Here is a 72,089-nt window from a genome sequence, read left to right as displayed (position 1 = left end):
AGCATCTCTGCCTTTTTTTTTTCACCATCATTTTGTTCACATTTAAAATAGAACCACATTTCCATTGTATAAATAAAGCATGTGAATTTAAATCTCAGTCAGGTGAGAACAGATGTTTTCTAATGTTTTCAGGTTCATTGCTGGTCTGAATTCACCCCACAAAATCTGGCAATTCATTACTCTGTTTTAAGATTGCACAGATAATGCTTTTCCACAGACAAGACCTACATAGTTAGTTAAGTTCAAAGTTGAAGAATGCCAGCTTTGCACAGGCATTTTTTTATTTCCATATCCCTGCATCCAGAAGCAATGCTCAATGACAGCTGCACAGCCAGAGGAAGAGTTGTTTCTGATGTTGCATGTCTGTAACTTCAAAGTGAGATGGTTCAAGCAAGAACCACTTCTGTGTTCACACACAGCAGAAAAGTTGTTTTGGCTCTGTATCCAAATTACTTCTTTTAATTTAGCATTTACAAACATACATGCTGATAGAGGATGTTCCTTTTATTGGCTGGGTAGCTGCTTATTTGCTTTTCAGTTTACCTCTATCTTCGTTAAAAATCTGAAAATCAGCCAAAGGCCTGTACATAAATGCAATCATTTAGCTGTACGTTTATTGCATTTACAACAACATATTAGCTGTACAGTTCCCCTAAGTTTAGATGATGAACTGAGCATGAAAAAAATATGAATACACTAGAAGTGTATTACTATTTACGTTCAGGTCCTTTCCCTTTTAGAAGTAACTGCACTGATCTGTTTGATAAAATTTTTCTGCTAACATTTTCTGCCTGCTAACGTGTTAGTCCTTTCACCTTCCACTGGATTTCTTTCTTCATTTTGTTTAAACACAAGAATGCATCTTTGAAAGTCTTGTAATGAGAATTGATAGTGATGTCCTTTTCAAGGCATATAAAGCAGCTGTCAGGAGTTTTAATACAAGAAAGATGAGGGGAACATTCTATGTACTTGCTACATTTCACAGTATGTCTGTAGAAGTTGAGGCAGTCTAATTGGTGATACAACTGATTCGTTTGCCCATTGGTTTTTAGTATTGAATAGGCATTCAGTTGCTCCATTTATCCTCATTGTATTTCTTTTGTCACCAAAATTCATTTATTTACTTCTGCAACCGTAGTGATGAATGGCATTCACAGACTGGAGTCACAGAAATATGAAACAGCTACATGACTTTAAATTCTTTACAGTTAGGAACATATTTATAACAACCTAGTAACAATACTGGAGGATGTATACTTGAAATTGCTCTAGTGAGTATTTCTGATTTTATAATAGGAATTCAGAAATCTTTTCTGGAATCTTAAAAGTTGTCAAGGAGCATTCTAGTTGAAAAGACATAGTGGCATCAACTTTTTAGTTGATAGTGACAGGACAAGGGATAATAGCTTTAAAAGAGGGGAGATTTAGGTTAGAGGTTAGGAAGAAATTCTTCACTCAGATGGCAGTGAAGCATTGGCACAGCTGTCCAGAGAAGCTGTGGATGTCCCATCCCAGGATGCATTCAAGGCCAGGTTGGATGGGCCCTGGGCAGCCTGAGCTGGTGGGGGGCAGCCCTGCCATGTCTGGGGGTTGGGGCTGGGCAGGCTTTGAGGTCTCTTCCAACCCCAACCATTCTGTGAATCTTTTAAGGGTCACATCTGAGATCACAAGGAGGTCATAACAGCATCGATGTATTAATTCTACAGTGCTAAAACTATCATATTAAAACAAAAAGTGAATAGCAAACCAAACAGCACTGGAAAAGAAGACATGGGTAAAACACGCAGCTTTCTTGAATGACCAGTTTCACAGTAAGTTATACTATTACCCATTTCACCTCCTGCTCAGCCTTTTTCCCTGGTTTCCCAGCTTGACTTCTTCAGATGAGATCAGCTGTTCACGGCCAGTCTATAAACAGCTGCAGAAAATTACCCTGCTGTAAATGAGACCTTTCTTGTATAACTGAGAAAAATTAGCTAAATTTTAGCTTCTCTGTTAAGAGAGAGAAAAGCAGACTTCTTTACAAAGTGCACCATGAAAGCAAAAGAAAGGCACAGGAATCTTCAAAGTAGCTTATCAGACCTATTGTATTGTATTTAAGGGTAGGTTTACAATTAAAGCTTCTGGCACTTCGAAAAAGATAAGACCAAACCTCTGTCGGTATATTCTATCCAAAGTTATTTGCCTTCAAAGCGATTCAGTATCACTGAAAACTTTTGCACCCTTAATACTAATTAGAATTGTTCCGGTAATGGTTCTCTAATTAAAACTAATTTGACTTCTGTATGTTAATTAGTTTCAACCAATATTGAATTGAATAAAATAATAATGGGTAATAATGGGGTCATCTCACATTTGAATCACAGAAGCTTCAAGCATAAGCTGCGTTAGGGGAAATTAGCTTGTAATTAACAAAACTGTTTAATAATTGCCTCTAAATGTAACCACAAAGCTGTTGCTCAGGATGTGCCCAGTGGTTACAATTACAGCTATCTACACAGAAATCCACGTAGGTAAACTCTGAACAATTTGTCTCAGGATTTCAATTTGCCTGTTTGGTTTAAAACTCCCACCTTCATAATTAATGTTATCAGTCGTTGCCTTTCCTATTACAACATTTTCCAGGGAGATATTTGTTTCACAGGGACACAGCAACTCTGTGCAATCTGCAGTCACCTGCCTGCTGACAGCAGGGGGACCTCCCTGTCCTCCCAGCTCCTCGCAACTATGATTACATGCAGAAGGCAGTTTGTACCAACATAAAGAACTGAATGCATGCATTGTTCACAATATAATTTGCACAGTTCACAAGAACAAATATAGAGAAAAACAAACAAACAAGCAAACAATACCCTAGGACCTTAGTGAAATAAATAGCAAAACAATTTTACTCAAGGAGACTTGGTGCTCCCAGATCCACTCTCTGAAGCGCACCTGTTATTGTGCATCCAACCTGGTAAAAAGAGTGTAACTATTGAAGAGTTCAGTACAAGTGCAGGCTTCACTAGAAAAATCACAGAGGAGTTGAGGAAAAAAAACCCAACACACAAATACAGAAAACTGCATGACTCCCTCAGTAAGGAAACTAAAGCTAGTTTAGTATGTAACTAGTAACCATACATCTAAACACTTCCTCAATTCTAGGAACAAAAGTAGTGAAAACACAACATCCATTCAGACCAATAACATTTGCTTCCCTCATTTCAGTGCTCTAGAGCAGCCCAAACGACGCAAAGTTTTAGTGGTTAAATAGGGATGACCTACCTGAGTTCTTATCTTTGTCAGCAGGGAAGTGATGAAATGTGGCAAAGCACCTTAACACTTCTTCTACTTGTCCAATGATATCCCAGGCTGGATGTGCCTCTAGTGGTTGGTGACCTTGTGCATGGCAGGAAGGTTGAAACTAGATGATCTTTGGGGTCCTTTTCAACCCAGGCCATTCTGTGATTCTATGACATGATTTTATGACACATTCTGCCTAGCTGAAGTTTCTAAGCTATTATCTGGACCTTTAGTTAGTTAGGTAAGCTATTTTATTTTGCATTGGAATACACAATATAAAACATTCATCCAGTCATGGACAACAACAGAAATGGAGAGACAACCATCATACTGAGATTTGCAATCAGTGTTTCCCCCAAGTCCTTATATCACTACTGTTTGCATAGCAGTGTCACATTCAATTGTGTACTGAGAAAGAACAACTGCTGCAGTCTCTGATGCATAAAAAACAGCCAGAGTCAAATAGTGGTGCTGCTTTTGGATAACGTGTTGGTATTAGAACACTTCTTTAGTAGCAAAGAAAGAATACACTGGAGGATCTTTTTGTTAAATATCTTTTGAAAACATGTCTGTTTCCCCTACTAACACATGCAGCCTGCAGAAAGTAGGAAAAGCTATCGTCTGTTCTATCAATCTCATTCAAATTTTAGAAAGTACGTCTTGGGCAGCAGTATGGAGCTAAATAAACATGGTTAAGGAGTAGAGTCACACCAGTGATAGAACTGCACACTTCTACACCTACCGTTTGCACGAGTCACATAAACCTGTGTATTTTTCCCAAGAGACAGAGACTAAGAGCTGTTTGCAGTAACTATGGGTTGCATTTGTATCCCACAATGCTTTCTCTACTAACTGCTTTTGGATGGATTCATTCAGAGCTCTGTAAGGCATTTATCATCTCCAATACCATTACCTTTCTTAGTTCCAAATATGGTTCTCTTCTTATTTAAGCCTGTTAGAGTCCTTCTCCAAAAGGAGGTACAGGGATTACTTCAGATACACCACCTCAGAGACACAAGTGAGTGAGGGACCTGCACCTAGATCAGCAATAGCATACAGCAGCAAGCAGCATGAATACGGATGGCCCTGGGAGAGCAGGGCAGCCGTAGCCCTTTGATGATATTTAATATCATCTCTTTCCCGTTTATAAAGATAGCTATAAGTAGAAATGAATAAGCATACATCATTTGCTGTTTTTTTTCTTCACAGAACTGCTCACAGAAATCAGGCACAGAGCAGTGGCACTCCTGGCTTGTCCCCTGGTCTGACTTCCAGCTCCAGCAAGATGCTGGCCTGGTTTTCCCTTTTCCGGACACTTCCATGGTCCTTTACAGCCCTGCTAAGTGAGTGTGAATGACTATCATCAGTTCTGAATGGGAACACTTCACACCCATTTCGTGCAAGTGTAAATGGCTGCAAAATACCTAGTTGGGAACATGGCCCATTACATCCTCTTGCTAAGGCTTTACATAGTACATGTCCAGGCATCATATATCAAGTGCAGAAATTCTCTTTGTGAATATCAGTTTTGATGTACTAGAACTTTTCAACTATTTCCAACAGCACACTTGCTGGATTCATGAGTGGCATGAATAGGATGTGGTATCTATTGTATGTGACCTTCCTTTTTAGGGATCCCTATGGAGATGTTTCCAAAGCTGTCTGATTTCTTGGTTTTCTTGTTGAATTTAAAATTCTGATCTCCAAAAATGAATGAAAAAAAAAAAAGGAATTGGAACATCTTCATGGCTTTCCTTCCATTCAAGTTAGCCAAATTAAACTGTAGCAGCATGAACCCTTCTTACCTTGATCCAAGATCAGTGTGAAGCAGCATCTTCTGAACCAGATGATGAATCGCTTCCAAAATTCTTTCATCTGAGCTATTTTACAGCATAGTCAATAACCACAGAATAACAAAAGTGCTACTCAAAATTTGTGCACCACAAGAATTCATATGACTTAATGACAGATAATAGCTCAGAGTTCCTGAATGTCTTATTCTCTTAGTTCTAGCTTAGTACAAGCACATTTTGCCTGCAGATGTATAGAGTATTTGGGGGAAAAATACAACATGAATATATACCAATAAGATAGTGTCAGCTCTGGGAGATTATACACAGTTGTCACTTCAGAACAAAAAAAGTAGATCTCATGATGAATTCACAGGATTATCACTCTCAAGACTCATGATGAAAAGGACAACATATTGATGTTAACTATCTTAGATTATGCTAATGATATTAATACAATATTCTAGTAGTTTAAAAACACACACACAAAATGAAAGCAAATTCTTCCTTCAAGTGGTAAAGAAATTATATCAGATGGGCCTTGAGGTGAGAAACATCACATTGCCAATGAAAAGTCTCACTCCTATGTTCAAAAACACCTACAAGTGTGCAAAATCAGCTCTGCAGTCCAGCTGGAAACTTGTCTACGTTTCTTGAAGACAAGTTCCAATGATGGATCTGGTTCTCATGTGGACTTTCATGCTCCTTCAGAAAGGCCTGATTTCACAAGAAGCTGGTATGACCTAGGAGTCAGCAGTGTTTGGACACAAAGTGGTGAAATAATCTTCTATCCACATTGGGAGGGTTTGAGTCATACCTCATGGTGTCCCTCCTAGAAAGCTCCTCTAATCCCTTTCTCATTGTCTGCAGTTACTAATGATAGGGCCATAAATTATTTGAATTATAAAAGCAATATGTAATGACAGGTACTGGAATTGATGGTTTCATTCTCTGCCATGTGGTATGCCTTTCTCAAAACAGTGGTTTGTATGATATATTGTGACTTTAATTTAGAGTTACCACCTCATGCCAAAACCGATAGGGTCTCACTGGAACTCAGCAGAAGCAGTACATAAGTCAGTGAATAATTCCCTCTGGAAAGCCTTAGTGTATGGCTAAGTAATGTTCTTGTTTACCTCATTTAGCCCCCAGTTCTCCAAGAGCTAGCCATGAAGAGTTCTTATCCTCTCTGATATCCAGCCGGGACAAAGTGTCCTGTCTTTGTTTTCAGCCATGAGGCTTGTGTCAAACACACCCTGACAGCTGCAACAATTTTTGGTGAAAACAATAATTCCACTTTTCCTTTCCATCTGCCTGCAGATGGCTTAAATCTGACCCATCAAAAGGGGAAAAAAAAAAAAAAGAGGAGAAATAGTGTTCCAGCTGAGATGAAACTGTAACGATTGCTTATTGAGAAAATAACAGGTCTGAGATTTGCAGAAGAGACCCTGCAATGAAGCTGTATATGAGATAACTGGAGATTCTGATACTGGTTGATCTGGGTTCTCTATACTTCCTCTCAAACCTCTTCAAATCATCAAAAAGCCATGTGAAAAGTAATCAGCAATGTATGTCGTGGATAACAGGTTTACTTTTTTTCTCTACAAAGGAGAAATTTTGCTAAGAAACACTGAAATACAATCTGAAATACTAGAAGGAAATCATTACTGGAAGGCCAAATTTGCAGCTTGAAGTTAACATCTTGTTACTCAGTTTCAGTGTTCCTCTATGCTTCACTATATTTCAAATCAAAATAATAAGATCAACATAATTCCCTTTTTATTACCAAACTTTCACACTGCAGACACTGCTTTGTAAGCACACAGTTTGTTCATGAAGATCAGCAGCTACTGCAGCTAAAGATATACTCAAATGGTTTCAGTAATTGTCCAGATTTGATGACAACTGCACATAATGCAGAGTATCATGAACACAAAGCAACTGAAAGAAACTAATTTCCACTTATTATGTTTGGAGTGAGGAATGAAATGCCATCCTTTTAAGACAACAAATAGGCATTGCAGTGGTGAGGAAAATGAGAAGTTCAGGGTCTGGTTCAGCCCATGTATTCTTCTTGTCATTTTACATCTAGTTTTAAAGAAAAAGCAACAATTTCTCCATTACATAAAACAAGAAAAAAAAAAAATAACTTCACAACATATGAGCCACAAAATTCTCTCTCTTTCTTTTTAAGTAACAAGCTTTAACAGTTGCCTCAAAGACTTTGCTGTAACATCGAGACTGGCAGTGATTTCCACTTACTGATAGGGAAAATGGGTGGTAGGTGGTAGAATCTCTAGATGTCGTGTGAGACGAGTTGAAGAAGCAAGAGCTAATGAACCTGTCACTTTTCAAACTAGGAAAATATAGCACAAAGATATCATAAAATGCTATAGATTGCTAGCGTCTTATCCTCATTAAGTTGGTTTTTTTGTTATTGGATTATTTTGCATGAGCACAGAAGTAAGACTGGAATGAGGTTTCTAGTCTCTCTGCCCAGAGAAGCCACAGATGCCCCATCCCTGGAGGTGTTTAGCACTAGTTTGGATGGTACCCCGGGCAGCCTGATCTGGTGGGTGGCACCCTGTACACGGCAGGCTGTCAGAGTTTGATGGTCTTTAAGGTCCCTTCTGACATAAGCCATTCTATCATTCTGTGTTTCTATGATCTCATAAATATATCTATCTATCTATCTACTTATCTGTCTATCTATCTATCTATCTATCTATCTAATGAAGATAACTGGTGGTGATAGGATCATGAATAAATGGCTTTGCTCTGGTAAGTCTAAGGAGATGCCAGTCACATATTAAATTCTATATAAAAAAATATTTCCAAAACGCTTAAAACTACATGTATAAAGGTTAGTTCCATTCAAAGTAAGCAGATCATTAAATTTATCACTATGATTTTTCCTAGGAAGTAAAATACCCTTAAAACCTTTACAGGATGACTGAGTCTTTAGAAAGTCTGTACATTATGCAAAGGTTTGAAGGGGAATGCTGCATCTGGCATGAGAATGTTCTGGAAGTAAGAAAATCTCTTCAAGCCTACCCACACAAAAATGTCTTTCTCAGCAAGGCAAAAGGACATGGAGTAAACCATGAGACCATGCTAAACCTGGAGAACCATGCTTAGATTTTCCCAGATCATGTATTTGGGATACCTAGGTTAACTGGGAGCATGGAGGATGAAAAGTAATTAATCTCTGGAGAATACACTATACTGATTCCTTTGCTAGAGTAAACACAGCTTTTTCTGAGAGCCAGGATGTCTTCTGGATTCCTGCTGAATGATGTTCCACTTCCACTTCGCCCATTACTCAGGCCTGCAGCTCATGCCAAGCACTTCCATTTGCTGTGATTGGGACCACCAAGCAAAAAATTGGAGCATACATTTGTTTTGCATCCTCCAAAATCCAGGAGTCCAAGCTTACAGACAAGTTGAACTCACTGTGTACTCAAATGCCAACTGTGTGATGCAGAGCCAGGATACTCACATCGCCAAGCAGCCAGAAGTTTGAAAGCCTGCTCTTCAAGAAGTGGAAATAGAAATAAGAGCAAGGATGAGGTTGGAAAAACATCATTAAAACAATAGGTGGCTAAGTCACACAGAGCATGCTGTGGTACTGATGTACTCAGAAGCGAAGCGGAGTCTCTGTGCATAGAGGATGAATTACCCTCTCTGAAAGGATGTCTAAAAAGAAACACACTGTATAATAAAAATGAATAAATGTGAAGAGTCTACTAATGCTATGGACTGAGCTTGTTTTGGGTGACTTCCTACTGCAGCGCTCTCAAAGCCTTCAGTAGGATCTCACGCATACGTAGACCTCAACTCTCTCTGGCTAAATAAAGGACTTGAGGCTGCAGAATTGTCACCCTTTCCTAAGCAACAGATTCAATTCAGGAAATTAAAACTCATACAGTGGTGACTAATGCTTTTGTCAGGCTCATTATGAAGTACTCAAGGATGCTGCAAACATCCTGTGCCTTACATTACCACTCTTGAGTGGCCAAGTTCATTCAGGCCCACAGAGTGTCCCACCTCTATTGCAGTAACTGCCTGCCTGTGCTGCCTTCAGTACGTATGCTCCCGCACATTGTAGAAAGGAGTTATTTGCAGAAGTTCAGGCAGTCCTTATGGTATTGCACAGACATAGCCAGCCTCCTCCCTACTTGCCCAGTGGGAATCACAGAGAAGTGATTATCTTGGAACAGATGCAGATGCTTAAATAAAGAGGGGATGATGGAAAAAAACATTACATAAATCCTCCTCACGTGAGCAATGAATACACCCCACAGCTGCTAGCTTTGTTTTGCATATTTTACATATTTACATACACAAAATATTTCCAAACATCCCTATGTTTATCTAAAACTCCATCAGTAATAAGGCTGGCAGAACAAATCCAGTGCAAATATACTCACTGCATGAAACTTCTCTGAATTGATTTTAAGATGCACAAGGAGTAGAAGCTTGCTTCTACTGAAGTCAACAACAGCAAATCTCACATCTCCAAAGAAGGAAGACCTAACTCTATACTCCTAAAGTGTTCAGTCCACAGCAAAGACCAGTCTGAAGATGAATGAGGCAATGTTTCTAAAAGAAAGACAGCTAGTAGATTAGAGAACAGGATATTTTTCTCATGCCAGTTGCCTGCAGGTGGGTGGTGGGGGTAGGTTGGAATGGAAATAAAACCTTCGAAGGAAAAACTGAGTATCCTTCTTCAGATAGTGCAGAGAAGTCAAAAAACAAACAAATAAAAAAAAAAAACAAAAAAACCTGCTCAAGCTCAGAAAGGGTGGGTAGCCTCCTAAAGATAAATTCATAGAATGGCTTGCATCTAATTTCAACCCCCCTGCTGTGGGGGGGGTTGCCAACCACTAGACCAGGCTGCCCAGAACCCCATCCAACCTGGCCTTGAATGCCTTCAGGGATGGGGCATCCACAACCTCTCTGAGAAACCTGCTCCACTGTGTCACCACCCTCTGAGTAAAAAATTCCAGCTTAAAAAAGGTAGAGTGACATCCATGTTGCTCATTGTCAAGATCATTTTGGAAAAGAACAACTAATTAAGGGAGGAAGCATATGAGCATAACATTTCTGGTTTTAGTCTGTGATACCTCCTTTCTCTTCCAGCTCATCCAGCCAAACAGGGAATGGAGCAGCCCACCTTCCCCAGCCACCCTTCTGTAGGCACTACATAACCTGAAAATGGAAAAGAACCATGGGAAAGAGCACAAGACTGATTCCCACATGCTCCCTTGATGAGAAAGCCAAGAAGAAAAGAAGTACAAGAGGGATGCTACTGCTGCACATCATCTTACTTATTATGTAGAGCAGGAATCTGTCTGTCACAGAGGAGGAATTAACTTCTCCACAAAAGCAAACCCAAAAGAAAAGAGTGAAAAAATGTAGTAGATCTGCAGCTTGTGGAGTTTCCATTTGGAATATATTTCTCAGAAGACAGACAAAACAGGATTGAAAAAACCTACCAGCCAGCGAGGAATATTTATCCAGACTCCCTCTCCAAAACTGCTTTATTGATCAACCTCTACAGAGGTCTTCCCCATTGACTTCTACATAGACGCCAAAAAAAATTCTTACTCTTAAAAAGGACATTTGAAAGAGACTAGGGAGTTTCCCACTGAGAAAGTTTCTGAAAGTTGAGTTTTATCTTTATCTATTTCCACCAGTAAAGAATAGAGTGCTATTCTTAAAAGGGAACATATTTTTTGGTTTTGGCCAGATATAGAAATCTTTGTTGCTATATTTGGCTTCCAATGTAGGACTTTCTGCTTGCTGGTGGGAGGAGGAAATTAGAGCTGGTGTTATTCATAACTAAATGGGCATGAAAAACAAACCACGTCTCTTTGAACTGTAGTGCTACTATGGGCATTCACATTACAAATCATTTTTAAAGCCTGCAATACCTCTGTGCACGCAACAGCCAACATCAAAACTTTATTACCCGCTCATTTTCCCCCAGTGATAAACCATTGCAGATGTACAGTTATTGTCAAGGCAAAGACATTGGTGTAGTTCGTGGTGGTGATTGTGCTCTGTTTTGTTTTTAAATATATTTTTTTGTTCATCTTGAAAGAAAGCAAAAGTGATGTTCTGAAAGACAGACGATTACTGGAAGGCTGCAGAATCCAGTCCCCCTCTTCTTCCCAACAACCCCAAAAAGAAATCTAAATTAATTGGCATCCCAGCCCGACACACAGCTCAGCCATGAGGAATTCTCACCAGATGTCTCAGTCCCCACCCGGCCTCCCACGTCACGCAGGCAGCATAACCCTTCAGAGTCTGAGGTCCTGTCTGGGCAACTGGCCCCACCGTGCTGGGGGTTGATGCGGAGGGCTGATGTTAGCCCCAGCACACTTACCTCCCACCACTACACTACCCACCCACACTTACCTCCCCCACTAGTGTGGCAGATGCCAACCTCACTCCTCACATATTCCATGGCATTTCCCTCATGCCAAGCAGGCTGAGCACTGCTGAGGTTATCCGGCGCCCTCCTGGCACCAAGGGAAGCGTTTCCCCACGGCATCAGGCAGGACCCCAGCTGGCAGTCAGTAAAATCCAAAATAAGAATTATCTGGATGGAAGTGATGAGATTTTTGATGGATGTCAGGTCAGTAAATTCAACTGAATGGCACAGATTTACATGAATGGAGGCTGTGGTTCAGCTTGAATATAATCAGTCACAAAACAATTCCTTTTCTGGAGCATCACTGCTTCCCCTCTTGTTTTCTGATGCAGTGAGTACATACAGAAATAACACCTATGAGCATTTGGAAACCAAGGCATGGGGCAAGGCAGCTGGAGCTCTACTCTGGTGAGAACAGTAGATGTTACTAAAGGAGAAAAAGCACATCAGCTCACTCATCCCCCAGTTTAACAGCACTGTTGTTGCCTAGAACACATTCACTTCACTGAGGCTATTTGTGATTGTCCTAAAGCAAAAGGGCTCTCCCAGATCTTTCCTCACAGACTAAACCACAGTGTACACAGCTCACTTCAAAGAAAGAAGTTTCCTGCAATGTTTATTCCAGCTTTTTCTTAACACTTAGTTTGTACCAAATTTCTAAGTCCTCACACTGCTCTGGTATTTTTTGATGGCTGTCATGTTCCTTTCTACTTCTTTCATGTACAAGCCAAGCAGTTGTTAGGCATCATTTGCTTATTTTGCAATGGTCTTTATCCCATCCTCACCTCCATCGTCCATGCAGACTGTTTATCTCCCAGTAGTTTCCAAACACTTTCTCTCCTACAGAAAGTTCTGAATGCAAATTCCCCCTTCCCTGGTCTTCCTTTCCTTACATTTCAAGTTCTTACTCATGGCCCAAGAAAGAAAAGGGCGATTCTGAGCAGAGGCAAAGCACTCTGCTTGCAAAACGCTCTGCTTACTGTCCTGGAAATCAGTCCTGGAGCAAGACATATAGGGAAATTCCTGCTCATCTACTGGTGCTCTGATACTGTATAGCCCATATGGTCAGGATCTTTACAGAATTTTGCAACTAAACTCTTAACAGCTCCCTGCTGATCGCGTGCAAGTGGCAATTTTTCAAAAGCTCTGTGCTTGGCCAAAGTTTGGAGGTTTCCCCTCCCCTGCTGCTGGAACAGTAAATGATATATTTGTGACCAAAATACTAAACCTTCAGCCCACAATTCAGAATGCAGACATGCGAACATCACTCAATTAAACAGTTGTAAAATAATTTTAGCAAGGGCATAGTCTCTTCCTTAATGGGAATTACTGAACTGTCATAAAAAAGAATCAATTTGTGATAAAAAAAACTTTTATGGAAAACTTCTACTTGATGAGCATCAAAACTGCAACAAAATTATAAAACTAAAAATCTGTTACAGCAAGAAGCCTCAAGTCTACCAGGTATACCATCTTACCAGATCTGATTTTAAAATAGCCTCTCATTCAATTTAAAAGGAGAAAAAAAAAAGGAGAAAAAAAAACAAAACAAAACAAAAAAAAAGACATTGCAGCAAATACAACAGACCCTATCTAATGAGAAAGCTAGTGTCTTCATGCAAGAGCCCTTTTAGAAATCCCTTAGATGCTCGCCTTTTTCTCTATCCTATTTCAGGAGAGAATCAGTACTTTAGGACACTTGTTTTAAAATGTTTTCAACAGGAGACAAAGTCTTGGCTGTAGAAATTAATCTCATGAAAAAAAAATAGAAACTCAGGATGCTGTAATTTACAAAGAGATTTATGAGTTCTTCAGTTGCGTAAGAATAAAAATTAAAAAAAAAAAAAAAAAGCATTAGCTAATTGTTGAGAAATACAGACCAAGCTGAAAATACCACATTAAAAATATAACAATAAACTTCACATTAAATTATTTATTCAGTAATTAAAACAGTGACACTTTTCTTTATACAAAGACTCCCACCAGTTTTGATGAGAAGGATGAATGTTCAGTGGAGGTTTTGAGGGTAGCAGGATTAGGAATGAAGGGGAGACCCTGACTTGACTGATGGATTTAAATGATAACTACAAACAGCTAGCAGAGAAAGTGCAGCATAGTTCTGCAGATACTTTACTAGATTACTGTAAACCTCAACTGCTATGAACATTGATTGTATATCGGTGCCAATTACCTGAGCCCACGCTTGCTGGAATCAATGTGGATTCCATTACATGTCCACCATTGTTGGACCAGACCCTGGGCATCCACTCTGTTCCAGCCAACAATGGACTGCAGTTTAGGCATTCACAGCTGGTCCCAATGATCTTAATGCCATCAAAGACTTCAACAGACTTTGAGGAAGAAAGGAGGAGCAGGATTCCTGCCTGCAAAACACCACTGTCAGTGATACACAGCTGATCTATCTTGAAGCCTTGTGCCTTTGTGTGAGTGCATAACAACTGTGATGTTTTAATCACCTCCATCCCTAAACTAAGTTTATTGGGAGCTAAAAACATCTTGCAGTTCAGAGGGAACTCCAAACAAGCTATCACAGGTCCCACCATGGTGTCATGGACACCACAGAAAAAGAACAGCCAGAGGATTATGGGCACTGTGCTAACCAATGGCTGCTAAAACAAAGGTTTCCAGAGATATCTTTAATTCCCTTTGGCAATTAGTTCATCCCGTAAGAGGGTACGAGTGTAAACTTGCAAGTACAGTCTAATTTTAATGTGTTGTGCAGCATCTGCTCAACCATCTACATACGATACTGGAGAAGATCAGTTCTGCTCACAGAACTACCATCTCAACCTTTGTAAGACCTCTCCTGACCTTGCACAGGCAAGAGTCCTTTAGTCTTTAAAGGGTCCTTTTCTGCATCATAGCTGTCAGATTGTGCCCATAGGGCTAATATATAAAAGCAGTCTTTATTTTTAAATACCATCCTGCTTTACATGAGATTTCAGCTCCAATAAACATGCATGAACTTTTTAAAAAATTCACACAAAAACAATATTTATCATCCAAATACCCCTTAAAAGCTCAAAGGCAGATATATTAAAGACAGAAGTCAAGTTTAAAATATATATGTATATATGTAATTTTGAACTGCTTGAAAGAAACATAAGTTGCTGGTCCATTGATACGGAGAAAAATATTGTACCTGAAATGAATTAAAATAATTGTATTCAACAAGATACATTTGTCTACTGAAAGGCAACATATTGTGTCTCTTTGCATAACTCCTTTGACACCATGGTCATCTCTACACACACAACAAATCAGGGCTTTTGAAAGATTAAGTTTTGGGGAAAGGGGTTGTCTTCTCTCTCTCTCTCTCTCTCTTTTTTTTTTTCCTTTCCTTTCTTAATTTTATTTATTTATTTATTTATTAAGTGTGGAAAAATTCCATTCAGTCCTGAGGTTACGGAGAATGCAATAAAATACCTACTGTTTTTTTTTTTTTGTTTTGTTTTTTTACAGTCAGATGAGATTTAGTAATGTCATTCAGTTTATTTCCAAAGAATGCGCATTCAAAGCATGAGGGAGGAATGGAGGGAAGAAGGTACTAGGTATAACAACGTGTGTGTGCATATACATATATATATACATATGTATACAAATATATGCACATACATAAAGAAATGTAGGAGAAGAAGAGCAAGACATACATGATTGATTGGAAGCAGAAAGGGTGGGTGCATGCCAAGGTGAATGATCATAAGCACAGTGGGGAAAATATAATGCTCCCCTCATACAGCCTCTGCTCTCAAGAGGTGTACAACCCGCCTCCCTGAAAGCTGTGATGGGAAGTTAATCCTCAAAAGCATGTTTCAAGGCAGGAGAAACAGAATATTGAGAGAATCTTGACAATCACTGAACACTTCATACTACAAAAGAGGAACCAGAAAAGCTGATGAGCAAATTTGTGTATCTCGTGAGTAGAAGAATCATAAAAAAGTGCATTTTACTGTCATCAAGCATGGATTATCCAGCTCTCCAGAAATAAAATCTGCTGGGTGGTTAGTAGTATTGCATCATCTTTTTAGGATGGAAATGCCCCAGCTGAAACAAAATGGGAATCTGCTTTCCAAAATCTGGTAGTCAGGTTGAACATCCCCTGCCTTCAAGCAAACAAGACACAAAAACTGAGAGCAGATTTCTCAACATTACCAGGAACAAAATAAAATCCTGGATAACTGTAAGGACTTTAATGTTTAGGTTTTCTTGAAATAAAACAATAATTTCCCTATGTTCTCCCAGAAAAAGTGACAGAGTACATCGTGTTTTTATAAGACCTCAGAAAATGAATCATCCGCTTTCTTGGGACAGCATTAGAATCCACCACACACAGAAATGAAACTCCTTTAGTAACACATTAAGACACATAACTTGCCCGTAACCTGATTTTAAGAGTCCTTTATCCTATCTGTGGAAGCATGAGCAGCCTTAGTATTCCCTTTTCTTTCTCACTGCCATCAATGTGCCATAAGTGCAACACTGCAAGCAAGCACTCCTCTCCCCTTTCAAGAGCAGTATTAGCATAGCATCTGCTTCTCATAAGCACATTTCTGTGAGTATAAATGTGCGTGCATAGACGCATGTGTGAGAGAGAAGTAAATCTACTCAATTTAACTTAAAAACTTGTCACAGAGAAGAATATATTTTTCTTCTTTCCAATCCTTCAAATCAGAGAATAGAAGCAGGGCTACTGCTACGTACTCAGGCTTTTACTTTCCACTCAGTTGTTAGTACGGGGACTGTTTGTTACTGCGGAAAAAAAACTGAACCTATGTGTCTTCCAAAGCTGGCCGACTGGTGTGTGAACAGCTACAGACGATAGCAGGTTTTTATTGGCACTTGTCTCCTAAAGCCTGCAGAGTAACACAAGTTCTGTAAGAACATTCACAAGTTCAGCTGGGGAAACGAAGCACATGACAGCAGTCCCTGAGGAAAGTGGCAACAGATTCACCACATATCCATGTCCTCTACCCATTAACTCAACAAAATAGTCAAGAAAGAAATTCCAGTGCAAACTCCTGGCTTGACTGTTCCTGTCCCAATCCTCTTTGACAACTACAGGCAGCAGGAGGAGATCCTTCATCATTCAAACTTGCAAAGAGGAAGGCAATGAAGTGACTGCTCTTCTTAGACGTTAACTAAACTGTTTCAGGAAGTCAAACATATCACATCTCGAAAAGAAATACTGCTTTGCTCTCTTCTGCCCTAAACCCTCCAACTCTGATGTTCAAAGAGCTAAATTACAACTTTCCTCATTGTTTCCCTTGTGAAATTTTGCCTCTGCCTTCCAGCTTTACCAAGACTGGGAGGAAAAAAAAGAAAATACTTGGATTTTTTTTCCTCAGTATCTCTAATACTGTAAGAATTCCTAATTTTAAATTTACGTCAGGAACTCATATTTCCTGAATGATTCTGCCCTGATAAACACATCATGGAGGTTTTTGATACCTTCCTTTCCATGCAGTTTTCCCAATCTGTAACTAATTCATTGACCAACTTAGGAGCCAGCTCAACCAGAACAGCAATGATATACAGAACTCTCCCGAGAGTGAAACTCAATAAAAGGAAGAAATATTGATAGACTATAAAGATAAGAGGTGCAAAAAGGGGGAGAACAGCATTAATTTAGCATCCCAACATAGATACTCTAGCCCTATTATTTTTAAGTAACCTGTAAGAGTAGTCAATTCAGCATTTTAACACTGCCTGAAACCTCAAATCAGTAAGGTACATGTTTAAAGATTTTCTCAAATTGTGATATAATCCTACTGCCCACAATGTCAGCATGTCAAGCCCTCTCTTATGTCAAGGGAGAACTCAACACCTCATAGGATCAAGTTCAAAAGCTTGGAGAGAAAAAGCAGTACAAGGGTAGAAGGCCTGAATTTCAGACTGGCAGGCACATCCCAACATTCCCCCTCCCCTTTCACACACACATCCATGTGGTGTCCACCTGACAAACTTACATTCACAGTACTCACTGAATTAAAATTATACTGTTTCTTATATCAGTCTTATGCTTAGGTCTTGGTTTCCATGTAGATGGTTTGTCTTTTTGACAGGGATGCCTAAAAACAATAGTAACAGAAATACAATAGGTTATGAGAGCCTTGGGAAATGTTACAGAGGGATCCCCAGTGTACTCCTTCACTGAAGGTATACAGAGCAGAAAGGCAACATTTCCAAACAATATCCAGGATTTGGCAACCCTGATCCTGTGCCCAGCTAAGCACGTACTGTCACTCGCTGGAGTTACTAGGACTAGACAATGCCATCACAGGAGTGGGACTATTGAGGGCAACCTTGCAGCCCTTATTCAAGATTGGATCATGTTCTTGGCTTCAACAGAAGTCATTAGAAAGCAAGTCAGACCCAAGACCCAAGGCCAGAAATGTGGCTCCTCTTACATTTTGCAATGTGCTGTGACTAGACATGGCCATGTCACTTCCCAGTTCAGATTTTTACCCTGACAGCGACAAAGCCCAGCTTTTGTGCGTGCTGAGCATGTGCAACTTCTTACAAAATTCAAGAGCAGTAGCTGGAATCAATAACGCCCCCAGAAACCTTGGGTTAGACAACCAGATTTTGAAGTCAACAGCAGCTGAATGTTTCAGCATTTCCCATGAGGTCCTCAGCAGACAGATCAGGCCAGTTGAAAACATTTTGTTTCTGCAAGTCATGCATTTTTATGAAAGTGACATTTCTTTCCTAAACATTCATGTTACAAGTTAAAACCCTCGAAATAGCTTAGCTGAAAGTCTTGCCTCATGAGTTAAAATAACAATATTCTGGTAATTATGATTACGAGAGCCTGAAGTGTAACTCATAGACAACTGCATTCATCAGCCTCCATGGATCACAGATGAGGTCCAAACTCAAGTCTGATTCAAATCCGTGAAAGTATTTGGTCCATTTTGAAAGACTGGATGGGTTGGAAATGCAGTTCCTGCAACCCTATGATCCATGCTAAAGGCATTTGCAAGTTTCTGACAGCACAGCACAAAGCCATCTTTAGAAACAAGAACAAAAACACCCTTACTAGAATCTAACACCAGCAGGAAAAATATTTGGCTGAAACTTTAGGTGCGAATTATACTTGCTTAAACTAGAACAAAAGGACAAAAGCATCAAGATCTAGCAATGTGGAAACAAGGAAGGTTTAGCTCTTTAAAAAGTAGGGAAAGATAGACACTTGAGGTAACAAAACAAAACAAAAACAAAATGCACAAACACATCACAGACATCTAAAAATAGCATTTTATACATTTTTGCCAGTGCTTCTCTGAGAGCAAGTTCTTTAAACAGAACTTAACAATTTTTACAATTTTTTTTTAAAAAATATGCCATCCTAAAATAGCCCATCAATCCTTAACCAAACTTTCTGTATTTCTACAAAAATAGATGCACAAAGAGCTACAAAATAATGTATTCCTGAAAGGAGGCGCACTGCAGTCAGGGGAGTCTTCTTCCCGACATTTGAGACTGTTCATAAAGATATCAAGCTGAACGAAACAAAACACTGTTAAAGGAGCAGAAAGGAGTTAGGTTGCCCAGCTGCAGCAGGCTCAGATGAGGAAAGAAAGAAAAGCGATTTTGTTTTTCTGTTGTTCATTTTCCAACACTGTGGGACCCATAAGTGGCCTTGCAATTAAAAGGCTCAATAGCAAAACGAGAATGGTTGGCTCTTCTTCTTCACTTGTGTCCTTTGCCCCATGCAAAAGAGTCAGTGATGGTTATGTCACCCGCCAAGCTGCACTGACTCCAGCTCTAGCTGGTCTTAAGTTATATCTGGACTTCAAAACCAAGAAGAATCCTTGCTCTTGTCCTGATGCTGTAGACCTGGATTTCAGAACAGAAAAGTAATGCTTAAAATCTGATACATCTTTTTCCTCCCCCTCCCTTCCCCTCCCCAAGCATGCAAAGTGAGGATAAAAAGTTACTGATTTAAAACAAAACAAAACAAAAAATCAAAACAAAACCCACAAAAGTAACTTACCATCCTAGTGGATTTGTTAGTAACACTGCTATTGCTTCCAATTTTATCGTTTATGTGGGATAAGCTTAAACCCCACTTAAGTTTTAGACTGGCTTTAGCAGTTCAGGAATGCTGATAAAATCATGCGTGCTTTTTTGTTTCGGCCTCATTCGAAGAGGAGCAGGGTGTGAGAAAATCCCCCCACAAGGTCTGCGTAGACCATCCGCTACAGAACATCATCATTTTTCCTGATAGGGGCCAGCCACTGACCCCATCTCTTTGCAGAAAGATCTGCAACACTGTAGGATCTCACCATTTCTATGGCATTTCACCTTATGGAGGAGGGAGGGAAAGTATTCATGCAGCAAGTTAAAAAAAAAAAAAAAAACACAAATAATTTCACCTACAGAGTGTCAGATTTTTAGCCAGGAATGGCTAGTGCTTCCACATGGGAAAAATTAATGATTTTCAGCTTGCATTTGTTATGAGTTCTTCTAACATTTTCCTTTATAAAAAGTGAGGACTATCTAATAAATGTGGTGCTATGTTGTGGCTTTAGCATTACGGACTTGGAACCTGTGTTACAATCTGGGATTCCTCTATTCCAGAAGGATTCAATCTTTGCTAGATTTACACCCAACAGGGCAGATACCTAAAATCCAGACCATAGTGGAGGAGGTGAGGATGAAACTTCCCAAAGAAGATATGGTTTTGCTCATTTACAGGGAAAGTGAAAAGGAAAGGTGCAGGCGCTTGTTTTAAGAGGTAGTAACGCACTTATGCCTCACTGATGTAAAACCTGCTCCTTGATGTTTTGTGCCAAGCAAATTAAATTCTCTGAAAGGTGCAATTCCCAATACCGCTGTATCGGCAGTGATTCTCTGTTCTGTATCATGCCATAATTTGGCCTCCTATGCCAAGACCAACACACAAATTACTTGATGTACTATGAATTTAAGGCTAAATCCACCACTAATTTAAATAGGTGCAACTCTCTCAGAATTCACTGGTGTTACAGCCACTGAAATACTTGTTTGGTAACTGGTGAGAACTAAAGAAGAGCTGAGCATAGATCACTCATTTCCTTATCTGATCACATAGCCAAGCCCACTGTGGCTCTCTGCTCCATTTAACATGCACTTACATCTATTTCTTTGGACTGAAAAAACTGAGACACGCCTCCAGTACGGCAAGTCACATTCAGAGACTTTACTGAATGAGGATTATTCCTTTTTGCTTATGAGTTAGGAGTTTTTCTGTTAGTATCACTTACAGACAGAGACATAAGCTGGTGTTAGTTTCCTTCAAAGCTCTCTCAAAGTCAGTGATGAGAATTTTGTTATATTTTTTCCCGTCTATTTAATTTTTCATTTTTAAAGCAAGGAAAAAAAAAAAAAAGAGGGAATCAGCAGAAAATTTTTGGAGTAAGGGAGTCATTTAAGTCCACCAGTCCAACAAAGGCCCCCAGAGACAGAGAAAGCTGAGGAGAAGAGAGAGATTATACGGTTCATACTGGTTTAATAAACAAAACAAAACAAAACAAACAAACAAAAAAACCCACAAATTACACACACGTGTTTAAGAGGACATCTTCCTGACAGTAATGACCAGTAGAAGGGAGATACCAGCTGACCAGGCATGTTCCTAGTTAAATATCTTTGCAGCAAACAGAAACAACTGCAACTGAGAAGTTTAAGGTATAGCCATTAAGTCCAAACAGCCATGGAAAACAATCCAAAGAAATAAAGTTGCCTTAGCTACAGATCTGAATGTGGAACACTTTCCATGTCTTTTCCTCATTATATTCCCATCTTCTTTATGGCAAGACTAACTGCACTTCTAACATGTCATCCAAGTGCAGCCCTACTAGCTAACCAAGAGCTTTAGTTTGCAGCCTGCTGCTAGAACAAATGTTTTCTCCTCCTCAAAGACATCTTAGCTTGTGCTGCATGAGACAGTATTTCCGCACCAGCAGAACTCCCCATCTCTGAGAGGCCAACGCTGCAGCTAACTGCCTGCCACACATGCAGAACACAGGCTGTGTGGGAACATCTGATGAATGGTGACAAACTGGTAGTGTTTGAGCAGAGGCAACTCTGCAGAAGGCAGCAGTTTGATCACTCCAATTCTGTGTTCAACATGACATGCTGGCCTACAGAAGTTTTCAAAGTGGACTTTGCATGGTTAGCCAGGACCAGAGGACACCAGTTAGTTTACCTGTATTTAGGGACAGACGTGCAACTCAATTGGAAAATAGAATTGCAGCTCTCTGATACGCCAAAATCTTGCTCTGCTTTGAGTGTGCTGGGGTTACAGAAAGCTTTGTCTGGCACATCTGTCCAACAGCAGGGCAAGATTTCCTTCTGGCAGGCTCCACAACAGCGGGGCATTGTACTCTCCACAGGGCAGCACAGCTGGATCTGACCTGAAGAGTGTCTGTGCTGGCTGCTCTGCTCCTGAGGGCACACCGGCAAGCACTGATGGCTGTAGGGGCAACAAGGCAGAAATTCTCCCTGGTTTTACATGCCCAACTCAGGCGGCACACCCTTAATATGAACACAAGGATTCTGCAGTCTCCATCTACATGTGCCATGAGCTGCTGTCATGCTGTCAGCATGTTAGAGGCTGAACTTGCTTTGCTTGGCACTGGGAAGACTGAGAATTTAAGGTTTAATCTACAAACAGGTTGTGCTCAGTGATTGATACAAAACTGATCCTTATTTTGAGCATTTCAGCTTTGGAAAGGCACAGTATACCAGAAGCCACAAGCATAACAGGTTGCTGCAGATTTGATTGAGGCTAGTGCTTTCTTTAATTCCACTTGCGCCAACACAGAAGCTCCTAAAAGGGTTAATTTGCAACATACAGCATGAGGATTAAGCCACATTTAATGGGAATCAGGTACTTAAATCCCTACTCATCCCTCTAAAACAGGACATTGTAAATTTGAACAGATGTGCATGACAGATCAATATTATATTAGCCTTGCAAACAGTGAGATGCTGAAGTCCCATACAATCTGTTCTGAAACAAATTCCCAAATGACACCCAGCATGAAAGGGGAACCCTCTTTTAACCTCTGCAGGGATTCAGCATCATCCACTCAGGAGATGGTATATTTGGCTTTGCATGGCAGAAATGCAACAATGTAGCTGGATGAGGGTAAGATTACAGCCAGCTTGCTCTGATCCCAGAGATATCACTCCATTTAATTCAGCATGAAAAGTTTTCCAAATGTTTCTATAATCCCATGTGACAGTAGCATAAGAAATGCGACTCAATGTAAGAGGGGAAGAAAAAAAAAATCATTTGCATATACATATCTGAAGGGCCAAGAAAAGCACCTTCTGTTAGCTTTTTTCAAGTGAGTTTGGTTTTTGGTTTTCTGTTTTTTGATTTTTTCTTTCATATAAATCACCTGAAGCTTATAGAATCCAACACATTGATAGTTCCAGGGACTGATGTCTTTTATTCTCCGGGAGTTGTGGGCAAAGAATTCCAGAACTGAGGTCTTCCTGCCACTGTGACCTTACTTAGGGGAAACCTCTTCCAAGAAGTTTCTTCCAAGCCCTCCAGTTTTCAGACTCTCTGCTGAGGTTACTGACCCTCAGCAAATATATATATATAATGAAATTGTGTGTGATGTGGAGACTTATGCATTAAAAACCCTACCTTGGAGAGGAAAGGGAATAAAAAAAGATCTCTGCCGAGATCCTCTGTTTCTACAAAGCAGTCACACATCAGTTTGCATGCACCAGAAGCATGCACCAGAAACTGACTGTCCATGCTTTCCCCACTGCTCCCACCCTGAATGGACAACTATAAGACATGCAAGCTATTGGTAAGAACTGTCCAATCAGGGTCTTGAGGAAATTAGTATACAGCTGCACCCTTCCACAGGAATCTTCACAAGGAACATGAAGCACCAGGCAAAGGCTATATTAGCCCTGAAAGGCAGTGCTAGGACCCACAGTCTATTTCAAGGTACTGTACTCCTGAAGGAAGATCACCTGGCTTATGAGAAGAACAAAGAAGCAGTAAGCAAGCCAACTTGCCCAGCGCTGGAATAACTCACAGCTTAGGCAAGATTCAGGAAGTGGTTCTTCTTGACTAATAGCTCTTGATACAGTCCCTGCTCCATCCTCCAAAAGGTAAGTCAACTTCCAGAATTCCAAAGCTGGACTGCTGGGGCCACTGTCAGATCAGCTGTCTGGGACCATCTATCAGTGGCAAAAGCAATTTGCTCCTGCTTCAGAAAAAGCAACTTCCATAATGGAATTTGTCAGAACTTTCTATCACAATGTTGTTAGATTACCATCTTATTCTTACAAGCATAAAACACAATACCTCTTGTATCATCTGCATGGCTGGAAATGTTATTAATAAATGTAAAATTGTCTAGTATTAAGAATCTTATCGCTCTTTTTCTTAAACTCTTGAAGGAGCAAGTGACATGGTATTTAGAAGAGGTTACTGGTTCTCAGTTACTATTAAGAGAAGAGTGGTTTTTAGTAGGTTCACTTAGCAATAATTAGGATATGGTTGCTAATACTTCATATTTAAAAAACAGCACTTTTTTCCCACCATCAATTCCTTGTTCTCCTACATGCTAATCAAAGCAAGGAAGCTCTTCTCACACAATGGTCAGCTAGAGCTAACAAGAAGACAGCCTCAAGAAGACAAAAACAGACATCTTAAGAAGTGAGATGCAAATGCAGTATTTCCTTATTAAAGTAATAAAAGTTGTTTAAGTAGTAATCTGTAAGGATATCTGCTGGTCAGATAAGCACCAAGCAGAAAAAGGAGGCCATAACAGTGTACATGAGTGTGGAAGGAGATGCTGGAAATGTATCACCCATCCTCTGACACCAAGTGACTATGAAGAACAGTGAGGGTTGCCAGACTGCTCCTAATACTGAAGTGAGAGCCTTCAAGTCAAAACTTGCCTATGATGCAGCCGATGTAGTTTATGAAGGCAGTCCCATGGACAGGGGTAGAATAAATCTAATTTGGAGATCTCTGCCTAGAACCTACAGGATGAAGTTTAGTGTGATGGTGAGTGCAGCTTAAGCAGCATCTCCGCTCTGTATGACACCTAGATACACAGAGGAAGGAAATGCTGGTCTGTTCCAATTTAGATCAGTAAGATGCAACCCTTGTGTACTGAGGAGTTATTAGTTCAGTCCTCTTTGGAGCTATATTTTGGTGAACAGACACACTAACTAGCTGAATGAGCTGGAAGCTTCAACATGGAATTGCAATTAATTATTTCCCACAAGATTTAAACAAGTAAAAAAAGAGTGTATCACACTACAACTCATTTGGCTCGAGTGGGACCAAGAGTGACCGAGGTCTTTCAGTAAAAGGCAGAGAGCTGGATGTTTCACAGCTTGTCTGCCCTGACAGCAATTTCAGGAAGGATTCCCATCTGGAAATGTATTTGGAGAAGGCTCTGAGAAAAAACCCTACTTCAGCTGCAGGGACTCCACACTGCTTTTCTCAAGTTCTTCCTTCTAAAACAAGCCACAGACACAACTGAACAAACTTACCTGCATCAAACCCAAAACTTGGCACAATGTCCACCGTTCCATGAAAGGCTCCAGCCCATGCTGAGGTAGCGCTGGTGACAGCAGCAGGATCTGTCTTAGTCACGTCACACTGAGGAGCAGGAATCCTGGCTGCACGTACTGAAGGCATCAGCAGAGACCCATAGCGGGGGTCGCGGTGCGAACTGGGATGGTGATGGTGCATGTGTGGATGAGGGTGATGGCGATGCATGTACACGTCATGCATGTGTGCATATGAAGGGCTCACCTGAGATGCTAAAGGATAATGCCAGGATTCAGTTGCAGCAGGGGGAGGAGGAGGTGGAGTCTGATGAAGGCTGTGTCCTGGCCAGCTGCTGGGATCTGGTGTTGGGAAGGTGCCTGGTGCAGTAATGGGGAAATCGGGGTGTACTCCACTTAAGCATGGTGGTGGGGGAGGCTGATAAGAGCTGGTCCAAAATGAAGTTGGGAAACTGCTCCTTTGGCTTGATATTGTTGAGTTTTCTGGAAGAGAGGAAAGAAAATAAGTATGACTGAAGCTGGAAGAACAATTTAATGAAAAAAAAACCCTCAATAATTTTCTACTCTCAAATTTATAACGCTGAACCCAAGCTTACAGAGTAATTACAGAATCACAGGATGGTTGAGGTTGGAGAAAACCTCGTAAGATCATCTAGTCCAATCCTGTTCAAGCAGGGTCACCTAGTGCATATTGTCCAGGATGACATTCCATCAGATTTTGGACAAGAACCAAACTCCACACCCTCTTTAGGCAACATCGTTCAGTGACTGATCACCCTCACAATAAACAAACAAACAAAATGTTTTCCTGTGTTCAGATGGAATTTCCTGTTTTCTAATTCATGCCCTGTTGCATTTTGTCCTGTCAACAAACACTACTGAGAAATGCTTGGCTCCATTATCTTCATTTCCTCACACCAGGTTTTTACACACATATAAGACATCCTTGAGAAGACTTCTCCACACTGATGGGTCATAACTCTCTCAGGGTTCTTGACACAGGAATCAGGAAGAGATAGTATCTCCTGACCAGACCAGAACTTATCATTTAGAAAGGCAGCTGCTGTGATTCTAAATGCTTCTGAGGACAGTGAACCAGCTCACACTGCAGAATGAGACATTTTGCTATTGGAATAATACCAGTTCTCTTCAAATTCATGGCATGCTTTAATGGGCTAGTGATCAACTGAATGCACCTCATGTTATTTTCTTATAGAATACATAACATTGCCTGTTGTCAGGCAAACAACATCACCTATGTAGCTGAAAATAGTCTTTGTTGGAAATAAAAGACTTGCTGCTTCTTACAGCTAGGGCTCAACTTTATTTAAATGGATTCCAATAACTTCACATAATGAAATCACATTCTAAAAATTCCTCTTTTGAAGGTGCGGTTAGTGTTTTTGATGCGTAGGACAGTATTGGCATCTCCACTCACATATCGCTCTTGCCAACTCATGTTTGAAAGCACTGCTTCATGCAATATGTCACAGCTCAAATAGCTTGGGTTGGTTTTGGTGGGTTTTTTTTTGGTCGAAGATGGAAACATAAAAATACAGGACCTCCGATGAAAGAACAAAGTCATAAAAATAGCCAATGAAGAAATAAAGCCAGGGAAACGTAATATTTGACAAGGTGAGGAGTTCTCTATTCCTCGTACAGCATTTACAAAAATGTTTATAATATTTTTCCTAAACGACTTTTTGTTTTGCGTAGTTTAACAAGCAACTGGAATGAGATTTGAGTGAAGACATCATTGAGAATGAACAGATTCTTCAAACACTCCTGCCTCTAAACTTTGCTTACATAAAATATTTTGGAAACAAAAACTGTAAAAGTGTTTTCTCACTGTATCATTGAACACTTATGTATGTATTTTAAAATCCTTTCAAATAACAATTTTTTTTTCCACACATCAATTGGCCAGGATTTAGGGAGTTTATTGAGTCTGATTAACTTCTGGTATTGGAAATACCTTTACAAATGCATTATGGACAATTGTACAGAATTATCTCTGTGCCAAACCCTCTCACAGGCTGCAAGCCTATCTAGCAAACTGCAATATGGCCTTCTTCAGAAGATTGCTTCTTTTTTTAGCATTATATTCCTATTGTGATTCATACTAGAAGACTGAGGAGAGCTTCAAGCATCTAACAGCAGCTTCAGCACCCCTCTGAAACTGGTATTGTTCATCACTTATGAACTGTTCCTTGTTACAAGGGATTAGACTGAGAGACAGAGTGCACAGGGCTTAATGTTGGTAGTAGGGTTGAAAAAAAAAAAAAAAAAGAAAATCAAAAACAAGCTTCTTCATACCCAGTCTGTTATTTTCCTCACTGCTCAACAGGGAAACAGCTTGATAATGTATTGTCAGTATTCTGGAAAATAAATCACTGTCGTGGGGAAGTTTTTGAAAACCATTTGGCTATTATCAGAATGGAAAAGCCCTATATCCAAACCACCCCACTTCAAAAAAGGGCAGAAAACCACAAACTATCTGCACGATAATTCTAATATCAGGAGGGTACACTTTAAAACACTGAATTTACCAATACGAATTCATCCCAGATTGCATATCAGCTTGACTTCACCAACAGATCTAGGCCACAGCAAACACATTTGATCATCCCAATTTGTCAAACTCATGTCCATTTCACAAAGCTGTTGCCAACGTCAGAAACTGTCATGGTGCACCCACCACTGAGACAACCTCTTTGGTCAAGGTGAACTCACATCACTTGGGGTGCAATGCCCATTCACATTATATGAATTTGCAAGGAAATTTCATCCAACCTGAATGCTCACAGAGGATACTACTAAACATTGTGTACATCACCATCAAGAAGAACCATCTCTGTACTGAACCACAACCCACAACTACCATACATTTCCTCTGTGCTTGAAGGTTGTTCTTTCCTCTAAAGTAGTTAGCTCAGACAATTACATTTACAGATGTTACCATGCCAAATGCTTGGGCTCTATGAGACGTGGCAATGGAGATATTTCAGCCCTGTCCTTAAGAAAAAAACCAGAACAAAACAAAACAAAACAAAAAAACCTGAGTAGTTTCCAGAGGCTTTAGAGGGGGAAGAAGGAGGTATATAACCAAAATTGTGTGCCAACAAAGATATTCAGTTACCACTATTTCCTACTCTGAAGTGGAGGGAGGTAGGGAGATGGCAAGATCTCAGATACCACAAAGTGGTGACTAATGCAAATGTTAATAGGGGTTGGCCAACACACAAGGAAAACATGCCAATGCCCACATGCCATAAAGAAGACAATGTATGGAATTTTCTGAAGCGCATTACTTTTCCATTGAGGCAAGAGGGGAAAAATAACAACCCGCAAGAAAACGATAATTCCCCTTCGGATAGGAAAAAGCACGTTGATAAAAATACTATAAAGGTAACATTTATTTAAGTGTAGCCCCCAAGAAAGATTTCAGGTGCATCAGGTATTCAGCATTCATGTTACCTAAGTCTGTAGGAATCTATAATTTGTAGAAGGTCAACCTTGAAGATAATTTTAGCTTAATCTGATCAGTATTTTCTATATAAAATAGACAACTGATTCTCTTTTCTACACACAAGCAAAATTCCTCCTTAAAACAAAAAATGTAATAATACCATATTTAAAATTATAGTTTGCATATCCATCAAGACACTAAAAAAAGCTACAACTTAGATGAAAATTAAGCAGAAAACACTGCTAGTCCTTCCTTTCAGGTAAAGAAATTATAATACAATGAGCTGAATAGACAGCTAATTTCCACACATTTTCCAGTTAAATCTGTACTTTCTAATACAGAAAAATCTTCTTAATTGTTTTTAAATTGATATTTTAATAATTTATTGACAATTCATTCTTTATTAATGATGGTTTCTTATTTATTGACAAAAAGGCTTTCCACAAAGTTTATTCATAAAAGATCTTCAATCCAATGATATTTTAAATTCTTAAGGTAATGGAATGCAAATTCATACGCATTTGCTGTAAATGAGCATCTTCAACTATAGTATATGAACAAAAAGTCTAAAGCATTAGCATCATTCTTTCTCCACTTTTTCAAACAGCCATGTTTCAGAAGCTCACTTCAATAAAGCCCTGGCCAAATCTCTTCTTTGAAGAAGCAAACATGGTGATCTTCCCTAGAGTCTTCAGTGCAGAAGCAAGCAGCCCTGCCTAGCAACCTCCTTGGGTATTTTCACACTGCTTCAGCAGGTGTAACGATAACAAGGGGCATATTTTCTTACTTTATTCTTGTAACACTTTCCAGACACGCAGACCTCCATGCTCCAATGGCATGGGGTATCGTGGCTAAGGAGTCAGCGTGTGTGAAGAACTGCTGTGCCAGATAATCTTGACGCTTGTAGAGACCTCTGTAGAGTCATGTACAACTGAGAGGGTCAGAGCAAAACAGACTATGTCTGAGGCTGAAGAGAAGAACACAACCCCCACCCTGAGATATGTCTCAACATCCAGTAGAGAAGGTCTGTTGTAGGCATGGATCTCTAGTGGCTGCCTTGATCCCACCTCTAAAACACTTACAGTATGTCAGGGTCGTTTATAAATGCTCCAGTCTCCTTTTCAGTAAGCACAGATTCAGTTTTACTCTCAGTCAAGTCAACGGAAAATTTCCCATTAACATTAATGGTCTCGTCTGAAGCCATAAATTCCTCTAGCTCCCTAGCCACTTGTGCTGACCTTTTCTTAAACTTCCTTGGATTTGTCATTATCCTTCTGGAAAGCAAGTTCTTCTGTGCTATTTTTCTCTTCACAGTGGTTTCTAAAAATCCTCTCTTCATTATCTGTGACTTTCATTAATGTACTCTCACCTCAGCATCACTGATTATGAACACCACCACTCCTACAAGGATCCTCCAAGAAACTCTCACTCAGCTTGTTGCAAGGCCATTACTCACTATTCTTTTACAATCCTTTTGACAGTCCACATAAGGAGATCAGAATTAATGATCTTTTGTGTATCTGAAAAACTGCACAAACTGGCACACGCAACACAAGGAAAGCAGTGTCTTGATGGATATCTTTCTCCAGCCACCAACTTTAAAATCTTATCTGTAAGATCTACCTAGCTCATCTGGCAATATCTGTTCAATATTACACTGAAAATGCTTATATTCATTACGAAGCATGAATATTACAGTGCTGTTCAAATGCTTCACAGCATTGACCATGTTTCTACTTCCTGTTAGGAAGTGAAGTACTGTCAGTCTTATTTGATATGCAGGAGATCAGTAGCAAAGGCCATATCTCTCCTACAAGCTCTTCTGAAAGCAGGCTACAGCCACATGAGCCAGAGCTTCATCCAAGCCTTTTCCAGCCTGTGTCGGCTCCTCCCTACCCAGAAAGCAGCCACAGACAAATCCTAATTACCTGGCAAAGTCACCCAAGTATGCTGCATGGGTTTCCTCACTTCCAAGGACAGAATCCCAAACAGCTTGGCTTGCAGGCCAAGTTTCACACCTAGAGCTTAAAAATAAGCCTCAGATCTTGCAGCAGACATTTGTGAAGCCACATCAGCTCATCTGGGCTCCCTCCAGGCCTTTGTGGAACCATGGGCTATGGGAGGAGTGGTAGACTCCTGCTTCTTCCATGCCTTTGGAACCTCTTTCTCCTTTAATGCACCAGATCACTCAATCACAAGCAGCTCCTCATTTCTTTCAGTTTTGGGAGGGAATTTTGAACATGCACAGGGGGGCAAAATTTCAGCTGCAATGTAATATCCATTACTACGATACAGCCCAAGTTCCTGCTCCTCTTACCTCTCCACAAAGGACTTAGCCCTGCCTTGCTCTTGGTAAGGGCGGTTTCTGGGTTGAAGCTACTGGCTTGGCTCAAGGCTCTTGAGAAGTGTTCATCCACTACTGAACCAATGTCTCCCTGGAAGTAGGTGAAAAGGACGCAGCGAGAGTTCAGGTACTCCATCTCAGCTGGCTGATCCTTCTCATCCTCTTCTTGCTTGCTGGGAAGAGTCACTTCCAGAGACTCCTGCATCTTGTTGTATACAGCTAATTTCTTCTGGGATTAAAAACAAAACAAACAAGAGATGTATCACTAAAGGCATTCAGTACAAGCTCAACATCTGTTTTCCTTAAAGAAAAATAACTGAATGCATTGAATACTAATTTCAGTTCACTGCAGTTGGGCCACAGGGATATTCTGCACCAACATTTTACAAAGAAGAGATTACCAGAGGCACTTACTTAGAATCTTAATTCCTCACACACAGATGGACCTGCTTCTCAGACACATTTCACAGCCACAAGCAATTTAACAGCAATGGCTTTCACCCAATACCTTCAAAAGAAAACAGGCAGACTCTAACAATTCACTGCTGACTCCCACCTGGAAGGGTATTCTCATCAGAAAGGGCTGCAGAGGTTGTATCCAGCCCTGCAAACAAGTGGCCAAGTACACAAACTCTGTGTTTCATTCTTCTACTTGAATGTCCACCCAACTTTCCCAACTGCACTCTCCTGAGTGAGAGGACAGAACAGTGGGTGAACTCCATGATCCATTAACAGCCTTCCTCTGCATTTCAGAAATCTACAAAATACATAAATTGTTACTTAAGGCCAGGAAAGTGTGTGGGTTTTTTGGCTGCTTGGATTCTATCATGAAAAAGTAACTCTTCAGGTAGTGAGAATTTTTGGTTGGTAGAGTTTTCTTTTTTAGTTTGTTTGTTTTAACACAAATTTCTGGAGGAAAGGAGAAAAATTCGAGCAATAAAAAATTTAAACATATGATCTGGAGGAAGAGGGGGATTGACAAGTCTGCAAACACATGCAAAAAAAAAATCCCTCCAAACTAAAAACATGGAGAAGCATTTTGAAAAATCAAGCTAGCACAAGCCATCTGTGAATAGCTATTTCAGAATCCTCTCTCTTTCTCTCGAATCAAACCTAAATGTCAAAATAAATGTGTGTGAAGATCCATTTTGCATGGAACATATTTTTCAGATGTTCCACTTTACAACTGTTTTCACAGAAAAAATCTCCCCACAACAGTTGTGCTGCAGGAATCATAGCTTTTAGCCAGCTAGCCATTTCCACAGCTGACTTTACACACAAGCAGCTTCAGGAACCCAAAACAACTACGGCACATATGCAGAAGTATTTCATCACTTTTCTATAGTCTTACAGCTTGACTTATCTTTTATGGTTTGCTTGGCAACAGTTTAGCAGCATCAGAATCCCTTTAACTTTATGGCTTTTTTCTCTTTTTCCAGAGTTGTTCTATAGAGCAAGTTAAACAACTATAAAGTCTATAAAGTTCCAGTTATACAATAAATACATTTGTCAGACCTAGAAATAATTGTAAGTCATTCTCCAATCTTGCATACTATCAATGTATGTACATTCAATGCTTTCTAAAATCACATAAGCTGACAAAAATTATCCCTTTGTAATACAAAATAGAAATTCAGGAGATAATTCTTATTAGTGGTTTAATAACCAAGTGATTATTAAAACCAATTAATTGTAAGTAAGATCTACTTGTAAGTGGAACTAAGCCCTACCATACTACAGGCTCACAGCAATTATGCGATGTATCTCGCATTGTGGTAGATTAACTGGAACACATACAACAGTAATATACTACACTTAAATTCTAATGCTGTTGTAAAAACTGCACTGAGGGATGTAACCAAATTTTTTTTTTCTGGCCTGGAACATCCAGGCAAAGGACCTGGAATTCAAATAAATCTCTATTTCACAAATAAGTAGTACTGTGGCTCTGCTTAGATAAGGACATACAGCTTTATCACAAGATGTTAAAAAACAAAACAAATAAACAGCAATAAACAAAGAACAAAATAATAAAGTTTTACTAGAAACTAATTGCTAAAATGAAAGGTAGCCTGAAGCTATCAGACTCGCATTTATACACATAGAATTTGAAGTGACCTGTACTTTTCTTGGTGTTTTGTGCATCTTCTAACCAACCAAAAAAAAAGTCTAACATTTGCTCCTGCATTGCTCAGATGTTACCCACAGTGACTTTTACGGTTTTGTCTAAAAAATCATCACAGGATGAGACCTCAACAAGACAGAAACAGTTATCACAGTATCATACATACAGGAGAAGCACGCATTAGAAATTGATAACACATCCATCTCAGTGGCTTGAAAATGTTTAAAGGTTCAGTACAACTCAGATCCTCCTAAAAAGTGGTTGGGAAGGAGACTTTTAATTTTTTTATTTTTAACTATTTATTTATTTTAAATAGAGACAAAGTGTGGAAGGGATCCTTTAAAGATATCCAAATAGATACTGATATATTACAACATCTCAGATACAGTATGTCTGCTAGACTCCGAATACACGCAACACACTTCCAAAGTTGGCTTCTATCATTATAGATACGCTATTTGTATCTATACTGCAAGTACACAAATACATACACAAGCACACAATTATATACAGAAACACATCGTTTAATATAGCCCCTGGCTTGACTTGGTTATCAGGAAGGAAGTCTTTCAATGTTCCCATATAGAGACTGGAGCTCAGGAAATTAAAACTTATCTCCAGAGCCGCTTCTCTGTGCAGGAATGTTCCCCTTTCTACAGCCTAAGAATCTAATTCATTTTCCATTTCAACTCTCTTCCCTCCCCTCCAGTCCATGGGTAGTCATTACAAGACATTCCAAATACTAGCTGTTTTTGAAAACACTGAATCTGAGTCCTTTTTTTTTAATGTAAAAAAAGATAGCAGTACTGATGGACAACTATAAGGGGTTGTGTACAGACTAAAGAAATTTACAGTGAAAAGTTATGTTTTGTGGAGAGCTTTTTGCAAAGAATAAGATCTCCTAATTAAAAGATGCTTCAAGACCGAATCAACCCTGTGATCAGATACAGATCTACTTAATTTGTATTTCAGGTTAAAAATATCAGCTAATTTTTTTTTCTTTCCTGTAATTACAGAGATTTAAATTTATAAATAAGAAGCAATAAGAGAGATAAAGCAGATTTTCTTTGTATACAGTGGATATACGCCCTTTATATTGTACACATTCTTTAATAAAAATAATTTTTTTCTCTCCCTAACTCCCTTAGAATTACATCTCTGTGTATGTGTAAATTCTGCATCACTTTTTCTGACCATAACAGTAATCTTTTCTTTGCATTTTCAGCTGCATTTGAATGAGTGGAAAAGCAGGCAAGACCATCAACTGAATTAATTTGTACCATTCTGATGAGAGAAGAAGAAATAAAACCAAAGGAGAAAAAACCCAAACATCACACGTTAGGTTTCTGATAACGAAGCCAGGCTAGTCTGGTTTCCCTTCTATTTCTTTCTTACAAGGAGTTCTGGCATATATCTAAGCAGTCAATAGTACTTGTAAGGTCTTTATAAAGTGTATATGCTGACCAAACACTGCGTCTGCCTTGCCTATGCTCCTATCTGTAATATTTTTATATGCTTATAAATTATACCTCCTTTTTCCTTAAAGGCTAGAGACTGAGGTCAGAAGCCCCTGAAAAAGAAAACAAAACAAACACAGAAAATCTCAAGTTGGCCAAGACACGGAGTATATAATTCAAAGTCAGATTAGCATTCTGGAAAATAGGTAGAGAAATGGGAAATTCAGTGTTTGTAGCATCTGATACCACATTCAATAACAGACACGAGTTTGCGGCTGAGGGATGAATGGTCTCATCTCCAAGTAAATAATACTTACAGCGTAGGCTGCATTCAGCTTAAACCAATATTATTTTACATGTTTTGTATATTCACAAACAGACTTATTCCAAAGAGAATTCAAGCACTTACTGCAAGTGGTCTAACAAATGGAAGCTAAAGGTCCAAAGCTAATCAGCAATATGGAAATATTAAAGAAGAGACTGCTTATGCCAGATAACATCACGCAGCCTTTAGGAGAAAAACGGACCGCTCAGATCTTTCACGCTAAGAAAGCATGTGGATCAAAATCTCCCACAAAATCTCTGTCTTGCTGATTCCCCTTATTTTCTGACATACCCTACTCAGAACCAGGGGAAACTGCTCTCACGCAGAGAAGCCCCAGCCACATGAAAGCCAATGGCAAAAGTCCAATTGACTTCAAGGGTCCCGGATCTCAGCCGGGGTGTCTGGTAAAAATGTCAGAACATTCCTTTTCATAAACTGAAAAAAATAAATTCACTTCCAGCTGAAAGCGGCCAGTGGGCAGCACACCCTAAAAACTACCAAAGCACAGCTGAGACTGGAAAAAGTTTTAGTTAAGCTGAATTTGAACCAAAAATTCAGGCTGGCTCTTATATTACATATAAGCTGGTTGCCTGTTCCTACAACTTATTATCTCCATACATGCCATCGTGCAGCATATGGTCCTTTATGCTCCCAAACATGAAAGTCTGGTGTGCCTGTGGCCACCTGTTACAGATTTTCCATTATGAGAGAAAGAACAGGAACCAAAAATAAAGAACCACTACACTGAGGAAATACTATATGACCCTATCCTGAGAAAAAGGCTGTCATTCGACATGAGCTTCTGAGAAGGAATTTCAGTAACAAACCCTAGGCAAATCACGGGCAGTACTTCATTTGTGGAGCTGCCTGCCAAGCAGGCTCATATTGATAACACAGAAAGTATTCAAGAAGACAATTTCATGTAATCATGGAGTGGAATGCTAAGCCTAAAAGCAGCATTTGATGCGTGCCTTGAAAATAGGAAATGCTAACTATTGCCCTTGCAAACAAGCAAACAGATAGCAAAGCAAAGCTCTTTCTTCCAGGTGAAAGATGGGATTTAGAGCAGCAGAGCCGGAAGACCTCACAATATTCAGCTGATAGACAGAAGCAGTGGAAATAGTCTGAATTTATAATCTATTGGGGTACCTCTGAACAGAACTGTGCATTAAACCCTAGAGTTCCATTTGTATGTATTTATAGGAAGAAGAAATAGAGTTTGATCCAGATCAGAATAACCAGTAAAGCAAGACAAATAGTTGATATTAGCAGGTCCTCTCTCATGGGATTAAAACAGCAAGAACAACAAAATTCTTCCCTGAAAAAAAAAAAAAACCAATCAACCTCTTCCTCCCCTCTGTCCCCCCAGAGGACTTAATCCCAGCTTTACAACCTGTAATTCTGAAAGCAGCCTTTGAAGCCCTTCATTCTGTAGTGAAGTCAGTTGCAGGACACCCATCAGACTTCAGAACAAGCCTTTAGGAAGAAGCTGAGCTACAAAAACGAAACACAAAGCTACTGTCTGCCTTGCTATCTGCTGTATCGGATGCTGTGGACCACGCACACCCAGCATCAATATTATAACTCAGTCTTCAAAGCTGCAAACATGTGATGCAAAGAACTTTTCCGGAAAACTGAAGTACATTGTACAAGCATGGGTTTAGCTACAGCCAGCTGACACAACAGTGAGCATGACTTGTCCCTGTCTGCAGCGATGTTAGTCTGGAAGGAAGAGTTGAGTTAGTGACCTAATTTACAAACAGAGACAAGCCCTTATCTGGAAAAAGTCTGTCTACAACACTGCCAGAAGAAAGTCTGACTTGAGCATATCACAGCTCTTTATGTGAGACTGATGTAGCAAGGATGCTCTTTGGCTTAGTTCTCCACATCTACATACCATGGAGATGTTCCAAAACTACCATTTACTGTAACTTCCCATTTAAAAGGTCGTAAGCTCAACTGTGAGTGAGCTACAGTGAATCCTACCTTAGCCTGAGCTCTGCAGCTAACTGTCCCTAGATGACAGGGTATGGCAAGCTGTCATTGCGTTCCTTGTGCACCAAGAATAAATCAGAATTCTTTGCCAATTAGGTGTTTCCAGACTCTTCGAACAAGCAGCTCTGTTACACCCATTCCTCACCCAAGATATAAGCAATCCGAGGCTTACTACTGCAGTTTCAGAATTGTGAGAGGGGTTTTAATTTCATCATACCAAAGAGCTTTACAGTCTGGCAAGCATGACTCCGTACCACGTACGACAACATGCTCTTATTGTAACACCATCACACATGTACTCTGTATTTTGGCAAAGAAACATAGAAATCCCCTTTTATCTGCAGGAATAGGGTCCCAGCCTATTTTCACTAGTTCTCTGTGGCACCACGTAAGCACCTAAATATACATACTCTCATTTCTCTCCAGAAAACATCCTGGACTTCAGCAGTCTCAAAGATTTAAGGTGCTAAGTCTTCACTCCCATTAACATTCAATAGGAATTCAGGCTTCAGTCCACTGAGCACTTTAAAAGAAAAAGTCTCAACTAAATTAAGTTGCTAGCATGTTCTTTCTCTGCTGCAAAATGGTTAAAGCGGAGGTTCCACAAACTCCACATCACTGTGCAAGGCAAAATCAGATCTGCACTGATTCAGTAGAGTGACAACTACAGAAGAGAAATGTTGGAGTATCTTTGGAGTGTAGTATCTTTTAAGAAGGTGTGATGGAGCATTCTCTAAAGAGAAAAACAAAATAAAATACAATCTGGGCACATATAGATCCATTGTTCAGAGCAACCCAAGATCTGTACATACAAAAAGGAGCTGACGGTTCAAATCCTGCTCAGCACGGAGCAGTGACACAGTGTCAGCTGCTTGACAGAGACATTTCTCCATACCCCCATGTGCAGCATGCAACCTACAGAAAGAGAAGGAGGTGACCTCCAGAGAGGTGCCATGCCCAGAGCTCAAACCTGTCCATCTGCATTGACAGTTCCGCTGCTAAGGAGCTTGCTTTGATCTTCAAAGTGACACGGAAAGCTGCCATCACCCACTGTGTTTGAGACAGATGCATTACAAGGATCTATGAAGATGCATAAGCTTTAATTAGAGCAACACACCTCCAGCTCACTGAAATTAACAGGAGAGTCAAGAAAGACAAATTCCTTCGCTGTCTATGGAAAGACAACAGAGTATATGAGGGCACTGGAAAATGCCCCAATGGAGTCCTTGGATATTTTAAGGGTGAGCTCTGCTCCATCAGCTCCAGTGCAGGGCTTTATTTTTAAAGATGCACCCCTAATACATCTTCCCTCATTGTTATTTTTAAACCAGAGTTTTGATTCCAGCAAAGAAGAACATTCTTTAAAATGGTCATCATCCCTACAAAGAGCGCAGGAGTATCTTACATGTTGAACACATGTGGAAGGAGAAACAAAAACCTGGCAACAGACTCTTCTTCCCTCTTTCTTAGGCTCTTTACCACTTGATTAAATGTTCCTGACAGGATGATTTGGAAGAAACAGAGACTCACAGAATGCCATGCATTATCTAAGCAATTATTCCACCAAGACTACAGAGAGATGTGGAGTCCATCCCATCTTTACTACTTCTTATTTTTTAAAAAGCACTGGATTAAGGGAAAACCCATCGACAGCCCCACACATGGCAGCTGCTGGAGGCAGAGGGCACAGCACTCAGTTCGGCAAGAGCAGCTCGGTTTTCCAGCCTGACACTTAACTGGTTTGTGAAGACCCTCCAGCTCCAAATGTTCCAGCAAAATTGGCACAAGCAGGATTAACTAAAACAAACTGTCAATAACGCATGGGACAGCGAGTTCTAGAATGCTTTTTGATGGAAACGGGATACATTGTACTGGCCATGGCTCGTAAGCTGCACTGGCTCAACAGAGCTGTGTTTCTTGCCTTGCATATCTACCTCCACATTTCATAAATAACACAAGCCACAGGAACTCAGTTTATTTAAAATGAAATTTCAAGAAACTTTGGCTTTCGTTACGGTGCCTCTGGGATGTTTCAGATGTGGTACTGCTTACAGCTGATGGAGAAACTTCTTGATTCTGTTTAAAAATAAAGAGCAACCGCACGGGAGTGCGATGCAGCCGCTAATGGGTGCTGAAGAGATTTTCATCTATGAAGTGCTGCAAAAGCTGGAAGCGAAACACAGCCAAGCGCCTGCAGAGCCAAGTGCCAAAAAGTCCACCCAGGCCTGAAGTTCCAATCACACTTTTCTACTTCTAGGTCCCTTAATCAAGGAGTCTAATCATTTGAGGTTATTTATTTTCCCTCTAAGTTGAGCAGGCTACTAACAGGAGCTCCGGATACTCAAAGTTCACAGCTAAAAACCACTGAACAAGGTGAGGGTTCTGCAAGCTGCGACCTAGATTAGAGAAGAAATAATAACACAGGCATGCAGGAACAGACTAAACTCGTAAGCTTTCCAGAGCCCATGTTTACAGAGAATAACATGAGCAACCTGGCAAAGTCCACTTTGGTGCCACACTACAAAATCTCTTCCTCCCAACGATAAAGAAAAAACAATAACAAATGATTGGAATTTTAATGGTTTAGCCCATATTTGTGTCTCCCAGGCAAGTTGATATTAGGGGTCACTTCCCATGTACGGAGAAAACAATCTTCATGGATAATAATGATAAAACCTTATGGAATGCAGCAACAACCAAAAAATGTATTCTCAGATGACTACATTAGGGCCAAGTCAATATTAGTCCCACTTCACCCACGCACTGCATAGTCTAAAAATGCTGTCAGCCTGATAAGAATTTCCTGATTCACTTTTTTTTCCTCTTTTTTTTTTTCTTTATTCTTTTTCCCTTCCTAATACATCCGATCACCAAATTCAGCTGCAACCCTCTGCAGCGATCCCGCAGCAGAGCCGAGCGGTGCGCCGGGAGCGGCGCGGTCCCATGCCCGTGACGGCCGCACGTTCAGCTCAGTGCGCGGATGCGGAGCGCACAGCGGAGACGGAGGTGAGAAGCAACTTTCTCCCCTCGCCGAACAAGCCAGCCCCGCTCCCCAAATATACGACTGGGGATGGCTTTCAGATTGATTTCAAAGTCTTACCAGGGTCCGCTGCTCTGGGGCACCCTCACGAGCAACCCGCATCTCCAAAGCGCGCCGGGGGCTGCACGGCGCATCGGGCGGAGGTCTCCGCCCCGGGCAGGCAGCGATGCGCCGTGCAGTCCGCCAAGGGGGAGTGGGGGGGGGGGGGCCGCCGAGACACCCCCATCGCCCTCCCCGACGCATCCCCGCGCCTCACCTGCGGGCAGCCCCTCGCGGGCGGGCCCACGTAGCGGGGCACGCCGCACGCCGCCGTGCCGGGCTGCTGCATGGCCACGTCCGAGCAGCTCATGGCCGCGGTCGCGGTCGCCCCGCGCCGCCACCGCCTTCTTCCCCCTCCTCCTCTTCTTCCTCCTCCTCCGCGCGAGGCGGCCGCGGCGGGGCCCCGCGCAGCGCCGACTGCCAGCGCATCTTCGGCGGCCGCCGCGCCCCGCGCCCGCACTTATAGCGCGGCGGCGGCTGCGGCGCGGGACGCCCGGCGGAGGTGGCGGCGGAGCGGCCGCGGGGGCGGGGGGGAGGAGGCCGCGCCCCCAGCCCCCCCCTCCCGCCCCGCGGGCGCGCAGAGCGGCCGGAGGCACCTGCGGTTGTCCCCCAGCGGAGCGGTTGTAATTGCCGCGTGTGCGCGGGCAACTGGCTAACAGCTGCATCACCGTTGGCACCTTATTTATTATCGGTAACTTTTCCTTCGGGTGCGGGGACAGGACAGCACCCCCGGATGAGAGTTACCTGCATGGTCCGCCTCTGCTTCCTATGCTATTGGTAGCACAGCCGCGGAATTCATCCAGGAAAAAGGAGGAAGGATCCTGTCCTGTAGAACCTGGCAAAGGCAGTGTGTTTTCAGCTCCCTGAAGAATCTCTTCCCACCTTTGGTCTACCAATTTTTTTCAATTTTATTTTATATATATGCTCCCTGTTCATTGCAGGGGAGTTGGTCTAGATGACCCTTAATGGTCCCTTCCAACGCAAGCAATTCTACAATTACATATTTTAATCAATTAATTGTACTGCAATTCAACTTGAAAACCACACAGAAACTCTGAATCGGAGTAGGGCCAGAACTGATAGAACCAAACCTAATCACGGCCTACCTCTGCATGTGCATTTTTGCCCGTGAGCTGCTCCACTGCAGTGCCTCTATTGAAAGCTTTCAATCCCATTCCTCACATGGAAATGAGTCAGTGTCTGAATTGGCAGCATTACCCCAGGTTATAAGTCTGGGCACCACTGAACTTGTTTGCTCTTGTTTTCTTCCCTTTAAATTGAATTATTTCAAATTTATTTTTCATTAATAATAATAATGAATTGCTTTGAAGTTTACCTATACTTAATAGTGTCCAAAGCCCCAAAAATTCTAAATGTGTACCCTCTCTCTATCTCTCTCTCTGTAGATACACACACACAGACATGTGTCTCCTTTGCCAGAACAGTGAGATGAATGCACAAGGTTAAAATAGCTCTGTCTGACCCTGGTAGGATTCCCTGTTTATAGAAAGCATTTCTCTAAAACATTCAGCTGCAATATTTTGAAAAGAGATCTAATTTCCTGCAGGTACATTGAATTTTTATTTTTTTATTTTTTTATTTTTTAAATTTTATAGTTTGGGGTATACAGGTCTTAAGCTAGGTATGTACTCCTTTAATAGAGCTCTGATAATGTGTCCCTGATAGCAGTTGCATTTTTTGTATCTGCCTTTGTCTACCTATGCAGCCAGGAAGAAGTTCAAATACACAGCTGACATGCAAACAATGCACACTTTGCTATGCCACATATATGGTCTTCTGAATGGTTTATTTGAGGAAAACCCAGTGCTAACTGTTATCCATCCAGGGTAAACCTGGGCAATGTGGCTCTCTGAAACACCCTTCTCTCACTTTCTACAGCCCCAACAGTAAGGTTGGCAGTGCTGAATGCAACGGCCCCACTGTGCCACATAGAATCATAGAATCATTGAATATCCTGAGCTGTAACAGACCCACGGGATTACTGAGTCCAACTCCAGGCTCCACAAAAGACCGAGATCATTGCCCTGACACTTTTTGAACTCCAGCACTTGAGGCTGTGCCCACTGCCCTGGGCAACCTGTTCCATGCCCACTGCACTCTGGTGCAGACCCTTTCCTAACTCCCAGCCGCCCCTCCCCTGACACAACTCCATGCTCTTCCCTCAGGTTCTGTTGCTAGACAACAGGGAGAGATCACCCCTGGGGCTCCTGCACCCGCTCTGGCTCCCCATCCCCCTGTAGTTGGTACAGATCAACAGAAGCCTGGAATACTGTGAGTAGAAGAAAGCTCTTCTCATACTCATGTATCTTTCTGCGGAGAAAATCCATTTAAACCAGCACTAAGCCAAAACAGAATTACCGTCCATTTACTACACCAACACCATGTGTTGAGGTGGGAGTGCACTGGACATCACTTTACACCTCAAGTGTATGAAGGGATTGCAAGAGGCTTGTAGATGTGCTGACATGCAAAGCGTTGTTTCCCATAGGATGCTGAAACATTCAGGTATTCAACTAGTGCACATTCCTCATTACTTTAGATCCTGCAGCAATTCCTATTCGATGCCTTCAGGCACGGTATGGCAGTACGATACATCCCATCAGAAAGCAGAGCAATGCCACTGCTCAGCAGATGTTTGACACGGAGTACCATGCCAGCCAGCAGCACCACACCATACCAGAAATGATTTTGACACAACACAGTGTCAGTGCCGCAGAGCAAAACTAGCGTGTTCCAAAAATAGGGACAAATTCACCTCTGGCACAAGTAGAAGTAACTGCAGTGACTTCATTAGATTTGCATCTGCTTATGTCAACAATGAATCTGGCCCGTAATCTGGAATTTACATAGAAGAGCGGTAAGTGACTGTGTTTTCAGAGATCTTATACAACGTTTTGCTCCAGCACTCAGCATCATGAGGCGGCTGGGGTAAAGCCACCACCTCTCTCAGCAGTTTCCTTTCCACCCCACAAGAAGCAGCATCAAGTTTCCATTTTTAGCAGTGTAACAGTGCCCCAGAGTATACAGTGTCACTTTAGAGGCATGGGCAGTTCCGAATTTGGAGATTTCTCAAGGAGTAAGAACACTAAGTAAATAAATAAATAAAATAATGGAATAGAAGAGGGTCTCTGCTTTCCACTTCCACACTGTTTCACAATGTTCACTTTAAGCATTAGGGACCCAGGAACTGAGGCAAACCATAAAATTTCAATGAGGGACGGTGCAATAGTAAAATAAAGATATGAAATAAGGAACTTGGCTGAAATGTTGCAGTGTCAGATCTGATGAGATATGGAGGCTTTCCAAAAAGAAACTGTAATGTACTGGTGCTCCCTTTCACCACCTGGGAGCAGAAAACACAGCATAGTGGTGCAAACGCATGACACCGACAAAGGGAGAGAAGGGAGCAGACCAGGCTGATATGAGATATTCACAGCGGAGCAACACGCGTGGTCCTTGCTTTAATCTGTCACTTTAATAGGGAACATTAGTTGAAATACAAGCCATTCAGTTGAGTGTATTCATCTTTGCTGTGTATTCGAGTTGCTTAAACCCATCAGGCTGCGTTACTAGATGAACTCCAGCAGTGCTAAGTGCTAACAAAGACCAGAAAATCCTGATGGAAAACCAGGTGAGCACAGCAACCAGACACAGCTTGGTACATCAGATCTATGGCCAATAGCACTGAGGAAGCTCGGTTTGCCTGCTACATTCTATTTCTGGCAGAGAGGAACTGTGCTGAGACATGGTGACCTGCTGCACAGGTGCGTTGAGAACCCATGTGTTTGGCTGTTTCGAGCTGACCTTTTCCCATTGGTGCTCACTGCTTCCACAGATCAGGAAGTTCACACAGACGCTCGAGCAAATGCTGGAGAACTGTTGCAAGCATTTCAAACCTTCTGAACAACAGCAACAAAAAAGCAAGGATCCTCCTCTCCCTTTTCACCACGACACCGTCACTTCCAAATATTTCCTTGAGGAGAGAACTCTGTACGTTTTGCAGTTCTGCAGAGATTAAAGCAAGCAAACAAACGCGTCCTCTCCCTCATTTCCCCCCTGCCTCACTTCACCCTCTGCTGGCATCCTTTAAGTATTTAAACCATTGCGAACCGCACCCAGCTAGCTGTGGCTAGCAGCTACGAGCAGAGCCCTTTGGCTTTGATATTGTGGTCCGCTCAACGGCCAAAAATGCAGAGTGTTACATTTTCCTAAAAGGAGAGACCAAATCTGAAGATATGCACTGAATTCCCAGGAAATAAACACCAGGCATTATCCATGCCTTATATGTAAAGGAATGGAAAGGGTGAAAAATATGTTTGCTTGCAAGAAGCTGGGAATTCTCTCGTAAGATGACAAATAAAAATAATTGATTCTGACAAAATAGAATTTTTGTGGAGAAAGCTCAACTTTTACAAACATCCTCTAATGCAAGCTAGGTTTCTGGTAGAGTTTGCCACACAGATTTCTGATGGTTTCACACCCATCCGCACACACTAGGGAGTTATCTTTGACCTAAGGACTCGAGGGCTCCTAGGGATATCCCTGTGAAGCTGCAGTGCCATCATCACGGTGACCTCACCTCCAGCTGAAGGTGTGAGTCCCAGAAGTGCAGGAGGCACTGGAGAGTTCCACAACCACAGGGCTAAGCACGAGCTCTCCCTACACCCCAGGGAATACCTAACTTCTGGGCAGGCAAGCAACCCATTCCACTTCTGAAACAAACTGAATGGAAACACACTGAAATTATCCTAAACAGAGAGAGAGAGAAGAGAAGGATGTGAATTATTTCCTTCTTCCTGGACAAAGTTTCTCTCTATATATACTTACAGTGCCCCAGTTGGAAACAATAAGGAAATTCAAGGGCTGAGCGTTTGGGAGAAAAAGAAGTGTTCCATTCATTCAATGCCATTTTCATTTATAAAGCACCTTGTGAGTACAGGAAACAGGCTTAATGTTTCCTTTATAAATATAGCAATTACACACCACCATCAAGGTTTTGACCCCTCTGGAATGGAGGCAGCAGCTCGTGTGTGGCAAGCATGCTGCCCTGAGATTTCACATCACTCAATTCAAAGAGCAATGAAATGCAGCAAACAACTGACCAAAGATATGATCATCAGATGCGCAGCAACATTTCTGTGTTTTGTGAGGATCTGGACACCTCTCCAGTCATATCCTTCATATTCTGTAATAAAAAGAAAGCTGCAAAGCCAATTACACCAAATGTCTATCTTTAAGCCAGTAACAGCTTTCACATCTCATGCCTGTAATCTTCAACAAATAGATCAAGGACTGTTATTCATTTTAATGCCTAAATGCATTATATTATTCTTGTTATAATATTTTCTGTTACCACAGAAAATGTTTGGCTCCCAAAGAAAAAGAGGGAATTGTGTCAAAAGCTCAAATTCTTCCCTGAAACATGACCGTTTTTAACGGCTTTAATGAAAGATATGCACTGGAATCCCAGGGCACAATCTGGCACTAAAATCCACTATCTATATTGGAATTCTTTTACCACGTCTTTTTCATAGTGCATTATTAAACATGTTTCCTTCTCAGCAATTGAGTTTTGGGGCCCTGTTGTTATATAAGGGAAGCACAAAGCAGCTGGGGAAGAACTGTAAAGGAGAAGAGAACAGAAATTTTCTGATGCAGGACAAAGCCTTTCTATCCCAGCATTCTCACAGAGCACACGGGGATCCTCCCTGTAGCTGTTGCAGTAGCAGCAGTTGGTCCAAGTCAGGGCTGCTCTGTGTCGCTCCCAGCCTGAAGGTTGCTTTGCCCCCCTCCCCCGGCTGTGGATGGGGCACAGACACTCTTCTCAGTCTCGTGGTACAACTCTGGGGCTGTGGCAGCAGTGGTGAATTTGGAGCAATTCTGGATGAAGCCCAATGGTGCCTAATGTCCGCAAAGCTTTGGGGAACAGGATTTTATTGTTCTGTGAGCTGAAGACAGGCAACCTGTTCATGAACACCGACACTTGGCTCTGAGATGCATCCTGTTGTCTTCAGTGCAACTACATACAGCATACAATGGTCCTCCAGTCATTGGTACACCTGTAACTGCTGAACAGTATGGATACAAACACTTTCTGATGAACACTATACAGAGTTCTTGTCAGTTTTACACAACTGGGGGCAAGCTGGCATTTGGCCTGGCCTGGCAGGAAGCCCATAGTGAACCGTTAGCTCAGCAGCACATTTAGAATCAAATCTGGACCAATAAACTGAATCTGCAGCAGAGCACATCATCAGCTAACTTCAAAGGTTTTGATATAGTCCAACAAGCCCAAAGGTTCAATCAAGGCTCTAGATGACTCTTCAGCCATAACTGCTATCAGAAGAAACCTTCTCATCTTCCTCACTTGCCTTTGCTTCCTCTCAACACAGATAAGCGTGCATATCAGGTTAATAGAACAGGAATACTGACCCAAGCTAGGAGTAACACAGTAAACTTATTATTTAACTAGGATTAATCATTGGTATGAATAAAATAACCTTAAAATCTGACTTTCTCACATCCAAATTATGCCTAGATTTTCTACAGCCATCTTTGCTGGCATAGCTGGAGCTACCACCTTCCCCCATTCTGCATTTTGATATCACAATCTGCAGGAGAATGGGAATGATACTATGTACCTGTTTCATCCTCAGGCTTCTGTCAGTATTGTACAGTTTTCTCACCAAATTTTGCAGATCCATTTCCCAAAGTAGGCTGCTTTAGGTAACTCCTTACGAAATAGAGTAATTGTAGTACTGCATGTAGTTGTGTTGCATTCATTTTACTACTTCCTCCTTTTCTTCTGTTCAATATAAGTGGTTTCTACAACAGTTCAGCATGAACTAGTCCTTAAGATTCACTGGATGTGATTAATGACTACAGCAATACTTGATGAATGCCTCTGTTTGCAGAAACAGGGAAACACAAATCCTTTCTTTAGCTTAAATGACAGAAAGTGTTTACTACAAGAGATGCTGCAATGTTTTTAATATCAAGCATCACTTCCCAACCCTAAACATGTAAGTGGAAAGTAGTTTACTGCTATGCATGCAATTTCTTAAACACCTACAACAATTTAACAGTTGCTTGGGTTTCTTTGTTTTGGTTTTTACTTCTTTCACAGAGTGCATATTAGAGTAATATAATTTGCTCCTATTCCAGATTACCATAATAATAAAAACTATCGTCATTTTCTAGTTTCTTTTCTTATTGCTCTTATGACTTCATTATCATAGTCTTTTCATTAGCTTTCCTTCACCCATCATAAGAATGTGTGTACATGGTGAAGGAAATGGCTAAAAACAGTTCTAGATTATTACTAGCCTCTTAGTGAATAAAATGCAGATATTAACACTTAAGAAGCTGTTCTCAGTTGTCTATAGCATCATTTTCCCCTCACAAAACTGAATAGTCTTTATGAGAAGGAAAGCATGTATTCAAATCTTAGTGCTTTTATATAAAATTATTTTTACACATTAATATGTACAGCATATTAACTCTCTAATTTCTACAGTGGCTATTTAAGCTATCTCTACTATTTCTTTTACAGTTGGAGATACAGAGACTATCAGCTTAAAACAGCTCAAAATCATGGGCTTAAGTCATGCCTCTTTTTGGTGTCCTGTAGGGAGCAACATTCATTGCATGACTGTTCCCTGTTTCATAGGCATCTCCATCCTACAGAATATGACTGCCCCAATGAAAAATGGAGGTCTTAAAGCAAACAAAATCATCCTGAAACTGCCTGGAGAAAGCCATTTAAGGAAGTATATTGCTTTCAGTGATGATTCTTCACTTCATAATGGGCCAGAGGATAAGGAAAAATAGAGCAGAATGGTTTCCACTTGGTCTCAAGCTAAAGCAAGCTACAAAATAGGGACAGTATTCCAAAATCAGGAATGAGAGACCTGCAGCTTAAGCTGTGTACCCCATCCTATTCCCACAATGGGATTTTCACACCTTATGCCTGAACACGTATGTGGATTATCTCTACCATCTAGAAGAAATTCTCTCTTAAAAGTACATATCACACATGAATAGAATAGTTCAGCTGGAATGACAGTCAAACTGTCTGACCTCTTTCTGGCTAATTAAAAGTTAAAGCACATTAATAATGGCATTGTCTAATACCTCTTGAATACTGACTGGCATGGAGCATCAACCACCTTGCTAGGAAACCTATTCCAGGGTTTGATCACCCTCAGGGTAATGAAATTTTTCCTAATGCCCAGTCCAACCCTCTCTTGGCAGCTCTCTACTGTCTCCATTCCGCTATCCAGGAGCAGAGCCTGGCATCTCCCTCTCTTTCCCCTCCTCAGAGAGCTTCAGGGAGCAGTGAGGTCACCTCTAGGTCTTCTCTTCTCCAGGTGGGACAGCCCGGGTTTTCTAAGCCTCTGCCCTCAACATGTGCCTTCCAGCCCTGTTACCAGCTTTGGTACCTCCTCTGGGCACTTTTGAGTACCTTAATGTCTTTTTTTATAATGTGGTGCCCAGAACTGCACATAATATTACAGGTAAGGCTGCAACAGTGTCAAATACAGCTGGAGAATCACCACTTTTGACCAGATGGTTATGCTGTGTTTAATGCACCTCAAAATTCTGGTTACCATCTTGGGTGCCTGGGCACTATGATGGCTCACAGTGAGTCTGACATTACCAGCACTCCCAGAACCTTTTCTTATGAGCTTCCAACCAACCATTCATCTTTCAGTCTGTGCCTTTGTCTCTGTTACTCCATCCCAGCTGCAGCACCAGTTGAATTTCATGCCATTAATAATTTCTCAGTGCTTCAACAAATCTAGAGCCTTCTGCAAGGTCTCCAGAGAGTCAACAGCACATTCCAGTTTAGTATTATTGGCAAACATGCTAAGGATGAATTCAACCTTTGTACCTAGATCCTTGATAAAAATGTTGAATTCTAGGCTGGCCCTAGAACTGAACTCTGGGGAACAAAATGTAATTCAGAGTTTTGGAGAAGACAGAAAGTACTGGCATGTTGGTTCTATTCTATTCAATTAGAGTTTGCTCTAATTGTCAGATGAATAATGAAGAAAGCACTGGTGAGGGAGTGCTGCCACCTCCGGCAAGGTACATTACAGGCAGAAAAACGGCATGAGCTAAGAATACAGGCATGGCTGCTATACCTCAGTATGAATGAACAACTTAATTCTCACAGTCTATCAGTATCAAAATTCCCATGAGCATCATCAGTGTGGTGAGGCTTTTTTTTCCCCCCTCCCTAAAGTTTGCACCAATAGAAAGACAGGAAATAGTTAGCAAAGCTAATGCTAAACCAGGATGCTTGAATAGCACACTACAATTCATTTCAGAGGTATTTTACTGTTTCAGTACAGCATACTGGAGCAACTCTTTGAATAAAGGCATTTGAATAAAGACTTGAGGCCTTTAATCTTGTGAAGAAATACTAATTGCCTTCCAAATGTGAGAAGGGTGCACCACTGGGGAATGAGGTACACTGGAAGCAGCTTATTCTATACAGTTCTTCCAAAGAGGTGCTGGTCTCTACCTGTTCTGGTTGCTATATGATCTCACATCCTCGCCTAAACAGAGGAGCAGCAAAGAGCCCACCTACCTGTTCTTGCAACTCTTTCAGAGAAACCTCAGGAAGCACCTTGAGCTGGGCATTCAATAGGAATGGAACAGCATAACATTTCCTCTCCTAGGCCATAGAACACAGCAACAGCCCTCACTGACAGCACCTTCCCCGGGAGGAGAATAGAAGGCTGTTTGTCTCCTCCACCTTTATCCCCAGCCCCCGGGGTCCGAGTCTGCTGACACAACTCCAAGTTAGAGGTGGCAAAGCTCTTTGACTCAGGCTAAAGGCAATTACTACTTCTGCCAACAGCATCTGCATATCCCCAATCAGGGAACACTTTAAAAAGCAACAGCAGCTTAGAAAGGTGGGCTGCAGAGTCCTAATTAAACAGCCACTGACATATCACTTTTCAAGCTAAACATCCAACCGGGATGCTCAATTTAGTGCACATGGTTTGTAAACAAGCGAAATAGAGCGCTCCACAGAACAGCCCTGCACACTGTTACAATGAAATAGGCTGAAGGCTTGCTGCAGAGCCTCCCTTTGCCCTTGTAACAAATGATCTAACGATTCTCAGGAGGAGGAAATGAGGCTGATTTGTAGCTCTCTTCAAGAGGCTAACGCAGTTAAGTAAGACTTCTTAATTGCCTGCTTTTTATTATTTAATGCATAAGAACATTTAAAAAAACCCTTAGGGCCAGATCCCAAAAAAGTATTCAGGCGCATAAGCAAGTAACTAGGCAGAATTTAGCTGCAATTATAAATGGTGATATTAAAAACCTCTCCTCAGCTGCTACCCAACTCTGAAGGCTCTTAAACCTACATAGAACCTATTTTGGTTTTAAAGTTCTCCAGGTACCTCATGGGCTCCATGAGTGCCAAGGAACACCTCACTTCTGACAGGGTAAAGGCAGCTCAGTGCAGCCAGGAGTTTGGAGTTACGGCAGCTTGCTGATCTGAGGAGTGTCAGCCACAAGGATTGTTTGTCTGGTAGACAGGAGCATGCTACATGTATCTCTGGAAAGGGTTATATATCAGCCTAATTATAAATTATTAATTACCAATTATAATACAGCAAAGTAAGCGGGCCTGCCAAAGGGCACGTCACAGATCCAGCAGTTGCACAAGGAGAAGCAGTAAAGCTTCTAATGCTCTTGTGAGCACTTGGAGCTGCAAATTACAATGAACAAATGATCCAGATATTCCATCCATAACAAGGAATGAAAGCATCTTCTTCTTAGACCAAAGCTTGAAAATGAATCCTTTAAATGAGCAGGACCCAGTTCAAGCTATGCTGCCAGCTCATCAGCTGCAGTATCTGAAGGTAAGGTGCTGTCTCCAGCCTTCATCAGATCTTAGAATGGCTTTGGATTGGAAGGGACCTTAAAAGCCTATTGACAGCCACCCAGTTCAAACCCCCTGCCCTGGGCAGGGCTGCCCCCCACCAGCTCAGGCTGTCCAGGGCCTCATCCGACCTGGCCTCAAGTGCTTCCAGTGATGGGGCATCAATAGCTTAGATGCCAGCACCTCATTGCCTTCTGAATGAAGAATTTCCTCAGATGGTAATCTGTCCTATGTCTCCCTTCTTCTAATTTAAAGCCCTGTTCTATCACTATTAAACTGTGTAAAAAGTTGGTCCCCCTCCTGCTTGTAACCACCCTTGCAGGTCTTGCCCCACTTGGAGTCCTGCTAGGAACAAGGATGGGAAAGGCAGAAATGAGCACTGAAGCATATTCTCCACTCTACTCACACATCCCAATGGTGGCTCTATATGCACTTTTATGAACAACCTTGCTTTTCCTGACATTTGTGCTATGTCATTTATGTACCACCATTTTGAAGAAGTTAGTTATTTTGTTTTGCTGCAGAGAGCTTTACTCGCATTAATATTTGCTTGAGAGGAATGAGGTTCTTTCAGGAGAGTGTTTGAGACCAAACTATGTTCCACATACAATATCTGATAAGCTTTATTGCCCTATTTTATTAGTTCGCTGTGAATTCTGGTAGTGCACTAGTGGAACAATGAGATAGATCCTTGAGTTGGTAAATACGGGGTCAGAAGAAAAAAGGATTTATGTAAGAGTCTATAAAAGCAATATGGTTTAGAAATCAAGCAGCTGCTCCATTCTTGATTCCCTGCATTGTACCTCATATGGACAGATGTGAGACCGCCAGATCTCTTATATGCTTTGTTGCATTTTATAACGCAACGGCCATAACAGAGAAAACAGTAAAGATAAAAAGGATGTGTTAAGTTTTCTGTTGATCTTATGACACTTCACAGGACATTGTACTCCTGGGAGATTTGATTACTTTTAAAATTAATGCTGTGTAATAAAAACACTGTGCTATAGGCATACTGCAGTATTTATAAATATAATTACACTCTTCTCAGAATGTTCAACCTTGGTAGATTTCCATTGTTCTGAATAGCATCTATGTAGCAAAACAATAACAAAATAGGTCATGAGGGCCAGAAGTAGTTTTGTTTTATGTTTCAATTGCTGTCATGATCAGTGCCTGGAGACCACTCCCTGACACTGGGAAGATTGCTTACTGCTCTATAATGAAAATGAGCTGGAAACAAAGCCTACTCGGCACAATGTTTCTGCCTCTCCAGAGTGAGGGTAGAGCTCCCAGAGTTCCAGACAGTAGGTGCCACATGTCTCCACAGAAGACAGAACTTTCTGCAGATAAAAATGGAGCTGCCTTCCCCAGAGTCCTTGAAGATTTCAATATTTCTTCTATCGGGTATAAGGAATTACATTTTCTGAAACAGACGCAGTGACACGCATAGCAGTTTTAGTAACCAGCACAACTGCTCTTCATGCCTGCACCTCTCTGAAGAGAATGTAAATTGGAAGATTTTCAGTGCATTTTGCATGCAAGAAATATAATTGGTGTAATAGGAATATTAGTATTAATAGCAAAAATTAACATCCACCATGTTCAAAAGAGTATAAATTTGTTACACTCATCCACGGCTTCCACACTCAAAGCAAACAAACAATAAAAGATAAAAGCATACAGTTAATTTTTAGTTTAAATTAGTCAAATCAGAAACTTAAGCAATCGCAACAATATACACCAACGTTACTTAACCATTCATCTCACTATTTATTATGCTTTTGAGTTTCCCAGATGACAGCTTGTGTAGGGTTTTACTGACTGTCTGTATCTAAAGAGGTCTTAAAAGGCAGTTAGAATTAAAGCTCATTCAGAATATATTTTTCAAACAGAATTGCTGAGTTGGTAAGCTTGAAGATTCCTCTTTAGCTTTTCTATTTCAACGGCACTTTTTTTGCCAAAACAAGCACACAAAACTTACCAAAAGTGTCATGTCAAACTTGAAATATATATTTCTTAATGATATTGTTGTTCAAAGAAAAGCAGCCCTACTCATTATGTGAAGGACTAGGGGCACCACAGCCTACTGTGCAATTAATTAGCCAGATACTGTACATGAAGGAGAAAAAGAGTGTGCACTGCAGGACATTCTGCACTCAAAGACAATCAAAATAAGACCTGCAGTGACATTCCAATTGCACTGTGCTTATGGCCTTTCTGTTAGATGACTGAAGTAGACAAGATGAGTTAGGAGGATTTATCAGGGTGTTGGCTGTGATCCAGAGACACAGATCCATCAGTTACTCATTCATTCAGCCAGTAAGAGTGAAGGGAGAGTAGATGGCCACAGCATACAGGCAGCATCTGAGCTACTAATTCATGTTGGCACAGCAGATGCGAAATCAGTAGCATAACTAATTCTAGCAGGAAAACACTTTGATTTGATGCTGAAAAAAGCTTTACTTCTGAATAATTTTGATTAAATGGTCTCAAAATCATATCATGTTTCTGAAAAGAGTTCTGTGATATATTTCCTGTTCTGTTGTCCATGATTATTTCCATGGTTTACTGTAGTCAAGATGAAAAGGGACTCAGGATATTCTTTACTCTTCTTCTTAAGTATAATTGATATGTAAATCTGTTTTTTAATCAGGCTATTTCAAGTTTCTCCCTTTGAATTTCACAGAGTTCCTATTTTTAGACACAATTCAGGTACTCTCTGCCTATTTGATGTGCCGGTTGTACATCTCCTAGGCAGCAAGATCTAGGGCATACAAGCAAGAGAATTCATTCAAGTCTCCCAGGAATCTTCCCTGTAACATCTGCTGAAGGAAACGGAAAGAGATTGCAGGACTGCATCTTTAATTCATTTTCACAGTTCAGATCTCTCAGGCAATAATCAATCATTCTTCAAAATTTCCACTTGTCCTCTGGGGGTGGGAATTTATCCGCTGGAAGCCAACCAAACTGACTCCAGATTTTGAACATGAAGGAAGTGCCACCAGCATCATCAGGATGTACATATGAATCTGAAACAAAAGGAAGAATATAACCTTATCAAGAACAATAGGCTTCTTTAGGAAAGAATCCCATCAGAGAAGCTCTCTAGCAGGCCTGAATATCTTGCAAATAAGCTTATGTCCTTAAAAAAACAAAACCAAAAACAAACAAAAAAACAAGCAAACAAGAAAAAAAATACATAGACGATGTTAGCGTACCTTTAATAAGCAGCTGGGGATTTTGCTGCTGTAATATCAAGTTGTATCCACTAGATGGACCTCAGTTTCAAAAAGTTGAGAGGTTTTGCTTCTGGGCAGAGCTGCGCGAACAAGTGGAGGTGGAAGCGGGTGCTGAGTGCGGGAAGGAACGACTGCATCCCAGTGCTTCACGAACGCATTTCAGTAGGGCTGCAAAGTAAGCAGCTGTCATTTCAGGACTTATCTTTTTCAGGCAAGATTTTGCTTTCTGATCAACACATTTCCCTAACAATCACAAAGACTGTTTTCCTATTTGACACTTAGCAGACACCTCAGTATTAATAGCTGAATATAGCAATTTCCACCAGCTATGTGATTTATCCACTCCTATATTGCAACTTTCTTGGAAAATAAAAACACTGACTTCAACTGTCTCTTGAAGGTTGCCCGCGAGGTAGGAACAGATGGTTATTTTCTCCCTTTCAGTAACCTGATAAGGCACTATTGTTGATGTGTTTTAATCAAAACTCGCAAGTTAGTTTTCCCCTAAAATCATTACTCAAAACTGACTTTAAAAAGATTGAGTATTAATAATGAGTACATCTGTATTAGTAGATATCAGGCTTCTGAACTCTTAGGGCTTGAATTTTTTCAGCCTGGTTTGTTTCTAACTGTTTTCCTGTTTTCTCAATAACAATGAGACAAAAATTGCTTTGCATTTTAAATGAAAGGTAAAAAGTGTAAGAATTAGAAATATGTGACTCAAAGTGCCATGACTAAAGAGCAAACATTGAGTGGTTTGCATTGGCAAAATTGGAACAAATTTCTGCTTCTTACCGCTTTAGGCTGATAGTTGGCATTATACATGCAGGCACTTTGGTGTTACATGGCTATGCTTGAAACTATACTTATTTTTTAAATTATTTTTTAAAACTAAAACTGATTACCTCCAAGCTTCAAGACCAGCATAAAAAAGTCATCAGTGGACTTCTCCAGGAAACCCTCACACATCCTGAACCTCTGAAGGAATTGTTTTGAGACAGTTGCATACAAATGCTGGGCAGACACAAAGTAACAAGGAACTAGTGCAGTAACCTGTAGAAAACTGCGGATCAGAGATGTGGTTAATTCAAATTACGAGATGACATAGCAGTTTCTTCTGTAACTCGTACTTTCACTTCAAAGATGATATTTAAGTCCCCAGTTCAGTCGCAGTAGATATTGTCAGTCAAAGATCTGGCTTGCACATGAGATATTGCTGTCTATAGGTTAAGTGAATGCCCTGACAAATAATAGTACAGAGCACTAAGTACTTGAAGACACTGCAAGGCAGCCTTGTGCTAGTCAGCAGATCAGCATGAAGGTATTTCTGCCTCTGGTTCAGCCAGCAAGCCAAAGTAAAGCAAGGCCCATGGCAAGACCTGTTGGTTTTGAGGGACAAGAGAAGGAAATAAACAGCACAGCAGAGTGAGCAATCAGAGTGTATGGGAAGAGGGAAGATCCTAGTGGGAAAGGTAAAAGACATGTGGCAGTGTATGAGCAAATGCCATTATCTTAAAGAGCATGTAACAATTTATCACTATACCACCCTGATTTAACACAGCTTTCCAGAAGAGAGAACAAGTGAAAGAAGCTTGGACAGAAAGCCATCTGTGCAGCTTGCAGAGGAAATATAGATACAGTGCATGGAAATTAACATTTCTAGACACCTTCACACAAATAGCTGATCAAACCAATAAGCTTCTGAAAAACAAATATACACTAAAAATGAATTAACCTCCAGGCTGAAAAATTTTAATAAAAATAGATCTAAAATAGCTGAAGGGCAATGATTCCCAATCCAATTGCTTTTATACATCCTTGTTCTTCCTATAGCTTTACCTTTGCATAATATTTTCATTTTAATTGCATCAGCAGTTTTGCATTGTTCTTCTAAGTAAAGCTTTCATAACACAGGCTAGCCATGAATAACTTTATTTCTCAAATGGAAAAATCAAAACCTGGACCATATTAACTGTATAATATGTTCACTGTTCCTCAGGGGAAATAAAAATACGGCCCCCGACTGTAGTATCGGGTCATGCTAAATACACCTTCTCATGGTTAGAGAGAGGCAGTTGTTCATCTTGGAGGAAGAAAGTAAAAGAGTGACTTTAGCCTATAGAGTTCAGTTCGAACTGTGGAGGAATGGACGTGAACTTTTTAGGCACCACACCAGAAGTCTTCTCAGCCAAATCTGTTTTTTTTCTGGGAGCACAGAAACTACAAGCACTGCTGAAAGGGAAGCAAGTAAAGCATCCATCTCTGAACAACTGTGAGAACATCTGTAAACTGCGTGATTTCAGTCCTGATAGGGCACGCTGAGTTGCAAAAGGGGCCACACAAGAATGAGACTGACTCTTCTTGGATGTAGGCAGATAAAGCCACTTCAAATGAAATAGGTTTAACTTGCTGATAAAACCCATCTAATGTGATCATAAAACAGTTCCTTCAAGTATCAACATTGTAAGTAGATTTAATTCTACACTGCAAGAAGATTATTATTAATTTTTTTTTTAATGGGTATGTCTTTATTACTTTGCTGGGCTTAAATCAGCTTTTAGTATCAATTATTTAACAAAAGCTAGTGGAGGGTTAGAGCTGAAGAAAATGACTTATCTGATTAAAACTGAGTAATACAGTGGTGCCAAATTGCTGGAGAGTATTTACCACAGCATAGTCAGTGATACAGTATCAATCAGGGAAACACCAGAGAAATCTACAGTTATGACTTACTGAAGGAAAACCAGGGGAAAACACTAAGTCTCTGCTAGGCACCTATAACATGGATTTACAAGCAGAAAATGAAATGCAAACTACCCACATAAGCTGGATTTTATTCAATCATGCCTTCTGTCTATTTACCTACTTTTTGTTTAAGCACATTAATCTTTCATCTTCATATTCATTCTGCAACTTGAAGCGGTGTTTCTTTTGAATGATGATTTCATTAGGATTTGTTCTGCCAGATAGCAATGCCTCTAGAGTTATGTACTACATTAATTTTGACAGATTTTTTACCTTGTTTTTATTTTTATTTCACAAGAATTATGGAAAAAGGTCCACATGTAAGAAGATTGGGAGTGCAGGAGGATGATAATTTTAGAAGCAGGAATAAGTGAGACACAAAAATTACAACTCTGCCTGAGCTTGCAGGTGGCATTGTAAGCACCAAAGCCATTCCCATAAAAAGGAGTGGGGACAGAGAAAATTTCCAAAGGGCCAGCCACCAGAAAACTGCATCTTCCATTGATACGGGCAATTTGACAATGATGTGCCTCTTACACATCAGAGACAAACCTGGTAAATGTTAATTCAAGCCAAACTGAACTATTAACTAAGCAGATAGCTTTTCACTTATGTCTTTTGTACATTCTTGCGCATACGATAGGAAAAATCTCTTTTAAAACGATATTCAATCTTACCAAAAGCATGTCCAGCACTGAAGGATACAATGTAACTTTCAGTATTTCATTTTTAAGACTACCTGCCCTAACAATTAAAAAAAAAATTCTCGTCTAAACACTAAAGGCAAGCCGTGCTTCCCGAGATCCAGTCAGGAGCGCTTCTAGGCAGCGTCCATTTACTATTTGCCAGCAAAATAATGCCTCCTCGCACTTCTGCCCGAAGCGTTTTAAGCGTCCGCGCAGCGCTACCTCGGGCGTACCGCAAAGTCAGAGCCCCCGAACGGCTGCAAGAGCCGCGGCGCAAAGCTGCGGCGAGGCGCCCGAGGACAGCCGACGTTTACCTCGACCTCACCGGAGACAGAAAAGAACAGCGCCCCCTTTCGGCAGCTCCGGAGCCGCGGGGAGGACACGAGCGCTCTAGTGCCCGAGACGGGTAGACCTGTCCGCTATTCTCGAGGCCTCTCGCTTAGGTTTCATCATTAGGAAAGATTTATTTGCTGTGAGAGTAGTCAAATCCTAGAACAGGCTTCCTAGTGAGATAGTAGATCCCCCTTTTGCCTGCCAGTAATTAAGTGGCATTTGGACAGTTCTCTCAATAACACGCTTGAAAGGTCAGGCAGTTGGACTAGATGATCTTTGAAGGTCCCTTCCAACTGAACTTTTCTGTTCTATTTTCATGAACTTCTTCCAGTCTAGATGAAAGCTGAACCTTTCAAACAAAGTTCACAAAAGACAAGTCTTATATTATTTGGAGTAAAAAAGAGACTATATTTTGAATTCAAAGAGCACTGAATAAATCACAGGTTGGAGGAATAATTAGTGCTAATTATATTTTGCATTATTCTTCTGGGTGTTTAGCTTCTTTGGAAAAATCTTATAGAGCTTCCTCTTTCTAATTGGAGTGCCAGCTTGAATCTGTCCAACGGATGAGCCCAAACTTTGAAATAAAACTGTTATTCTTGCAGATATGTGACATCTTATGAGGCCTCAGATTTGAAAAATAAATAAACAAATGAATTAGAAGAAAACATACCAGCTACCACACCTAAGATACACAACTGCAATAGAAAGGTACTAATGACAGCTTGTGTTAACCTATTCAAGTTGCCTTTTGTATTAGTTACATTGAGCATCACCAACAACATGGTGTTCATCAGGAGTTGAAAACCTTGGTTTCGTATTTTTTTTCTTCTTTTCCCTTTCCTCATTTCTCCCACAGCACTTTCATTCACTGTAAATATTCACAGAGTAGATCATGCTGTGTTACACGCTGCTACACCACCAGATAGTTTAAGCTGCCTAAAGTATGTTTAGGTAAAGCTGAAGAACAACCTTGTCACCTGCAGAGCAGGGACATGTATCATATTTCTGTGATAGCTTAGACTGGACACCCATTCCATTTTTACCATTTTCAGGTAAGGCCTTGCTGCCTTCAGGAGCTCATAGAAGAGTCAACATTTTCAAAATTCCCTTCAGTTAAGGTGTTCCTTATGACTATAGTCATTCCTACAGTTATATTAAGTTACTCTCTCCATTAAAAAAAAAAAAAAATTAGGACAGAAAAATCATAAATCATTTAGTCAGAAGAAAGCTATACAATAAAAACTCAATTTATTTTTTCTGGTACAGGCTTCTCTCATTTAAAAGGGAGATGGAAGGTGATGTGCTCAATATAAAAACACCGCCCTCAAAAAAGGCAGAAACATTCACACTGGCCAACTGTGAACATGCACTCGCTATTCAAAAGTGAAAATGAATGAGATCCTACAAGCATCTCTGCTCCAGCAAAGAAATTCTAACAGTTCAGTTAGAGCAGTTTGTTTCCAGGTAGGGACCCCTTTGACCTTGCCAACAGAGGCCCCCTCTAAAATAGTCTGAGGAAAAAGGTGACAGGGAGCAGAAGGAGCATTTCAAGATGTTTCTCAACCCTTTTAAGCTTTCACTATCATCATCTGCTGTCAACAGTCTCTGTCTTCTCAGACAGTCCTGGCTGCCTGGTTAAAGCAGCAGTTCAGCTAGATTCAGCTGTTAAAAAAAAATAAAATGCTTTACACTCCAGTATCAAGAACACTGGAAAGATCTTCATACAGAAAAAGATTGGATCTTATTATGATGAAATTTTAAGTGATATATCTCTTGATATAGTAGTGATATATCACTAGGTTACACTATATATACACTACTATATCACTATGATATAGGAGTTCCAGTTTGAAATAGGAGCTAGAGATAATGAAATATTAAAAGTTTGTTGAAAATATGTGGAGCTTTTGTCTTGCCTAATAGTAACCAGTATTGGCTAGGCTCAAATTTTAGGCTGTGCTAAATACCGATTAATATAGTTTCATCTGTGCTTGCTAAAAGTGTTGATTTTGTTCTAAGCACATAATTGTGCTAAAACAATAAGCATATGGAAGTTCACTGCTCTTTGCAACTTTAGGTTCCCAACCTCTGCATAATTCCCAGATGACCAGAAGATTTACCTAAATGAATGGGACAGTACAGACGTTACTCTGTGACATAATGTTAAAATCCTCTCACCATGTTCCAACACAGACCAGTCAGCAACTATAGACAGTTTCTCTTAGCAGAAATTTTTTATGATGGATTGGTTTTCTAGAGGCTAGCATTAATATTTATATTAGTGAGGCAGAGGTAAGGGATATCCTGATTGACTTTTCACCATAGTCACATGAAAACACTGAGGTAAAGTCATTAGCACACAAAAGTGTAGATCTGTGAACTGGTGATAAATGAATGAAAGAGTCCAAGATGAGAGAGAAAAGCCAGTGAGAAACATAAAGCAAATTGGTGAGAAAGGGCTCAGCTAAATCCTGGCTGTTTCAAAACCTTCCAGGCAGTCAAAGGGTGATGTAAGGAGATGGTAAGCATGAAAGCTGAGGGGTCTTGTGTGTGATAGTGATAGAATTTATGATGCATCAAATACTTGCAATGAAAATAGGTAGAGATCTGTGTCCTACAGCATTCGGAATCAGAAGTATTCCACTTCTAAGATCCCTCAGTATTGTGAAGTTAGAGGAGATGGCAGCTTTGATTTGAAGGGATAGCAGAGCTTCAGCCTGTTTCTCTTCTTGTATGAAAAAAAGCTGCATTAAAGTAAAGCTAATTAACTGAACTGTTGTCAAAGAATATGTGAGTCCATGTTAATGACAGTTTAGATTCTTAACTAAACCAAAATACTGTTGCACAAAATAAACATGCACGTATCTGTACAGATCCTTTTAAATCATTTCTCCAGGATCAAAATAGACTTCTATTTGAAAAGACTGGAGGTTTTAAGTTTAGTCATTGCAAGCCTGTAACAAGTAGCTGTGCTGTTAAGGCTCCATAATATGGCAGAAAAGAATATCCTGCTAAATATAAGTGCAGGGTGGAGGAATACTGATTGAATGATCTTCTAGAAGGAAGAAATTTGCAGAACTTCATTGGAAAATTTTAGAAAAGTTAGAAATGTTCGAAAATTAAAAACAAATTACCTGGAGAGAGATTTTTTTTAACTGCTTCATTACCAGGGCTGATATTCGATGTCACAGGCTTGACACCTTTAAGAGGAGGGGGGAAATAGTTGCATACAAGCTGCATCTTATCACATTCCATGGTAGATAACCGAAATACATTAGATGCAACTGAGTACTTAGGATATGAAGCTAGAGATGTGAACAGAAAATATCAAATAAGTTTTAAAAGAGCTACTCCTTTCTCTTAAAGCCCCCAACCTCAGTCCAGATGGAAAAAAAAAAAAAAGAAAAAAAAAGTTTTTAAAAAAGAAGAAGCTTCAAACTTTGTACTCAATATAGCATTTCTTTAAAAAAAAAAAACAAGGAGGGGGCACTAAATTGATGCAGGTCTACAAATTGCTGCATTAAGTCTGCTAATACACAGCCCACGTAAAACAACATAAGAGTAATGCAAAAACATGCATTAGAGATGAAGAAGAATATTAGACCCATCTCTCCTCCCATGAAAGGATGAGCTGAGAGCTGCTGATGGGTGAGAGCTGCTAGCAAAGCCAGCACTTCACTATCTGTGGGTGAACATTTCAGTCCTTTGTTGCATTCTCTTTATTATAAAGCCCACTGAGAACTTAAAGCTGCTTTTCTGAAGGAGCTGTTGTGTAACTGTGACATCTGGGGATTTCAGTCGCTGCCCTTTTTGAACTGGTTATGGAACACATTAAACCCAGAAGGCTCCACTTCAGCTGTTTACAAATCTTCCCCACTGTTCTCCAGCATCCTAGCTTTGTCAACAGGAATAAGTTCAGCACGGAGCTCCAGGCTCAAGCCTGTCTTTCTCAGATAAGAATTACCATGGACTGCAGTAGGAAGGAACCCATGTTTAAAATGCAGCATGTTATAAAGCATCTGAAGGAACTAAGACTGTTCTTTCAAAAAGTTTAATCTGCTACTCCACCTTTGGATCCACCCAAACAAGCTACTGTACATATAGAAAAGCCTTGTGATTTCACATGTATGTGAACATAAAGCTACACAGGCCTTTAGCTGTATTACTGCTATAATTTGTATGTATGTTTGGAGTCATCTATGATGCTTTCTTCTATTTGTTCTTTGTTATGATGATAGTCAAGAGTCATGCAGTAGGTCCATATGTGCTTGTCAATAGCATAACTAAAAAACCCATATAGATAATTCAAAACAAATAATCTTTCTTTCTGTTCAATGCTTGTAAACACTTTTTTTTTTTTTTTTTTTTTAATTTGCTGTACAAAAATAATAATGGCTTCATCAATGTATCTCCTCCTCACCCCACAAAAAACTGACAACTCAATGCCAAAAGCAGATCTCAAAAATTCCCATGGAGAGAACATTGCCACATCACACTGTTGTATTTGACCAGACTGTAGAGAATCAGAAAACACCTAGATAATTTCATGAAAGAAGAATCCAGCAGGTTGCCATGAAACTCAAGGACACTACTTCTTAAACAGAATGTCTCTGAGCCGCAAATCACTGTGAGCTTGAGAAAAGTGTCAGGAAAGTATTACCATAGGTGTTCTCTCTTTTATGATCTTCCTTAAGCATGAAGGCCATCGTTGGAAAGAAGGGACTGAGTGAGACCCAAGATTGTCTGTACCTTTGATGTGACCTACTGCTGTCTTCCTGCAACACAGAAAATAGTATCGCTTTGCTTATTGCATGGTTTGTGCAGCCACCTGCTGTAATAAAATATCTAAGTATTGACAGATTTTGTTTATGGTAAATATAGCCTTTCAACAAAAACTCAAGAAAGCTTGTTCATCTTGTATAACAATGGTATTCTGAGCTGATTCATCAAGGGGATTGTGGAGGCAGACATTACGGGTAGGTTCAAAACCTTGTTTCATATTTACATGAGCAACAGGTCCACAAATGGATGCAAAGAGAATAGATAGGAAGGTACCCACAAGTATCTTTCATCCACAAATATTGAATCTAGAGTAGTAGGAAGGGAATACAGAGCACGAAGTGGACAGGTTTCATGTGCTCTTCTGAGAATGTTTAGTATATTGTGATTTTTGGCTGGCTGTAAGAGTTCACCAAACAAAATGAATAACCATATAGCATAATGCAAACAGACAGTGACTACAGGGAAGGAACCGCATGTAAAAACTGATGACATTATTCTTTACTAGTCTTTGCACAATAACAAGTTTTTTTGGGGAAAAAAATTCTTTCATATTACTAAAAAAAATAATATGTGTGAATGGCTGCCAACATACAGTCATCTCATTAGCTAAGGTTTAAACTAGTGGTGAAACAGGAAATATGCAGAAATGAGGATGTGGATAAAACTGTGCTTTGCATGATAATGATAGACACTGGACCTGAGAGTTTACCTTCCCTGAATAAAAATGGTCTACTGCTTTCTAAGTAACTCCACTCAAATTGACTTTAATTTAAGTAAGTCAGCTGCTGACAGTTGTGTAGGTACAGAAGCATGGATTTCAGCACATATTAATGGCCTGGATATTTACCAAGTCTCTCTGGAAACTATAGTATATTCTGTTCAGTTGCAGCTATTTTCTTAGAAAGAACCCAAGCAGCTAGTTTAAAGCCAATTTGGGAAAAGCTACATACGAAATAGTAACACTGTGAAAGTAAGAAAGTCCCACTGTGAGTGACATTTGGCACTGCTCTACTCATTACTGCTGTGGTGCTGGGAATGAGAACATTCGGGGAAACAAATACAGAGCCAAATAAAACTGTCAGACAAAAGACTTGGGACCTACAAGCAACCAAACCTGCAACACATTTAACAACAGGCCCTGGAAAATATCGAACTTACATACAGATATAAGGATGTCTGTAGTTTCCATCAATGTTCAAAAGGTTCTGCTTAGCTAACCAGCTCACCTGCTGGACTTGACTTTGATTTCACTTTCATCCATGTGAAACAACAGCTTTTTATCAGGACAAAGTCATAGCAAAGTCAGAATCAGGTAGTTCTTACAGCAGTACCTACATGCTGATGGGATGTTATGAAACCAGAATACCATTCCAAAAAGGTACACAGCATATCTGCCTGTATTAAAAAAATGCTCTACAAGAAGCTAACCATTGATAAAAGCCTCTAAGACGTTGCTGTTTTTATCTATATAAATATTACTAAGAAAGAAAACAACCCTGATAGCTAGATTCTTCGATGATGTAAAGTATGTACAGACTGCTGTGCTTTTTTTACCTGAGCACTAATGGCAATTTCAGAAAAGGAATTCAGGCAAAGTGGTACATAATAGGAGATCAATTGTAAGAGGACTAAGTCATGTTAAAAGTCAAACAAGTACTAACATTGGCAGAAAAATTACCAGCCAGCTGGTTATGCTTTTACATAAATTAGCTGATACATATGTTTCATGAAAACATAAAAGTTACCAAAGGATTTTGGGGAAGAAGTAGCATTTAAATCCTCAAAATCAAAGTCTATTTTGTTATCACTCTCAGTTTTACAGAATCCAAGAAATCTGAAGAAACTTCTGAACAAGTCAACCAGAACATCAATTGCAGATTCAAGATTAATTCAGGAATCTTGCCTTGTTGGAGTGTGTGTGACTTTCCTGATGACAGTGACATGGGTTATTTATTTTTGAGGAAGGGAATTCAAGAGCCTGTACCTTGCCTGACTTAAACTGTACAGCATGCTATATTTTGATACAGATGGTGATAACCTAATAAAGAAAACCTAATCATAAGAAAACATTCCTTTAAAAGAAGGAAAGTTCTCCAAACTAGGACAGCGAAGTCAGACAATAGAATATTATCCAAATGTAGCTTTGCTGCTAGTTACCTATAGCAGAAACAAGTGTTGGATTCAGTCTATCTTTAATAAATAAGACTGCTTTTATTTTTGACTATGGGAAATCCCTTAAATTTCCCGTAGTTATTTTGCAGCTGATTTTTCCTACCCACAAGAATTCAGCTGTCCTTTGGGAACACAATAACACAAGTGCCTTTTTATATGGGAAAAAGTATGAAGTAACCAATGCCTCTCACATACAGCCCTCTATGGTCTAGCTTTTGCAAACACAGGGCCACTTAGGGCCTTCAGTGGCTTCATTTCTGAAATATGTCCAGGCCTACCACAAAGAACTAGCAAATCTTGTTTAACTATGGATATATTCAGTTTGTGTAATACTTCTATAAGCCTGTGGAATATGTCTGGCTTATGACTGAAGCAATGAACCCTGTCATATGCACAGCAGTTCTGGTGCCAGCTTGCTCCCTGCCTATGTAATGAGCACAAGAAAAGCGGCTGGGAAGGGGCTATCTCACCTAACATTCCCCCAGCCCAAGCTTTCCTGCAGCACGTGTCCTGTACACACTTGTATGTCTAATGCTCCCAAGTCCTAATATACGTCTAATGCTGACCTGCCATGCTTTTGCTGTTTGGTCAACCAGCACATTTCCAATTCTGTCCAAGCAGCTAACTGTAATTCAGGGTTCACAATTACTCTCTCTATAGGTTCCACACACAGGAAATCTCCATTAAAGCATAGCTTTTTCCTGCTGATTTGCTCTGCCCTAAAGAATGGCACCACAGAGTTTCATAGGAATACTCAAAAAGCTGGTCCATCTGCTGACTATAGCTGTGCTTATAGCTGCGTGGACTAAGGTGCTCAGAAGTCAACTCTGCAGTGCTTCACCACCAGGAGACCTCACGTTCCCCACATTTATTTCATTCAGATTACAAATTCTGCATTATAAAACTCAAAAAGAACCTAAACCCTCAGTTAAAGACCCTGAAGCCATATTCCAAGTCTCTTCCAACCAAAGTGAGAATTCAGTCAGTCCAAAGATAATATGTTTACTAATGAGTTTATAATTTACAGAAGTGACCTAGACAGATTTTTTTTCCTCCTCCCAACACCTTCCCTGTCTGGATTGGGAAATGAGGACTTCTAGCGCTGTAGATATCTGGTGTCCAATTATCAAAGGGAAACTTGCAAGAAAAGGGCTATATGAAGTAGATACAGAGAAGATAAAGAAGATGAGGGAAAATAACTTATGAAGGTTTCTTAGAAATATACTGGAACCCTGAATTTTCTCTGCTGAGTTTATTCATGGAGAAACAGTGAGAGCCTCTGAGCAATAAGAAACCTTGTTCAGTGAAGCCACAGATCCCATTTCGCACATCAGTGTCATACAGCTCATAAAGTCACTTTTGAGCCATTCAAGTCATTGTTTACCACAGTAATTCAAGCACTTATTTGTAATACTTGTTATTCATAGAGTCGGCCTTTATACTTTGCAAATAAAAAGCCTCTATTTCACTTAAATGAAAACGGATGGGTAGGAATTGCTTGAGAAATTTCAGAGAGCCAAAACATGTTCCGTGACTGCTTAAAAGCAGTTTGCTGTGTGAGTGGTGATGGAAAGCACTCAGTCAGGGGCAACAGGAGTCGTGATGGAAAGCAACTCTCAGAGGTCTGTGAGAGGGTGGAGACCTGCAGGATGCCAGGCTGCGTTACAGGGAGGTAGATGATTTTGTCAACTGTCATCAGCTATGTAATATCAGTTGTGATAGTTGTATGAGTATTAATAAGAAGGTCTGTAAGTGCTTACAGGAAAGTATGGTTCTGAATATTAACCAGCCAATAAATCATGCCAAATACAGACTAGGTAGTTGATCTAATCATAAAAACAATTTATGAAATGGAAGTATAGCATATGCTATATACATAATGAAATTATGTATATATTAAACCACTTGGCCCACTGATTCATAGTATGTCATATATTACAAAAAAAAAACAAAACATTTTTTTCATCTAATTCTAGTATAGTGAAACTTTACAGGTAAAGTGATTATTGCTGCATTGATAGTTTTAATTGAGAAATAATTTGCCCAAAACTGACAGACCTTAAGGGCAAAAGAGAAACCAAACCCACAGAGAAAGGGAACAAAAAAAAAAGGAAAAATGCTAAGTTAGAAGATATAATTTCACTGGACAGGGATATACAGCTCTAATTTGTCCATATAAAACTGTAAAACTTATACTTATGTTGTACCACTGATAGCTTGACTCTTCCACAGTGATGGGAAGAGATATTGCTCTCTTGGAAAGCAGTCCCATGAGGCATGATGATAGCAAGAGACTGGGCTCACCATTTTTTTAGGTCACATTACATTAACTGATATGAGTAATTCAGTTACACTACAAAAAAAAGAGGAAAACTGGTGGCCTTTTTGAGGTCAGGTCTTGACAGTAATTACTGAGAATTATTTCCAACTTTAAATGAAAGTGCTTAAATTAGTTTACAAGAAATAGATTGTTCTTTTTCCAAAAACAGGATTCCATAAATCATCACAGGTAGCAAATTCAGTAGAGTCCAAGAATAAAGTGTAAACAGACTTCATCTGCATAGAGGCAGAGGATCCAGCCCCATATACATCAAGGAAGCACATAGAGACCTGTTCCAGGTGTGTATTCTGTGTTTCTATGGGCAGAGAAAGTCACAGTTTGAAGCTCATGTTTAATAAAGCTTCTGCAATTAGAAAATGCAGATGTTTTCTCTGTAATGTTAGAAATTAAATGCAGTAACAGTGAAGCCAAACTTTCCAGCGCATAATTTTTGTGTTTGAGTTTTAAGTATCTGGATAACATTTTGAACATGTAACTATTGTTTCCAGAAATCATCCATGAAGATTGCTTAGTGAAGCATCTAAACGTAAAGCTGTTTCTCTACAGTGCAGCATATTTTATCCTTTTCATGCTGAAAGATGAACTCTATTACCTCCATAGGATACCTAATAAAAGCAACGTATAAATGCTAAAGAGAAGAGCACAGAATTTGTTTTCATAACTTAAGATGTTGACAGAATTCTTGACCTCAAAGGATATAGTTAATTATGAGTTGGGGGAAAGTTTTCTCCATTTTATTAGTCCTGCAAAACATACTAGCGCAGGCTGAGCCCACAATAACCACAAATACATTAACTTCCTGATCAGAGGTGGCTTATATCCAAACTGCTCAATCCAGATGTGTCCATAAGATTTGCTGGAAGGACTCAGTGATGACACCAGAGGGCTTAACTGTAGGAACAAGGAACTGAATCTAATGGACTTGAGTTTGAAGCTGGTGAAATAAACATCTGTACTGTTCCTGCCCTGACATGAATTGCCCTTATGAAAGAAAGACCACTGCTGCCTATAGCCACTGAAGTGCAGTACAGAGGTCTCCAAACTAGCTTTAAAACAGGAGCTCAGGTGCTGTTTTGTCTCCATTACAACACAGGCTTCAGCATTTCAGCATGGTGATTTAATCAGTAAGGGCTCTGTGCTATTCTCTATGTCATGTCGACATGCTTTAACTATTTCTCTTGAACTTAACCTCTACTATATTAATGGGTTTCACTGCTTGACGTATTTTAATTGTATTCTATTGCCAAAGGCTTTCTGATACCTTGATGATATTTTACTTAGAAACAGAAGTTGCTGGTTGCTAGAAGACTCAGATGTCAATCTGAATAATTGCATAGCTTAAGAAGATGATATCCAAACATATGCCTGAAAATTTCACATTCACAGTTGATAACCCCATAATTTCTATGAATAATCTAAAAACATAACAGAAAAACCCCTGTGGCTCTGATGCATCTATTTTTAAAGTTAGGTAATTAGCATACAGGCTTCCCAACACTATCAGCTATCTAGCAGCTGATACAAACGAATTAGAAGTTGATAAAGAATAAAAGAACTTGAGGTGGTTGGACTCACCCAAACTGTCCTTAGTAGAGCTATTTTGACAATAGAGATTTTTGTATTTGTCAAAGCACATTCAGTCTGAGGAACTGATAGTATTTCAAGAAGTGACAATTTCAGAACATAAATTTTCCATTTATTTAAGGTAAAAAGTCCTCTGAAATAGTTCATAGGATTGACCCACGAACAGAGGTGCCAGCACAGTGCGGAAAACAGGGAAAAGGTCTGTGCCATGGAATTTGAAACGAGTTGGGAAATCCAGATGCTTAACATTGCCTACTACTACCTAATATTTTGTATAGGAAAATGATAGCCACATAATTACTCTATTCCTAGAGAAGGAACATATTCAAAAGAAAGATTTGGAGGGCAATATCTTTGGCTGGTCTGTATTTTTTTTAATTTTTTTTTTTTTTTTTTTTCAGTTTGAGAAGGAAAGTTTGAGTCTACAAGATTGCCATCTTAAATTGAAGTCTACAACAGAAAATAAACCATGAAAAAGTTATGTATAAAATATTGTTTACTGATTAATGATGTAAGGGATCCTTTAATTTTCCCTTTCAGCCTTACTAGCACTATTGAAAAACACACTTTTCCCTCACATGTGAAGCAGTCACATCTGTGGAGCTGAGTAGCACTTCCATTAAGATCAAGACTTTATCCATCCCTGATACAACTACTGTTAATTCATGCAATACAGATGTTGTTCTCATTGAAGGCCATCTCATACAGTCGTTATGCTTATATTAAATGTACAAATTTAACCTCAAAAGCCAAAGGAGTGCTGTATGGCAGAAGTTTTGAAATTTTAGTAGTTAGAGAAGGTCTGTCATGATGCAATTTCAGTTTTCACCTCTTTTGATTGATAGTGAAAAAACTTACATGGAAACTTGGGAAGATAAATCCTCAGGTAGCAGAAAAGTGGAAGACTTGCTCAAGTCAGTAGTCTTATTAGTTAACAGCATTTAAGATTTGATTCAGGTTGTGTGTTGCTTAAAAGCTTCCTTATTTCTTGCTCATCAGTATTCACTGTTTGCAACATTACCATGCATCTCTAAAGACAATCTGGTAAGGCAGAAGCAATGAATTATGTCTGCATGAAAGAAACAAGCAACTGGAGCAAAGCAACCCTTAGACTATCAGATATCGCATTTTTCATGTAAACATTAAAAATGAGTGGAAATACATGTTGAAAACAACATTTTAAGTGGATAACTTGTTCTTCAGAAATAAAACATTATCCTCTATCAGCAGTTTTAATCAAAATGACTACGTTTTAAGATTATTTAGATGATAGTGTGAATAAATGCACAAGAAAACAGATAACACAGCTGAAATTTTAAAAAGCGTGATTTGCTTAGTGAGAATGAAAGTGTCAAAAGAGTGTAACAAACCATAATGTTAAATTTGACAAGATAATGTCAACAAATGTATGTGGAGTCTATTATTCTATATTCTGCTAAATAATACTTAGATGTGCATTTTTTCCAACATTCAGGCACCACTTCACACAGCTGTGTATTTTTCTATTTTGGCTATATATATACATACATATCTTCAATAATTTAAATTCTTTTTGAAAATATTTTAAAGGATATTCTTCAGTCTTGCTTTTTAAATAAATTTGTTGTTTTGCCCTGCTTAGAAATTAAGATTATTTTTCCTGCTACAAAACTTGTTATGCTTATTTGACCTTATCCCAGCAATATTAATCCTCTTTCTGTTTTTTAAATATTTCAGCATCTCATTAGCAGATTAAAATTTTTGATGACTTTAAGCAGCTGTGATAACTACAGCATACATTTTCCTTCGTCCTTTTTAATTTGATCCACGAATTCATCTTTTTGAAAACAAATAAACAAAAACCATGAAACTAATACATTATCCTGTACTCAATCACACAGCTATCCTGGTGAAGAGGGATTTCTTTAAAAAGCCAAGACAGTAAAAACCACGATTATTTCAGTTTACCAAATGATATTTACAATTACATTTGTAAATGGAAGCAGTGACAGTTTAAAAAAAAAAAATTAAATCATAGGCGAACTTCTCTGTTAAGCTAAAGGAGAAAACTTCACTGAAGCTTCTCTACATTTATCAGGTTGCACAAAAGGCCAATTATTATTGCCAAAGCTTGTCAATCCTTAGTCATTTGGTGGATCACATTCTGTTTCATATCAGGAGTGTTTAATATCAGTTGTGAAGTAGAGGACTTTCCTGGTTTGTCTTCTATGAAGAGGCAGTCAAATAGCTAGTTGGTAACAGAAACCTCATTGTTTTCAGAAGTTGTGTGAGAAGGTAAGCCAGCATTGACATATTGCTCTTTAAAAAGAAAAAAACCAAATTCAATTTCTAAATGTTTTTCTCATAGTTTAGTTGATGAATTTATTTTTCAAAACCAAAACAAGGGAATACAAGGTAAATAGTAAATAAAACTGTATTTTTCTTATATTTCAGCTAATTGCCAGCTCTACTGAATAATGGATTAACAACAGCAGCTATGCTAACTGAAAAGAATTTGATCATTAAGGTCTGTTTATAGCAAGGAAGTTGACTATATTAGAAAAGGTGTATGCATCAGACATATATCCTTATACAAAATTCTTCACTGTGTAACAGAAATAGAGTAGGAGGAAAAAAAAAGGTTAATCTGAAAAGAAAGATTTAATGCTGGAAATACACAACAGATTGCATATTGTACTAGCTAATCACCATTTAAAAAAAAAAAAGCTATAATTATAAGAACCTCCAATGCACAGAGAAACTTCAATTTACAGAATTTTCCTAATGAAAAATTGTTTTCTGTGTGTGACCAGGCCTTTTAATTCTGGTACTCTACCTATCATTCCTTCCAAAGTTATTAAAAAGGATAGGATATATGTATCCTATCTCCTGTTTTAATCTACTTCATACTTGAATCTATTTTTTATTTCTTCTCAGAGTAAATGGACTCCAGCAATGAGAATAACAGTTAGAGATATGCCAAGTAAAACCGAACTATTTTGTCATAGTTCCTTAACTTAGAGCTTCGTTCTTGATTGAAGGTGCAGAGCTGCATACTTTAAACCAAGGGTTTTCCCAGTCCTCTCCAATTCAGAGTCTATATTGGTGACATTTCCATGCAACAAACAATTCTAAAAATAAATACAGCTACACAATGGTGCACTTATTTCATGCCCCTTCCCTGGCTTACCAGGTCTGCTCCTTTCTGCAGGGTAGCCTGGTTACCACAGCAATGAAACCACCCTCATTGGCTGTTTTTCATGCCTCATCTGCACCATCCCCTCTATGGCACACCCCAAACACACTGAACATGGAAATTCTGTCTAGTTTACTCGTATTGTTAAAATTAACAACCTGGGGGCTAGAAGGATGTCAATTCAAGCCTCCGATCTTGGATGTGTATCACTGATAGGACTCCTAGAGCCTGAAC

General features: G+C 40.0%; 1 protein-coding gene and 1 long non-coding RNA gene across 4 annotated transcripts; one reads left to right on the top strand and one right to left on the bottom strand.

The window, feature by feature from the left end:
• Positions 1-14,855: 14,855 nt before the first annotated feature.
• VGLL3 (vestigial like family member 3) lies at positions 14,856-40,272 on the bottom strand. 3 transcript variants are annotated; one of them, XM_052703928.1, is made up of 4 exons: positions 40,086-40,272; positions 30,861-31,113; positions 25,057-25,557; positions 14,856-19,371 (listed from the first exon to the last, which is right to left on the bottom strand). In XM_052703928.1, exons 1-4 carry the CDS (start codon positions 40,176-40,178, stop codon positions 19,328-19,330), a joined length of 891 nt encoding a protein of 296 aa, XP_052559888.1. In that variant the 5' UTR covers positions 40,179-40,272; the 3' UTR covers positions 14,856-19,327. The 3 variants fall into 3 exon arrangements, with proteins under 3 accessions (XP_052559888.1, XP_052559883.1, XP_052559889.1); XM_052703923.1 differs by having other exon boundaries at positions 30,861-31,116; positions 40,086-40,271; XM_052703929.1 differs by lacking the exon at positions 40,086-40,272 and adding an exon at positions 36,188-36,292 and having other exon boundaries at positions 30,861-31,116.
• LOC128091140 (uncharacterized) lies at positions 39,666-43,495 on the top strand. The gene is made up of 2 exons (XR_008211265.1): positions 39,666-39,795; positions 42,055-43,495. It is a non-coding gene; the product is annotated as an uncharacterized LOC128091140 (long non-coding RNA).
• The last annotated feature ends 28,594 nt before the right edge of the window (positions 43,496-72,089 follow it).

This window comes from Tympanuchus pallidicinctus, unplaced genomic scaffold (assembly GCF_026119805.1).
Source record: "Tympanuchus pallidicinctus isolate F22 unplaced genomic scaffold, pur_lepc_1.0 scaffold10, whole genome shotgun sequence".
Lineage (NCBI taxonomy): Eukaryota > Metazoa > Chordata > Aves > Galliformes > Phasianidae > Tympanuchus > Tympanuchus pallidicinctus.
Note: the sequence above shows the minus strand (reverse complement) of the source record. Positions and strands in the feature narration are given on the sequence as shown.

Bases quoted from the DNA above. Each gene is read 5' to 3' on its own strand.
- VGLL3 (XM_052703923.1), bottom strand. From the start codon at position 40,178: ATGAGCTGCTCGGACGTGGCCATGCAGCAGCCCGGCACGGCGGCGTGC. The intron at 31,117-40,085 runs GTGAGGCGCGGG...TTTTAATCCCAG, and splicing joins CCGCGAGGGGCTGCCCGCAG to AAGAAATTAGCTGTATACAA. The intron at 19,372-25,056 runs GTAAGTTTGTTC...TCTGAAATCCAG, and splicing joins AAGTTTTGGGTTTGATGCAG to GTCTACAGCATCAGGACAAG.